This window comes from Nomascus leucogenys, chromosome 4 (assembly GCF_006542625.1).
Source record: "Nomascus leucogenys isolate Asia chromosome 4, Asia_NLE_v1, whole genome shotgun sequence".
Lineage (NCBI taxonomy): Eukaryota > Metazoa > Chordata > Mammalia > Primates > Hylobatidae > Nomascus > Nomascus leucogenys.
Window position 1 is genome coordinate 28,508,393 of NC_044384.1, and position 72,089 is coordinate 28,580,481.

General features: G+C 42.0%; 1 protein-coding gene, 1 long non-coding RNA gene and 1 pseudogene across 2 annotated transcripts in view; all 3 read left to right on the forward strand.

Moving 5' to 3' along the window:
• Positions 1-30,935: 30,935 nt before the first annotated feature.
• Positions 30,936-54,071, forward strand: MEX3C (mex-3 RNA binding family member C). Its single transcript, XM_030810405.1, has 2 exons — positions 30,936-32,053; positions 51,043-54,071. The coding sequence occupies exons 1-2, from the start codon at positions 31,303-31,305 to the stop codon at positions 52,266-52,268; spliced, it is 1,977 nt and encodes a 658-aa protein (XP_030666265.1). The 5' UTR covers positions 30,936-31,302; the 3' UTR covers positions 52,269-54,071.
• Positions 54,072-69,440: 15,369 nt separating this feature from the next.
• LOC100581271 lies at positions 69,441-71,192 on the forward strand (annotated as a pseudogene).
• A 721-nt stretch (positions 71,193-71,913) lies between these two features.
• LOC115834724 overlaps positions 71,914-72,089 on the forward strand; it is a 13,069-nt gene continuing 12,893 nt past the window's right edge. Inside the window, exon 1 of the long non-coding RNA XR_004029597.1 lies at positions 71,914-71,924. This is a non-coding gene — a long non-coding RNA (uncharacterized LOC115834724). The remainder of the gene's footprint in view (positions 71,925-72,089) is intronic.

Sequence of the window (72,089 nt, forward strand, 5' to 3'; positions counted from 1 at the left end):
ACTCACCAAGGCTGACCTGGCTACGGCCACTGCTGAGTGCCCAATCATCAGCAGCAGAGACCAACACTGAGCCCTCGATATGGCACCATTCCTCAGGGTGATCATCCAGCTACCTGGTGACAGGTTGATTATACTGGACCACTCCCATCATGGAAGGGGCAGTGGTTTCTCCTTATTGGAATAGATTCTTACTTCTGATATGGATTTGCCTTTCCTGCACACAATGCGTCTGCTAAGCCTGGACTCATAGAATGCCTTATCCACAGCCATGGTATTCCCCACATCATTGCTTCTGCCCAAGGAACTCACTTCACAGCCAACGAAGTACAGCAATGGGCTTACACTCATGGCATCCACTGGTTTTACCATATTCCCCATCATTCTGAGGCAGCTGGCTTGATAGAACAGTAGAATGGCCTTTTGAAGTTGCAATTATAACGCCAACTAGGTGACAATACCTTGCAGAATCAGGGCAAAGTTCTCCAGAAGGCTGTATATGCTCTGAATCTGCGTTCAGTATATGGTACTCCCTCTCCCAGAGCCAGGATTCATAGGTCCAGGAACCAAGGGGTGAAAGTAGAAATGGCACCACTCATCATCATCCCTAGTCACCCACTAGCAAAATTTTTGCTTCCTGTTCCTGTGACATTATGTTCTGCTGCCTAGAGGTCTTAGTTCCAGGGGAGAAATGCTGCCACCAGGAGACACAATACAATTCTGTCCAACTGGAAGTTAAGACTGCCACTGGCTACTTTACTCCTCATGCCTCTAAGTCAACAGGTTAAGAAGAGAGTTACAATTTGGCTGGGGTGATTGACCCAGACTGTCAAGATGAAATCAGACTACCACTCCACAATGGAGATAAAGAAGAATAACTGGAATTTAGGAGATCCCTTAGGGTGTCTCTTAGTATCACCCTGCCCTATAATTAAGGTCAATGGGAAACTACAACAACCCAATCCTAGCAAGACTACAAATGGCCCAGACCCTTCAGAAATGAAGGCTTGGGTCACTCCACCAGGTTAAAAACCATGACCAGCTGAGGTGCTTGCTGAAGGTAAAGGAAATATAGAATGGGTAGTAGAAGAAGGTAGTTTTCAATACCAGCTACAACCATGTGACCAGTTACAGAAAAGAGGACTGTAATTGTTACAAGTATTTCCTTCTTACTTTGATACGAATAAATTTGTGTATATATACAGCTGTATTAAGCAGATATCTTTGTTTTATTTCCTTTTTTATTCCTTTATCATGTAACATAAGATTTACTGACTTCATATCAGCATTTAAGTGTTAATTCTATGTAATAGTACTTAAGGATTGGTGCAAGTTTGATTGTACAAAATGATAGTTGTATTACGTTAGGCATAACTGTGACCTTATTATGATCTTTATTGGAGATAAGCACGATTTAAGGACATATGTATGGGTGCCATGTTGACAAAGGGTAGACTTGTGATAGTTAATATAGTTGTCAACTTGACTGGATTGAGGGATGCCTAGATGGCTGGGGAAGCATTGTTCTTGGGTGTGTCTGTAGGGGTGTTGCCAGAGGAGACTGACATTTGAGTCAGAGGACTGGGAAAGGCAGATCCACCCTCAATGTGGGTGGGCATCATCCAATTGGCTGCCAGCATGGCCAGAACAGAGCAGGTGGAAGAAGGTGGGATAGGTTTGCTGGCTGAGTCTTTTAGCTCTCTCTTCTCATGCCAGATGGTTGCTTCCCCTCCCCCTGCCCTTGGACATCAGACTCTAGGTTCTTCAGCCTTTGGACTCTGGGACCTGCATCAGCTGCCTCTTGGGGGTTCTCGGGCCTTGGGCCACAGACTGAAGGCTGCACTGTCAGCTTTCCTGGTTTTGAGGTTTTCAGACTTGGACTGAGACATGCTACTTGCCTCTCTCTTTCCCTAGCTTGCAGTCAACTTATCATGGGACTTCACCTTGTAATCGTGTGAGTCAATTCTTCTGAATAAACTCCCTTTCACATATACATATATCCTGTTGGTTCTGTCCCTCTGGAAAGCCCTGACTAATACACAGCCCATCTCTATTTAGACACTAAATTTCATCAGAAATATTTGACCTGTATCCAGATTTCATAAATTTTACAATTGACAAAGTAGATTCATATCCCCAAGTAGTTGCAAACATGCTTACAAGTTTTCCAAAAACATTATTATTAGTTCTTAAATTTAAATTAATAAAAATTAAGTAAAATTTAACATTCAGTTCCTCAAATATGTTAGCCCCATTCCAAGTGCTCAGCACCCATGTGTGCCTGGCGGCTACTCTATAGAATAATGCAGCTTTAGAGGAGATGACAGACAAGAATCAAATGCTCTCATTAACAACTCTACAGCTAAAATTATAATAAGTAATAGGAAGTATAGATACATAGTGTTAAGAGGTTGTAGAATACCTGACTTTGCCTGAGGGGAAGTGCTACTTAAGAATTCTGAAGATTAATTCTTCAGAAGGAGAGCACACTTGGGAAGAAGGGCTTTCCTGGCAAAGGAAGCAGCATTTTCAAAGGTCCGAGGCAGAAGGGAATTAGTCATCATCTTGTGGGGAATAAGATGGCCCTTTCAAACTGGGTAATTGTACTGGTGTTTAATAAAGGACTGTTTAACAACAAGAGGCCAAGCCATAGGGAAAATAGTACAAGATAGTGCAGTACCCTAGGCTAGCAACAGCAAGGAGACATTAACCACCACACCACCCAGCTTAAAGGAGGAAGGGGATAAAACAGTTATCAGAATGTGGAATGGGTGTGATGAGGGCCTTCTGATAGGAGCTGTGGCCTTCACAATGGATATGCTTCCAGCCCACGGAGTTCCAGCAGGATGGTAGCAGGGGAAACAAATAGCCCAACTTCACTTTCCTTCCATCCCCCAATATCCTACATGTGCCTCCCTTTGGCCAAGCCCAATCAGGACCAGAAGGGAAGAGAGCCCACTGATGCAAAACACACAGGTCATCCTTGAGCAGCAGGAGTAGAGAGTCAACCTCTGCTCTTAGGGAAGAAGGGCAAGCTGAAGATACTCAGCTCAATCGTTTGTGTATTAGCTTCCTGTTGCTGCTGTAACAACTTACTGCAAACTTAGTAGCTTGAAACACAAATTAATTATCTTGCAGTTCTGAAGTCCTAAAATCGAGGTGTTGGCAGAGCTTCATTCATTCTGGAAGCTGTAGAAGAGGATTTATTTCCTTGCCTTTTCTAGCTATTAGAGGCCTCCCACATTCCTTGGCTCACAGCCTCCTCCTCCCATCACTCTGCCCCCTGCTTCTCTCATCACATCACTTTAGACCCTCCTGCCTTAGACCCTCCTGACTTCCTCTTATGAGGACTCTTGTGATTACACTGGGCCCAGCTGGCTAATCCAGAATAATCTCTCCATTTCAAGGTTCCTAACTTCATCACATCTGCAAAATGCCTTTTGCCATATAAAGTAACATATGCAGAGGTTTCAGTGATTAAGTTGTGGACATTTGTCGTGGAAGGGGTGAACGGGCCATTATTCCATCTACAAGGTGTGTCAAGTGAACTAAGGCCACTATGGTGGAACACAAAGGGTAAAGAGGGGATATGGAGAGTTACAGTGATGATGGGGTAAGAAGGAGCCCTATCAGCAAAGTTTTGTAGACCATGATAAAAATCTTGTTCTATATCTTAAGACCAATGGAAAGTCATTGAATTTGCATTTTGAAAAAAATGCACTCTAACTATAAAATGGAAAATAGATTGGAAGAAGGAGGAAACACGTTGAAGATGAGGCAGCTGTATGATTGAAAATGATGGCTCAGACTAAGGAGGTAGAGAGAGGTCAGAGGATTTGAGAAATATTGAGAAAGTAAAGTTTGTAGGACTTTCAGATCAGCTAAGCAATGAGGAGTGAGGGCTGGAACATGTTAAAGATGAGGCTTAGGTTTCTGACTTGCTGAACTGGATTGATAGTGGTACAATTCACTGCAAGGAGAAACACTGTACTCAGCACAAGTTTGTTTGGGGATATGGTTTTGAAAATGTTGAGTTTGAAGTGACTTTTAAAAAAACTAAGTAGAAAAATCAAATGGGCAATTGGGGACAGAAGTATAGAGTGCAGAATTTCCTCTGGTTGCACAGGAAATTTTAAATCCTTGGTTTTTAGGTGATCATTAAAGCCTCACTGATGAATGAAATCACCTAGGAGGGAATTCAGTTAGGAGAGTGCCTAGGACTCAGCCTTGAAAGACTGGAACATTTAATGATCAGAGAAAGGAGATAATGACCTGAAAAAGAGGAGACAAGTCTGAGGCATCGTAAAAGCCAAAAAAAAACTATTATTTAAATAATAATAATAATAATGAGTATAGTCAACAAGGTTGATTGCTCCTGAGAGTTCAACATAAGTGATGTCTGGAAGATCAACATCAACTCCACCCATACAATCATATCATGAGATCTGATAGAGCATTAAACACCCTTGATGCTAGGGGCTGTCTACCCTGCCTCCCCACCAATTTTAAGTAAATAATGGCCATGTTGATTGGTTCAGGGATGGGCACATAACCACTGAGAGCCAATGAGAGGCACTGACAGCCTTCCAGGAAACAGTATCTTTCCTGCTGTCTTGAAATGTAAGATATAGGGCCTGGAGCTTTTGCAACTTTGTTGCTACCACGTGAAGCCTAGGACTAAAGGCAACACCTGAAAGGCAGAAGAGAAAGATAATGAAAAACCAATATTTATGCTATCTTTTGAGCTCTAACTCAGCTGTGCCTGAAGTTTGATCTAGCCCCACACTTTCAGTTTAGGTGAGCTGATAAGTTCTTTTTTTGCATAGGCCAAGTACTTTGTCACTTACAATGAAAAGAATACTAAATTCTAGGGGAGGATAAAAATGTAAACAGTGTCCAAGATCTTTAGAAGAAAAACACCTCATATATCAAGATGATCAAGATGCTAACTAAAATTCTCAGCAAAATTATAGTAAAGCCATGAAAAAAGATAAGAGAGGTTTGTTTTGTTCTGTTTTTGAGACAGAATCTTGCTCTGTCTCTCAGGCTGGAGTGCAGTGGCGCAATCTCAGCCCACTGCAACCTCCACCTCCAAAGCTCAAGTGATCCTCCCACCTCAGCCTCCCCAGTAGCTGGGACTACAGGCGTGCACCACCATGCCCAGCTAATTTTTCTATTTTTGTAGAGACAGGGTTTCACCATATTGCCCAGGCTGGTCTCAAACTCCTGGCTCAAGAGATCCTCCCGCCTTGGCTTCCCAGTGCTGCGATTACAGATGTGAGCCAGCACGCCCAGCCAAGATGGTCTTGAGAGCAGAAAAATAAAATAGACAGAAATATTAGAAGAGTATCTATGTTCATAAACTCCAATTTAAGATGAAATACACAGAAATAAATAGGAATATATGTAAAGATAATTAAAAATTATAATCCCAGACCATCTTCTAGTAACTTCTTTATTGTAACCAGAAATCTGGTTCCAAGGTTTTCATTGTATCTTTCATGAGCCCTGAAATGGCAATTTTACAGATGCATAAATTACAGTGTTCATGATTTCCACAGCATTGTAACTGTACTCAGTAATTATAATTTTTTATTGACACAAAAGTTAGACTCCTGGGCCTGGCTCAGTAGAACTTAAGACTATTGCTCAGCATCTCACAAAAGTGATTATCCCCTTTGTGGGAATTAAGGAATTTGACCTGGAAAAAACTTTTACATTTGGAAGTTAAAAAAATTTACTGGCCTTGTCTTCTCTGAATCCATTTGTTAAAAACTCACCAAAATGTGGTGCTACCCCTACCATGACGTAAGAGAAGAAAATGGATCCAATGGAACAGCAGTCCCCAACCTTTCTGGCACCAGGGACCAGTTTCATGGAAGACCATTTTTTCTTGGAAGCAGGGGATGATTTCAGGATGAAATAGTCCCACCTGAGATCACCAGGCATTAGATTCTCATAGGGAGCACTCAACCTAGATCCCTCCCATGTGCAGTTCACAATAGGGTTTGTGCTCCTATAAGAATCTGATGCCACCACTGCACAGACAGGAGGCGGGGCTCAGGCAATAATGCTTCCCTGCCTTCCACTCACTTCCTGCTGTGCAGCCCCGTTCCTAGCAGGCCACAGACCTGCACCCATCTACAGCCCAGGGGTTAGGGACCCCTGCATTAGAAGAAAATCCACAAACATCTAATGAGGACCCACCATATACAAGACAGCATGCTAGGCACACTCAGTGGTGTGAGGCATGGTCCTTGCCCTCACAGAGCTTGGAGACCTGTGGCAGAGGTAAGACGTACTCAGGAAGAGTCAAATATCAATATAAAGCTCTATGTAATAAGTGACAGAAAGAGTAAGACAAACACTAAGAACTCAGAGGCTGGAAGAGTAAGAAATCAGTAGGGATTGGAATGCTTCAGAGTAGGTATAAGTAAACGGACAGGAAAGAAGTGCAGGGCTCTGCAGGCAGAAAGATCTGTATAAACAACTATCCAGAGGAGGAAAGAGTGTGGTAAGTAACTGTAATTATTATAGAATATTCTGACTGAAGCAATGATTCTAAAAGAGTTTTAGTTGGGGAAAAAAGGTTGAAAAGTCAGGGAGAAAATTAAATAACAAGCTAAAAACTTAGGCTTCTTGTTATACGAAATGAAGTACTGAAGACGGTTGAAAATTAAGTCACTGGAAACAGACCATCTCTTTTCTTCAGTATCAAAGCCATCAAAGCCACTGATCTAAGAGCTTGCACTTGGTTTGTGTGTGAAATAATAAGCTTTTGTCAATCAATGCATTATATTATATGAAAAGTGAGAAATTTGGAGAGGGTAGGAATGGGTCATGGGAAACAGGCATCATACTGATACAGTGAGGTTTGCATTTCAGGTATCTTGCTGTAGCTGCTACTTGGAGGATGGATTTAACAAGGATGAGATTGGAAGGAGCCCAGGTAGAAAGTTATTGCAAAACTCCAAGCAAGAGTTAATGAAGGCCTGTACTGAGCTAGTGACAACAGGGATGGAGAGAAGGAGAAGAATGCAAGGCATATTTAGGATGCAACATTGGGACTTGATGATTATCGCTGACTATTGCGTGTGGTGATGAGAAGGAGGGATTCTAGACTGACCCACAAGCTTCTGACCTGGGGGATGCTATAAACTGAATTCTGTGCCCCACTCCCTACCCAATTTCGTATGTTGAAGCTTTAACCCTTAATGTGATGGTATTTGGAGATGGGGTGTTTGGAAGTTAAATGTATTTATTTAAATTTTTTATTTCCATACGTTATTGGGGAACAGGTGGTGTTTGGTTACATGAGTAAGCTCTTTAGTGGTGATTTGTGAGATTTTGGTGCACCCATCACCCTAGCAGTATACACTGCAACAATCTGTAGTTTTTTATCTCTCACCCACTTCCCACCCTTTTCCCCTGACTCCCCAAAGTCCATTGTGTCATTCTTATGCCTTTGCATCCTCATAGCTTAGCTCCCACTTATGAGTGAGAACACACGATATTTGGTTTTCCATTCCTGAGTTAGGAAGTTAATTAGATTTAGAAGAGGTCATGAGGTTGAGGCCCTCATGATGTGATTAGTGCCCTTATAAGAAGAGACACCAGAGTTTGTTTTCTCTCTCTCTCTCTCTTCACCTTGTGAGGGCACAGGAAGAAAGTGGCCATCTGCAAGAAGAAGGCCCTTACTAGGGAAAAGAATTGGATGGTGCCTTGATCTTGGACTTCTCAGCCCGCAGAACTGTAATAAATAAATTCCTCTTGTTTAACCCACCCAGTCTCCAGTATTTTGTTTGGCAGCTGGAGCTGACTAACACAGGAGACTAGGTAGAGAGTACTATTAACCAGGATACAGAAGGAGGTTCTTTTGGGAGAGGAAGATGGTGAGTTCAGTGTTAACACTGTATAAATCAGGACTCTTTGGCTGCCAAGTCATGGAAACCCATATCAAACTACCTTAGGGAACTTCATAAATTCACCAAATGGTGGAAAGTAGGGGTTGAGAAAACTTCTTCAAAACTGAACTCTAAAAGCACCAGGATTAGCTCTCTGTCCTGACCTCTGTCTCTCTCTTTCCCTCTCCCTTTGGCTTCACCTGTATTTGGGCTCATTCTCTCAAGGCCCTCCAAGTGGCAAGGGATATTCCACCAGCAGTTCTGGAATCCAAGAAGAAAGAGAGCTACTCTTTCCTCGCAACTTTGAAAAATTCCTGGAAAGAGATCCCACAGGAATCAAAAAAAATGAATGAGATAGTCTAAGTCCCTTCTTTTGAGGAATTATAGTCAAAAAAACAGAGAAACTTGAAGACACCTCTGGTATTTCCAAAGAGCGGACCACAATCCTGGCACGTAATAAGAGCTCAATAAATATTAAATCAAAGGACAATGAAAGGACACTTTCCATAAGATCATTTGGCATTTATGAAGTACCTTCATGGCATACATTTTTGTCTATTATAGAGTCTCTCCTTCACCCTTGGCCTCAACTCATATCTCAAACTGTGACAAGTAGGTTGAAGTTTTTTGACAGAAGAGCCAAATTCTGCAGTCACACTTCACTCAAAACTCCTGGGAGACCAAGCAACAGGAGGCAAAAGCTGGAAAACACATTACACTTCGCATAAAAGATTTCTCCCTACCCCCACCCACCACCATCACACCATTTAAATTGTCCCGCCAACTCACCAATACAGCATTACCCACTGCACCATCTGTTAGGAGAGGAGGCTCAGAGCCCTAGCAGACCACTTCGAAAGACTACAAAACCAGCTTTACACTATCACAGTGAACACTGGTTTCTTTTCATAATTCTACCAAGCTTCTCTGAAGACAAAGATTGGATGGGCATGTTTAACAGCGATATTCATAAACGACAAAGACTAAAATCAGATTTCAAAACTGCACAGTGCATCTTCAGTATTGCAGCACACAATGTTTTTTGCCTTTTGTCTGAACCTCAGTATATTTAGTTTTATTATATACTAATTATATTTTATTTTATTTTATTTAGGCTGCCAGTAACATTTATTGAGGGCTACCTCATCCATGACCCTGAACTATGTACCAAGAGAAAGACAAAAGCAGCTAAGTTTCCCCAGGGCACCATCAAAAGAGTATCAAGAACAATATTTATTTGATAAGTCTAGATTAGACCCCTCTTTCTCAATCTCTGAATCCCAGTCCCCCAGAAACCTCTTTCTTCTGATCCTATGGGACTCCACACAGACTCATAAGTGGTCATGACCATTCTTTCCCCTACCTTATTGGTGGCCTCCAGTTCTTTCATCATTTCCCTGCTGCCACTGTCACAGCCCTGTCATCACCAGCTGGGTATCGCCTTGACTGTAGCCAAGGAACATTTATTTGTTCCAGCTGAATGATCTACTTATCTATTGAGTGGGATGATGAGAAGGAAGGATTCTAGACTGACCCACAGGTTTCTGACCTGGGGGATGCCATAAATTGAATTGCATGCCCCACTCCACACCCAATTTCATATGTTGAAGCCTTAACCCCCGATGTGATGGTACTTGGAGATGGGGTGTGCATGTGTCCACACACGTGCACACGTACACACACACAACCCCATGATGTATTCCATTACTCATCACAAGATAACTCTACCCTGGCCTCCATTACTTAGAGAACTCTGAAGATATAGTTCGCTCCACTTGCTTTTCATTACAACCCTCCTGCCAACAACCCTGGCACAAGTCTATAGGAACTAGCTTAACAATATAACACTGTTAACATCTCTAGCGGTTAGGCCAAAAGGCCTTCTGGAAACCTCCACCCTCACCAGCCCTGAGCCTCCTCTTCGTCCTGCCTCCAGCGAAGATCTTGCATCAAGTTCATGTGCATCCTCTCCTCCCTCAGGTCTGTATTTCCCTTCTGGGTGCTCACTCAGAGGGGACTCCTGGTTACCCTAATGACTCAGGAGTCTTGGGCTTGGAGTGGGGGTCCTGTGAGCGAAGCCACTCAAAGGGGCCCACACACCTATCAGAGTCCATAGCAGAGAAACATGCTAGACCTATGCCCTGGGGGCTCCCTCTACACAAAGATGATTTATGGTCAATTATTTGGAACTCAGAGCCATTTTCCTCCCTAAACAACCTAAAAAGTGGTGGGTAGGTGCTCAGGAGAACTCACAAAACTCCATTTGACCCACAGACCTCATCTGGATTTCTACGCACATGATAGAACCTACCTAACTAACAATATCCTGTGGTTCTATGGTTGCCATGGGGAAGTGAGTTCTAAGTTCCAGCCAGGATCACAACTCTGCCACTGCCATCAGCAGGAACAGCTCAGCTTTCACCTTCCACTGCTTGCCATCCCAAAGGTAGGGAATTGCCTGAAGCCTAGAGAATGTTTGTTTGTTTGTTTGTTTGTTTGTTTGTTTGTTTGTTTGTTTTTTAAGGGACAGGGGCAGCTACTTTGAGGGCTGAGGTGAGAGGATCACTTGAGCCCAAGAGGTAGAGGCCGCAGTGAGCCGTCATCACACCACTGCACTCTAGTCTGGACTACAGAGCGAAACCCTGTTTCAAAAATGAAATAAGGCTGGGTGCAATGGTTCATTCACACCTATAATCCCAGCACTTTGGGAGGCCCAGGCGGGTGGATCACCTGAGGTCAGGAGTTCAAGACCACCCTGGCCAACATGGTGAAATCCCATCTCTACTAAAAATACAAAAATAAGTGGGGTGTGGTGGCACTCACATGTAATCCCAGCTATTGGGGAGGCTGAGACAGGAGAATCGCTTGAACCCAGGAGGCAGAGGCTGCAGTGAGCCAAGATCACGCCGCCACACTCCAGTCTGGGCAAGACAGAGCAAGACTCTGTCTCAAAAAAATCACAAAAGAACAAAAGTGAAATTAAAAGGGATGAGGGGAACAGAAAGATGTGACTCTAGGAGATGAAGCAGGCTGTACAGGCAGGGGAGTTCAGAGGGGCTGCCTCACAGTTTTGGGCTCCTCCAGAGACTCAGGCTGCTCCCCTGTGTGTCAACTCAGAAGACAGGCCTTGGTGGCATGTTCAGCCCGGATAGGACTCCCATCACAGAGTCTACACTGCTGCACTGATGCTGCAGAGAGCAATGGATTTGGGGGTTCTAATGGAAGAGAAGGTGGGAACTAAGAAAAGTCTGTCAGGTTTCTGGGTGAGGTCAAATAAGGAATTTTTTAAAAATGATTAACAACTAAAGCTAGATCAGTATTTGATCAGTATTGTACTTAATGAGGTCAAATCCAATTTAATACACTATATTATGGAATTCTGAAACATGCAGTTTACAAATATTGAATGTTTGTCAATCCTATTAGATAGGGCCCTTTTGTAGATTTGAGAGACCCCTCGGCCTTTGTCTATGTCTAATCTCTCTCTCTTATTTGCACTTTAATTAATACTTGGCTTGTGTAGAGTCAGGATAAACTTACTTATAAGTTAAAAAAGCTAAATGTAAAGAAAACAAGTATTAACCTCTATTATATTTCCCTGGATCTGTTCAGAAAGGTAAAATATATATCTACATAATTTTTTTTCCTAGATGGTGGAGTAGGAGGAGGTGTGAAAAAGTTTTCTACATTTTTAATAACCTTTGTTCAGAGACTCGAAAAGTAATTTTTTAAGTGACAATAGTAACATGAAAATGTTTCTTTTCATTGCAAGTACAAATGGATTTAAATGACTTTTATCTAAGTCTACGGTCTTATTCTGCTCTCATCTAAGTCTATCCTCTCATTTTATTTAAGATATTATGGTGTCAAATTACTTTCACCTGACCACATACTTGAAGTGGAAAAAAGGGAAATGATGATTTAGAAAGTTTACCAGATTCAGGAAAGGAACTGAAGGGCTATTTTAAATTCCGCAATCCTGGTAGCTTTGGTGTTCTGAATTAACAGATTAAATAGTTCCATGAGAATTATTTAGATGCAATCAATTCAATGGTATTTTCTGAAACTATTATGTGCTAAACAATGCATTGCAGTGTGTCACACGAGGATCTACACACAAAAGCACACAGCATGGTACCTTCATTGATGGAACTTATAATTATTTACATATGTGAAAAGGCAGAGAACTCTGTTTAACATGTAACCAACTACTAAACCCAGTGCCTACTGCTTTCTTAAATAAGAGAAGATGAGGGACCCAAGGTAGCTCCAGCAAACAAGTTACAATTTAAATAGACTGACAAGTAGTTTAAATGCTGGAAATTAACGAGAGCCCAAGTAGGGTTAAGCTTGGCCTTTTATAAGAAAGTATGGGCCGGGCTTGGTGGCTCACTCCTGTAATTCCAACACACTGGGAGGCGAGGCGAGCAGATCACCTGAGGTCGGGAGTTCGAGACCAGCCTGGTCAACATGGTGAAACCCTGTCTCCACTAGAAATACAAGAATTAGCCAGGTGTGGAGGCACATGCCTGTAGTCCCAGCTATTCAGGAGGCTGAGGCAGGAGAATTGTTTGAATCCGGGAGGTGGAGGTTGCAGTGAGCCAAGATTGCGCCACTGTACTCTAGCCAGGGTGACAGAGCAAGACTCCATCTCAAAAAAAAAAAAAAAGAGAGAGAGAAAGAGAGAGAGTATGAAAAAACTGGGCTGGGCACAGTGGCTCATGCCTGTAATCCCAGCACTTTGGGAGGCTGAGGCAGGCAAATTGCTTGAGCCTAGGAGTTTGAGACCAGTTTGGGCAACATGGCAAAACCCCGTCTCTATGAAAAATAAAAAAAATTAGCTGGGCATGGTGGTACATGCCTGTGGTCCCAGCTACTGGGGAGGCTGAGGTGGGAGAATCACCTGAGTCCAGGGGGAAGGCTGCAGGGAGCCATGGTCACACCCACTGCACTCCAGCCTGGACGACAGAGTGAGATCCTGTCTCAAAAAGAAAAGGAAAGGAAAAAAACTGGCCTGAAGTGGGAAAGTTATTTTGGAACACTTGGGAAGAGATAAGAGAGAGGAGAACATGTTTTGAGAAGATGGGTTTGTCAGTGGTGTGGAGGTGCATAAGAGGAAAATACATCAATTATGAGGTCACTGCAGTCTTCTAAGGGGAATATGGCCAGAGTTAGCACTAGTGTGTACGTATGAAAATGAAAAGGGAGAAAAACAAAAGGCATTTCAGCAGAAATACAGACGCAACATGTGCATCATTAGAGTAGGAGACAATTCTTGTTCCTTTTAAAATTTTCATCTTGGTTCTTTCCTTTTGTCTGGATCCATTTCCTCTATGTCTTTTATTTTTATGTCTTGTTTTTTGTTGGTGGTGGTGATTGGGTTTAAATTTTTTTTAATTTTTTTAATTTGTGTTTAAATTATACAAGCATACATGTTAGTTTTGGAAATTTTGAAAAATATACAGGAAAAGTATAAAGACATTAAAAAACACCTGTACTCCCACCACTCAGATGATTTCAGATAACATTTTTTTCCAACCTTGATTGATGCTTTTAGGAGTGATTATTAAACAAGATGGGCTTGGTGGAGTCCATAGATGAAGCAGCTTGGTGGCTTCCTTCCCACCATGGCCTTGGAGCACACCTCTTCACTTCCCCATTCTCTGCCCTGAGCCACGGTTCAGGAAGATCCCATAGCTTTCCTGTCATTTTCAGGTATTGGCACTGGGTCATGTGCCGGCATTAAAAGTCCATATCTAAGTCAAGTCAATACTTCTGCCTCCCTGAGCTCAGGATCTGCAGTTTAGGGGCTTGGAGTGGAACAGGTCATGGTCTGCTTTGTCATTCTTGTCACCCCATCCTATTCACACTGTAAGAAAATCCACATACCCTTACCCCAAGGGTGGAAGTGAGGCTTGTGCCCACTGGTGCTCGCTCTCTCTTTGCCCTGACTTTGTGGACTACTCTAGCCAACTTCCCACTTTCAGATATTGCCACGGCTGTCTCAGGCACCAAGGTCTATGCCACAAAGCACTCTCTACCCCTGTAAATTCACTTCAATTGTCCTTTCTGAGAAATCTCTTATATAGGCTGCTGCTGGTGATAATGGTGAGCACTAGGCTTTTCTTTTTTAAATTTATAGTAAATATTGCGAAGCTCTGTCTAACCCCCTTTTTGAGAATATGAGGATATTTGTTATCAATTATTCTTAGCTTTGGGCTTTGGCCAAAAGTTCAAGATGACAGAAAAAGTCCATTTCACATCCTAATACATATACACACACACATACACACATAAAATAATAATAATTAGGCCATGCACAGTGGCTCATGTTTGTAATCCCAACACTTTGGGAAATCAAGATGGGAGGACTGCTTGAAGCCAAGAGTTCAAGGCCTGCCTGGCCAATATAGTGAGACCCTATTTCTTTTTGTAGGAAAAAATAATAATAATAATAATAATAATAATTGAGACCACATCACATCATTTGCATCATACTTATCTTCCACTAGCATTATAGAGTGAGCATTTCCTGTATCACAAAACTATATTCCAAAAACATGATTTTTTCTTTTTTTTTTTAATAACTGCATCTTCTAACGGCAGTAATACAATTATAGGATTAAGAGACCACAGGAGAAAAGGCAGGTGATGTTTCTGGAAGACAGATATGGAGTACAAAAAGGGAGTGGAAGAGTCATGTGACAATCATTATAAAAATACAGTACAAGGCCAGGTGCAGTCACTCACACCTGTAATCCCAACACTTTGGGAGGCCGAGGCTGGTGGATCACCTGAGGTCAGGAGTTCAAGACCAGCCTGACCAACATGGAGAAACCCTATCTCTACTAAAAACACAAAATTAGCCAGGCGTGGTGGCACATGCCTGTAATCCCAGCTATTCGGGAGGCTGAGGCAGGAGAATCACTTGAACCCGGGAGGTGGAGGTTGCAGTGAGCCAAGATCGCACCATTGCACTCCAGCCTGGGCAATAAGTGTGAAACTCAGTTTCAAAAAAAACAGTATAAAAACATGATTTTTTTTAAACATGATTTTTATTGGCTCATAATTGTCATATGACTGTTCATTTCTCATTATCTATTCAACCATCACCCAATTACACATTTATAATTTTGCTAACATAAATGTCATTGCAATAAATATCCTTGTATGCAAATCTTTGTGCACATCTTTGTTTATATTCTTAGGATAATCCTAGAAATAGAATGCTTCAATCAAAGCTTATGGACATTTTTAAGGCTCTTAATACCACAAGAAAACCCCTCAAGAAAAGTGGAATAACCACTCAGTGTGTGGAATACCACACACGTTGCACCCAAACATTATTACCAGATTTTTTACATTTACAATTTGATTAGTGAAGTATCATACTTTCCTGTCACGGTTTATATTTCTTTGTTATTGAGGCAGACTCTTATTTACTCTGTATTTTTTCTTCAGCAAATGGTCTGTTCATGACCTCTGCTTATTTTTCTCTTGGAATCTTAATGTTTTCTTATTGATTTAGAAATTCTTTCCATGTAATAAGAATAGTTATCCTTTTTATCATATTGTATTTGTGGCAAATGTTTCCCAATTTGTTCAACTTGATTTTGCAGTAATCAGGGCAACTCTGTGGGCCTTAGGAAATAAAATTATCATCAACATTTACCAAGCTTCTAAATCTGTCTTTCTGTTTCTCCTTTAATCTCTTGTGGTCTCCATTTGGCTTCATATGCTTCTGCCAGCAGCTTTCTCCAGATTGACAACCTTCTATCTTCTATATCCAGGGAGGCCAAGAAGATTTAATATCAGGTAGAAAAACTCAGAGCAGGCTGACCAGCCCAGCTTTATAACATGCTCACCTCCACACCAATCACTGGTGCCAAGAAAAGCAAGTGCTCTGATTTGCCAGATTAAGACATGCTGTTAAAGTGAGACGAGAGCCCCTAAACCAAGGAAAGAGCTGGATAAACTGGGCAGACAAAGCAAAACAAAACAGAAACAAACACAAACAAATACTAACATAGGTCTTCATTAGTATTTCCTTCTACGAGTGTGATACTTCTTTCTTTAATCCAAAATTAATACATTTTTCTTCTGGATTTATTATTATTATTATTATTGAGACAGAGTCTCACTCCATCACCCAGGCTGGAGTGCAATGGCGTGATCTCAGCTCACTGCAACCTCCGCCTCCTGGGTTCAAGCAATTCTCCTGCCTCAGCCTCCCAAGTAGCTGGGATTACAGGGGTCTGCCACCACGCCCCAGCTAATTTTTTTTTTAATTTTATTTTTAGTAGAGACAGGGTTTCACCACGTTGGCCAGGCTGGTCTTGAACTCCTGACCTCAGGTGATCCACCCACCTCGGCCTCCCAAAGTGCTGGGATTACAGATGTGAGCCACCGCACCAGGCATGGATTCTATTTTTTACATCTAGCTTTATCTTCTCCAAATCCCTTTGTTTCCTGTCCTCTAAGGTTCACTTTGTTTTTGTTTTTTGTTTTTTTTTTTAAGAGGCAGGGTCTCTGTCACCCAAGGCTGGAGTGCAGTGGCACCATCATAGTTCATTTTAGGATCAAACTCCTGGGCTCAAGCAATCCTTCAGCCTTAGCCTCTTGAGTACCTAGGATTACAGGTGTGCACCACCATGCCCAGCTGGCTTCATCATTTCTACTGGCTTGGTCATAGGCAGTATAGCCAGTTTCAGCCCTGGTTCTTCCTGGGTGGTCTAATGTTCCCCTCACCTCCAACACACACACACTCCCTTTCTTCAGTTCATTCTGCACACCATCACAAAATTAACATTCCCCAAATCCCACATCTATCCCTTCAATGGTGTCATTTTCCTCTTCACAAGCCCTTAGTGTGGACTCCTTGCCCCACCCATTTACCACAGAGAGGAAATGATCACTAACGTCATGACCACTCACTTGGCTAGATCACAATGAACTGTTATTTCACACAGCTTTCACAACTCTGCTCAGCAGATATAATCTCCCTCATACAGAAAGGAAACTGAAGTTCAAAGAAGTTAAATCATTAAGTAACACGTTGTTCCTATGTAGCGAGGCTGGGACTTAACCACTACTCTGCCTGAATCTTTACACAAGAAACCAACCCATCCACAGTAGATGGGCCTCCAAGCAGAGTCTAAACCCCTTTGCCTTTTCAAATTTCCAGGTTTTGCTTCCTCTCGTTGCCATATATCAATCCCTCATAATCAGATGTGTCTACTCACCTCCCAATCCCTGAGGCTCCCAAGTATGTGGGCTTCTCTTTTGCCTCTGTGTCTTTACTTGTGATAGTTCTCACCAAGAAGCTGCCTTTCCCCCTCTTTTTTACCCATTTAGAGTTCACCTCCCCTAAATGTCTACTTAATTTCACTACTTCCATCAAGACTTTACTGATTATCTTTTTTTAAATTATTTCTTCTCAAAATGCCTACAATATGCTTCTCTGGCATCCACTGAATTATTAGATCATTGTCTTCCACGCCCTCATGCATTCTAACTTTTGACCATTCTGCCACCTAGATTATGAGTCTTTTGTGGTCTAGCGCATGACTTATATTTCCTTGTATTCCCCATATGTTTGGTACAATAATTTGTAAGAAGTTAGCCAATATTTGTTGATCCGTGTCTTTCTCCTCCAAAGTGCTGTGTTAGCGACAGGGTCTCACTCTGTCACCCAGGCTGGAGTGCAACGATGTGAACACAGTTCACCACAGCCTCAACCTCTTGGGCTTGAGCAATCCTCCTGCCTCAGCCCCCCAAGTAGCTGGGACTACAGGTGCACACCACCATGCCCAGCTAATTTTTTTTTTTTTTTTGGAAGAGCTGGAGTTTCACCATATTGCCTAGGCTGGTCTCAAACTCCTGGGCTCAAGCTATCTGCCCACCTTGGCCTCCCATAGTGCTGGGATTACAGGTGTGAGCCACCACACCATGCCAAGTCATAATAATTCTTGAAAAGCTTTTCCCCTTTGGCAAAATATTAATTTGATCTTAAGACTCAAATATTTGGACATTCCTATTACATTGGTGATTTTCAAGAGTCAAGATCATAACAGTTGTAAAATGCTGAGAGTATAGATAAATTATTGGGAAATTTACACTAGCAAATATTTAGTTTACCTCCTAATAAACTGCTAACAAACATGCATAGAGAATTTACTACTAAATACCACTGTGTGGAATGTTTTATTGATATACCTTAATAGTAGTTCACAGCATCTAAAGAGGCATGAAATCAATTTTAGAGGACCTTAAACTTATTAAACATTACTGTTTACTTTCTACCAGATTTTATAGTGTTACTTTGTATAATAAATAGAAGTTACAGGAAAACAAAATATTTTTGGAGAATGTGGAAAATCATCTAAAGATTGTTTTATATTGGGGGTTAGAGCGCCTGTTTTAACTAGCATCACTTTGAAAATTGCATGAAACTTGGGAGATGATAAATGTTTACAATTTGCATCCACATTGTTACTAACACAATAGCCTGTTAAATCCCTTGGCAGGAACATGAGCAGACTGCAGGCCATCCACATTATTCATCTAGGGGGAAAAAACATTATTCACAAATTTTCATTGCTCCTGTGACACCAACAGTCTGAAAATGAAACATAAAAATGTAGCCTATGGGAAGTTTTGCTGTGCAATGACTTTAGTGCAAACCTGACCAGAGGGACCGATGTCTCTATCACAATTACACAAGGACCTGAATAAAATAAGTTAATAGTTTCAACTCGGGTCCTAGTGGACAGGTGACATATTTTAAAACTCATTCTATCCACTGTAAACTCAACAAGTCCTACACCTGACCCAAAATAAGTAAGTCACCACCTCCCCTAAGAACCAATGCCCTGAGAGAGAGGTTTTAGTAAAGAGATTTACATTTAGGCTCTCCAGGTAAAGGGAACCAGCCGATGCCTGCCTAGAGAATTAGGTTGACCTTCCACCTCTAAAGCTAAGACTTAGAGGGTTGCAAAGAAAAAGAGGACAACTGGCAGGAGAGATGGTGAGAAACACCAAATCAGAGAAGTGACCTTTGGATTCAAGCTACAACAAAGGCCACCGATTGTCATGAAACCCTTGAAACCCTAGAAACATTTACCCCAGACTCACTCTACCTGCAGCCCTCCCCATTAAGAGCAACAGCATCCTTCTGCTTGCACAGGCCAAAAACCTTGGAGTTTGCTGGCACTGTCTTCAAAAGTGTGTCCCAAATCCCACTGTTTCTTGTCAGTCTGCTCCTCTCTGTGTCACCTACACTCAATTCTCAACACGTTTATATGTAAGTATCACTTTTTTTTCCTTTATGGTACCAATTCTTTGCTTAAAACTCAGCAATGGCTTCTCATTTCTCACAGAGTAAAGCTGAAATCCTGTAATTTTTTACTTTTTTTTCTAACAGAGACAGGGTCTCACTCTATCTCCCAGGCTGGAGTGCAGTAGCACCACCTCAGCTCACTGCAGTGCTGGGCTCAAGCAATTCCCCCACCTCAGCCTCTCCCATAGCTCCAACTATAGGTGTGCACCACCAGGCACAACTAATGAAGTCCTTTAAATGACGTAAAAGTTCTGCATGCTCCACTCCTAACTTAGCCTTCGCTTTAGATGTGTGGCTCTTCCTGGAACACTTTTTCCCCAAATACCCCCTTGGCTAACTCCTCAACCTGCAAATCTTTGCTCAGACATCACCCTCTCAATCAGGCCTACCCTGACCCACTATCGTGGGTCAGGATCCTGCCCAAGAGCCGTGTAGTTGATATCCTCCTTACCATATTGCACTCTTGTTTATATATATACATATGTGTGTGTGTGTGTATATATATATGTGTGTATATATGTGTGTGTGTGCATATATATATACACACATATATATATACACACACACATATATATTTATTTCTTTATTTTAAGATGGAGTCTCACTCTGTTGCCCAGTCAGGCTGGAGCGCAGTGGCACAATCTCAGCTCACTACAACCTCTGCCTCCCAGGTTCAAGAGATTCTCCTGCCTCAGCCTCCTGAGTAGCTGGACCACAGGCACACGCCACCACACCCGGCTAATTTTTGTATTTTTAGTAGAGACAGGGTTTCACTATGTTGGCCAGGCTGGTCTCAAACTCCTGACCTCAAGTGATGTGCCTGCCTCAGCCTATATGACTGGTATTACAGGTATGAGCCACTGCTCCCCGCCTTTGTTTTTTGTTTGTTTTTTATATAGCATTATCACCTTCTAACATGCTGTACAATTTATTTTGTTATATATTGTTGTTTAACTTTTGTGCCCCACCCCCCTTATAGAATGTGTAGGTTCCACAGAAGAAGGGATCTTTTTTGCTGTGGTTCACGCATGTGTTCCAGATACTTAGAACAGTGCCTGGGACATAGTAGAGGCTACGTAATTATCTGTTAGATAAATAAATGAATTAATCCATGTTTTATCTGTGAAGAAAATGAGGCACTAACAGGGTAAGTGATTTTTAAGCTAAAAAGCAGCCAACTCCCCTTTAGTGCATGTCCCCCATGGTCTCTGGAAGATGTACCCATAGGTTAGGTTATAATGGCAAATTGACATTTTTCTCAGTGTTAGAATTCAGTGGTAGAGAATTTCAGTTCTACATCGACGAATCTTAGAAGTTAAGAAAACCAGCATTTCACGTTAACTCTTTTTTTCTCTTTCTTTTTTTTTTTTTTTTTCTGAGACAAGAGTCTTGCTCTGTGGCCCAGGCTAGAGTGCAGTGCTGTGATCTCGGCTCACTGCAACCTCCACCTCCTGGGTTCAAGAAATTCTCCTGTCTCAGCCTCCTCAGTAGCTGGGACTACAGGCATGCGCCACCATGTCCGGCTAATTTTTGTATTTTTAGTAGAGACAGGGTTTCACCATATTGGTCAGGCTGGTCTCCAACTGCTGACCTCAGGTATCCACCCACCTCGGCCTCCCAAAGTGCTGGGATTACAGGCGTGAGCCACTGGAACCTAGCCTTCCAGGCTTTTTTTCATTTTTCTTTTTCTCCTGGCCACTAGATCATCAGGAATCATGTTATCTGAAACTATCTCAGGGTGGTGAGAGTACAGGCATTTTTTAATGTCTTCTTTATATTTATGTTTAGTAGAACTCTTTAGTGAAACCTGGAGATTTCTTTTTTGGAAGCTTTTCAGTTATGAGTTTAATTTCCTTATCATTATAAGAATATTTAGGTTGTTTCATTTTGGTTGAATTTTGGTACTTTATAGTTTTCATAAAGTTGGCCCGTTTCTTCCAAGTTGTTGAATTTATGAACATAAAGTTGTTTGTGGTATTCTCCTTTTATGCTTTTAATGGCTTCAGGATCTATAGTGAGATCCCATTTCATTGCTAATGTTCATAATTTGTGTCTTCTTTCTTATTTTTCTCAGTTTTGCTAAAGGTTTAGCAATTTTATTGATGTTTTTAAGGATCCATGTTATACAGAGTTTCTCTACTATTTCCATATTTTCAATTGTATTGATTTCTGCTCTTTATTAGTTTCTTTTTTCTGCTTGTTTGGTTTATTTTGTTCTTCTTTTTCTAGTTTCTTCAGGTGGGAATTTAGGTTACTGATTTGAACCCTTTTCTTTTTTTCTAATATAAGATTTTAGTGCCATAAATTTCTCAGGTGTGCTTTAGCTGTGTCCCACAAGTTTTCTGGATTTTTTCTCTTTCTTTTCTTTTTTTTTTTTTTTTTTTGAGATGGGGTCTCGCTCTGTCACCTTGGCTGGAGTGGCACAATCTCGGCTCACTGAAGCCTCCGCCTCCCGGGTTCAAGCAATTCTCCCATCTCAGCCTCCCGAGTAGCTGGGATTATAGGTGCACGCCACCATGCCCAGCTAATTGTTGCATTTTTAGTAAAGATGGGGTTTTACCGTGTTGGCCAGGCTGGTCTCAAACTCCTGACCTCAGGTTATCCACCTGCCTCGGCCTCCCAAAGTGTTGGGATTACAGGCATGAGCTACTGTGCCTGGCTGCCCCACACGTTTTCATATATTATATTTTAATTTTCATTCAGATCAACGTATTTTTTTATTTTCCTTGAAAGATTTCATTGACTCATGGATTATGTGTTGTGTAATCTTCATGTATTGAGGTTTTCTTGTTTTCTTCATGTTACTGATTTGTAGTTCAATTTTTTTATAGTCATAGTGCATACTTCATATAGCTTCAATTATTTTAAATTTGTTGACATTTGCTTTATAATCCAGGATATGGCCTATGTATACAACTGTTGCGTGGGCACTTGGAAAGAAGTTATATTCTGCTGTTGTTAAGTGGAGTCATCTATAAATATCAATTACAGCCTCTTGGCTAATGGTGTTATTTAGTTCTACTTTTTTTCTTTCTGTTTACTAATACTTCTATTAATTACTGAGAGGGAGTGTTGAGGTCCCCAACTATAATTGTGGATTTGTAGTTCTCCTTTCAGCTTTATTGTTTTCACATTGTTTGGTTTCGTTTGTTTTCCATGTTTTTGTTTTTGTTTTCAATTTTTTAGACACACCCAGGCTGGAGTACAGTGGCACATTCTTGGCTCACTGAAATCTCTGCCTCCAGGGTTCAAGTAATTTCCCCTGCCTCAGCCTCCTGAGTAACTGGGACTACAGGCATGCGCCACCACGCCAGGCTAATTTCTGTATTTTTAGTAGAGACGGGATTTCTCCATGTTGGCCAGGCTGCTTTTGAACTCCCAAACTCAGGTGATCCACCCACCTTGGCCTACCAAAGTGCCGGGATTACAGGCGTGAGCCACCGCACCTGGCCTTTTTTCCATGTATTTTGAAGCCTTATTGTTGGAGCATACACATTTAGAGCTGCTGTGTTATCTGGGTAGATTGATCCTCATGTAAATAAATATTTGTTATCAGGCTCTGTGCTATAAAGTGAAATAGTCTTGGGCAGTTTGTGATCAGAGCATATAAGTAGTTTAAACTATGTATTTTAAATGTGCTGGCCGGGTATGGTGGCTCGTGTCTCTAATCCCAGCACTTTGGGAGGCCAAGGTGGGAGGATCACTTGAGCCTATGAGTTTGAGACTAGTCTGGGCAACATAGTGAGACTCCATCTCTACAAAAAAAAAATTAATTATAAATGTGTAAACCAGGGTTTTGTTTTGTTTTTTGTTTTTGTTTTTGTTCTTAGTAGATTTTATTTTCTAAAGCGGTTTTAGGTTCACAGCAAAATTAAGCAGAAAGTACAGAGAGTTCCTATGTACCCCCTCTCCACACAGATACACAGCCACCCCATTATCAACATCCAGCACCACAGTGGAACATTTGTTACAACTCATGAACCTACAAACCTACATTGACTCATCATTATCACCCAAAGTCCATAGTCTACGTTAGGATTCAGTCTTGGTTTTGGACACTTTATGGGTTTTGACAAATGTATAAAGATGTGTATCTACCATTATAGTATTAAAAATAGTAGTTTCACTGCCCTAAAAATTCTCTAAGCTCCACCTATCCATTCCTCCCTTCCTCCAACCCCTGGCAACCACTAATCTTTTTACTATCTTCTCACAAACCAGGGGTTTTTAACTTGGTGTTTTATATTAGTTAAGACAAGCTAACTGGGATGGCTGGGCCTTGGTGTGGACCTGCACCTCCCTTAGCAAAAATTTATAAAATTAAAAAAAAAAAAAAAAGATAGGCTAACTGCTATAACCAATGTATACAAAAATATATTTCAAACTCCTTAAAAATCTTTTTTTTTTTCCTCTCACATAAAGTATGAAACAGGTACATCTGATTGGAGGGCACCTCTGCTCCATGTGGTGACTCAAGCTCCTTTTATCTTGCAGCTCTGTCATCTTTAACATGTGGCTTCCAAGTTCATCATACTCATTTACATCCACAGATAGAGGAGGAACAAGGATGATAATATGAGGGACTCTTGAAGGAAATTGTGTACACTTGGCTAAAACTCAGTCTTCCCAACCAAAATGGAGGCCAGGAAACGTAATCTAACTATGTGCTCAGGAAGAGGAGGAAACAGATTTAGTGAACATCTAGCCAGTCTGTTTCATAGGCCTATAGAACCCCAAGAGATCCATGGGTAGACTTTAAGGGGTCGTTTAAGCATACAGAAATACACGGGATATGTTGCCTTCATATGTATTTTCCTGGGGAGAGGAAGGGAAGGACTAGCCCTGATTTTATTGACTAGGAATGTAGGTTGGAAGAAGTCAAATGTAAGCTGAGGATTAAAAATGTGTCGAGATGGGGAGGGTGGGATAGAAGGTTAGGGCAATCTGAGCAGAAAAACAACACTAGCAAAGGCACAAAGATGGGATAGTACAATGCGTATTTCAAAAATGACCAAAGGTTCAGATTAGCTGTTGAACTGAGTTTATTTGAAATAAAATCCATTTAGTTGGTCAGTCAGCAAGGACTTACTGGTCCCTCCTAGGTACCAAGTGCTATGGCAAAGCTGGCTTTATAAAGATGAGAAGAAGAGAGACAATTCAATAACCAAGAATGACACGTGTTGCTAGGGACGTAGAGGACACCATAAGAGCCGATTGCAGGACATCTACCTTACCTAATAGGTTAGGGAAGACATCCTAGAGGAAGTGATGTTTAAGCTGAGCTCTGAAAGACAACTTATATTGACATTAGCTTAGCTAAGAGTGAAGGGAGAGGCCAGGTGCGGTGGCTCACGCCTGTAATCCCAGCATTTTGGGAGGCCGAGGCGGGTGGATCACCTGAGGTCAGGCATTCAAGACCAGCCTGGCCAACATGGTGAAACCCCATCTCTACTAAAAAATACAAAAATTAGCCTGGTGTGGTGGTGGGTGCCTGTAATCCCAGCTACTCGGGAGGCTGAGGCAGGAGAATTGCTTGAACCTGGGAGGTGGAGGTTGCAGTGAGCTGAGATTGCACCGCTGCACTACAGCTTGGGCCACAGAGCAAGACTCCATCTCCAAAAAAAAAAAAGACTGAAGGCAGAAGAGCCCTATTCCAGGCCTGGAGGCATAAGAAGAGTATGTAGAATACATGAACACTTGCCAGAAGGTCTTTTTGGTAAGGACAGCAATGTAAAAGGAAGCCTAGCATGAACAAGGATAAGAGGTAGACATAGCCCAGATGCAGAAGACCTTGTATGTTAGGAAATGTGGATATTATCCTAAGAACAACAAAAAGTGTTTTAAGAGAAGTAGAAGAAGTAATCCTGAATTAAAATTATTCCAGCTGCAGCACGGACAATGAATTAGAGTGGCACAAGACTAGATGTAAGAATATTTGTCTTGGGGATTCCTGTTCATCAACTAGACTGTGGTAATGATGGTTCTGAACAGTTTTACTCTCAGCACTTCTAACACCAAATGTGTGGGGTTTTGTCTCCAAATCAAACAATGCTCCAACTTTCTGGACATCAAGTGGGTGTCTTAAAATTCAATTCAGTTCTGGCACTAACTACTTGGTGTTAACATAGATCCCATAGGTTAAGGGCTCAGCCCCACAAGACTGCCCCACTTCAGATGCCAACACAAGTTTTGAGTATCCAGGGTACCCAACCTTCTATCCAATTTGGCTACAAAGTCATGGGCTCCCACGGACACAAATATTTGCTGGAGTGGCTCACAGAACTCAGAAAAGCATCTTACTATTACTGGTTGAGTATAAAGGATACAAATGAACAGCCAGGTGAAGACGTACACAGGGTGAGATCTGAAAGGATCCTGTGCTCAGGAGCTTCTGTCCTAGTAGAGTTGGAGCACACTACCCTCCCGGTATGTGTGTGCCTTCACTAATCCAGAAGCTCTCCAAGTTCCATCATTTAGGGTTTTTTTAATGGAGGTTTTATCATACATGCGTGTTTATTAACTCAATCTCCTATCACCACCAATTATTCAGAAAATTACGAGAGTTTTAGGAGCTCTGTGCCACAAATTATGGATAAAGATCAAAGATAAATTTCTTATTCTATCACAGTGGTAGAGATGCAGAAAGATGGATGGATTTGAGAATTGGTATGACCCTCAGAACCTAATCTTTGACTGGCTATGGGAGTTAAAGAAGTCAAGAATGTCTACCAGGCTTTTGTCAAAAGAATGGAGTAGACAATGGTGCTATCTAGCACACTATTAAGCTGAAAATCAATTTTACCTGAGAAGATTTGTTCGAGAAATCGAGTTTAAACTGAGGTTGAATTTGAATTGCCGATTCCAGGTATCCATAAAACAGTGGGACTTGTGGGTCTGGAACTCAATGGAGAGATAAGAAATGGCAATATATATTTGAGAATTGTCAACAAGGTAATAGAAGCCTTGGAAACGGATAAAAGTTTAGGTGGAGAGTATAGAGTAAACAAAAGCAGGCCTGAGACTGATCTTTGATGGATACCATATGTGAGTGATAGGAACACAGAGCCTGCTACGGAAACCAGGGCATGACCATGGAAGTAAGAAAAGCAGAGCTCAAGGAAGGGAAAGGAAGAGGTTGCTTTAAGGAGCAGTCAATAATGTCAAATCCTGCCATGGAAAGGTTAAGCTGGATAAGGATAAAAAGTGCTCAATGGATTTACTGACAAGGTGAGAATAATTTCAGTGAAGCAGCAAGAGCCATGGCTGCATTGCAGTGCTTGGTAAAGAAATGGACAGTGAGTGCAGACAGCTGATTGGAGAAGCTGACTGAAAGTAAAGAGGGTGGTGACAAGAGGGGGATGTGCTGTCAAGGAGGAGTTTCTGTTAATATGGGAGATATCTGAGCATGCTTATGTGACAGTTTTGAGCACCTGAAAGAATGATACCAAAGTGTGGAAGGCCTGGAATTCCATGTAGAAGATTTTCTTGCAAGGCAGTGAGCCATTCAAGGCAAGAGAATGACATGTTCATGGTCCTGGGTAGGAAGAAATATCGTGGAGCTGGGTATTACTACTTTCGAGCAACAGTCTACCCTAAAAAAACTCGTCCTGCTTTATAAAGGAAGTATGTGCTTAGTTCTGGCTTCTGGCTGAGGGTCTCAGCAGAATCTTTCACCATGTTTTTTTTCTGGCAGTCTTTACAGCATTGCATCAAAATTATTGTCTAATTATCTCAATTTTCTTACTACGACAAACATCTTGTTAAGCTTTGTTTACTCTGCAATTATTCCACCCTTAATATTACAATTGGATAGATTTTTAGTTCAGTAGCCAGGCTGCGATTTGATAAAGGGCAGGGTCAATGCTGTAGATTTTTTGTCCTATGATCCTTAAAGCAACTCTTCTTCCTCACCACCCTCCATGTGTCAAACTCTGTCATAAACAACACCATAGGAATAAAAGGGTGCAAATTAGTGCATGGTGTGACTGAGAGAGATAGAAAGGACTGGGAAGTTTGATATATTAAAATGAAAGAATCACAGTCATTATATTTAGAGCAAAAGCAAATCTCAAATTTGCTTTATAAACAAGATTTAATACAAGACGATAAATTTAGACCCAAATGGAAAGGTCTGTAAGCTTCAATATCTCCTGCCTTATTCATAAATCACAACATTGATCAAATATAAATTAATGCATGAACGTATATATTTGTGTACAGAAACTCATGAAACCTCATTTAATATGTAAGAATGAAGTAGAAAGCAATTTTATATTATAAACATCTACATTAAAGCATTTAGCATTTTTATTTTATTTTATTTTGAGACACAGTCTCGATCTGTCACCCAGGCTGGAGTGCAGTGGCGCGATCTCAGCTCACTGCAACCTCCGCTTCCCAGGTTCAAGCGATTCTCCTGCCTCAGCCTCCCGAGTAGCTGGGACTACAGGCGCGTGCCATCGTGCCTGGCTAGTCTTTGTATTTTTAGTAGACACGGGGTTTCGCCATGTTGGCCAGACTGGTCTCAAACTCCTGACCTCAGGTGATCCACCCACCTCGGCCTCCCAAAGTGCTGGGATTACAGGCATGAGCCCAGCCAAGCATTTAGCATCTTAAAAAAATCTTAGCCAAGTGGATCTTTGTGAAACTTACGTACATGAATCTATTTCCTACATCTTCCCCTCTCAAAAGAAAAATGTGTGGTGAACTATCACTCCTGCTACAGCTTTTGCTTTGGGTTCTTGGGAAGAAAACTGGGAAGACTAAGGAGTGAGCATTATATGATAACTCATGAAAAGAGGTGGAGAGAAGGACTTTCAAGTTTCATTTGTATTTCCTTCCAATGACCAACATATCCTGGGGTGGCCGCTGTATATTTTATTTGGGTTTCTCCCTTGATTGGATTTGATTTTTAGAAGTTCTTCCCTTCAAATAATATTGTTTAAACTTAAATATCAGAGAGCAAACATTTTGTATATTCTATAAGTAAATGTCTAGTTGTATAAGCTATTCACTGATACATTAAAAAAGATTTAGTACCTTTTATCAAAATATCATGAAATGTGTCCTTAAGGCATATCTCAAAAAGGGTGTCGATGTAGTAAATCAGTGAAAAGTGTGCGTAATTGGGAAGGTAGGGAAGGAAAAGATCACTTTTCACTATGGGTAATGGCAAGATTTCTTCTATAAACCCACCTCCTCCAGAGCTTACTGCTACAATTGTGTTGTTAGAGAAGCAAGACACAGGGTTCTAAGAGGGCTGGGGAAATCTAAGAGTAGTAACAGGAAAGGTTTAGTGTTAGCTAAAAGTCTCTAGGCCTTTGATCAGAGGGGTGAGATAGGACTGTGCAAATGTCCTATGGGCACAAAATAGTGAATGCAAGTCACAGTTTAGCCTTCTCCGTCTTGGTAACAGCCTAGACAATTTAGAAAAGTGTGTGTTCAATTAAAGTTGACTCTTAAGAAACGAGTTTAAGGCAATTAGGTATAATAAATTAATCCAATATAGAAAGTGTCCCGTTATAATTTTAAAATCAAGAAATTTAGAGTACTTATTGAGTAGTACTTGAAATGTGGTTAGTGTGAAAAGAACTTCTGGAAGTGTAAAACACACCCTGGTTTCAAAGGCTTAGTGCAAAAGAACTGTAAACATTATCAGTAATTTCATATTGCTTACATGTTGAAATACTATTTTGGACATACTGAACTAAGTGTATTTATTAAAACTGTTTCTTCTTGCTTTAAAGGGGTCACTTAGAAATTTTAAAATTACATTGTTACTTTGTATCTGTAGATATAGGACCACGCTGCTGGCAAAGATTAACCTGGCAGGATTTAGTATTAAAGGGATAGATGGGCTAGTCACAGCCTAAGATAAAGGAAAGTTAATAGGCGTAATTCTTCACAAGCCATTTAAAAGTACCCCCTAGAGTCCAGGCGCGGTGGCTTACGCCTGCGATCCCAGCACTTTGAGAGGCCCAGGTGAGCGGATCGCTTGAGCCCAGGAGTTTGAGACCAGCCTGGGCAACAGGGTGAGAACCCAGTCTCTACAAAAGATAAACAAAATTAGCCAGGTGTGGTGATGCGCACCAGGCGTGGTGATGCACTGGGGAGGCTGAGGCAGGATGATCACTTGAGCCTAGGAGGTCAAGGCTGCAGTGAGCCGTGATCATGTCACTGCACTCCAGCCTAGGCGACAGAGTGAGACTCTTGTCTGAACAATAACAAAAATAATAACCTCTAGAAAAGATAGCCACTGCATGAGATCACCTGAGCAATACTGTGGGAAGAGTGTCTAGGGAGGAGGAAACGGGGATTCATTTCCTTAAAAAGCACCAAAGAGCTGGGCGAGGTGGCTCACGCCTGTAATGCCAGCACTTTGGGAGGGCGAGGCAGACAGATCATTTAAGGTCAGGAGTTCCAGACCAGCCTGGCCAACATGGTGAAACCCCGTCTCTACTAAAAATACAAAAGTTAGCCGGGCGTGGTGGCACGTGCCTGTAATCCCAGCTACTCGGGAGGCTGAGACGGGAGAAACTCTTTTTTTTTTTTTTTGAGACACAGTCTTGCTCTGTCGCCCAGGCTGGAGTGCAGTGGCATGATCTTGGCTCACTGCAACCTCCACCTCCCGGGTTCAAGCGATTCTCCTGCCTCCGCCTCCCGAGTAGTTGGGATTACAGGCGTGCGCCACCACGCCCGGCTAATTTTTGTATTTTTAGTAGAGTTGGGGTTTCACCATGTTGATCAGGCTGGTCTCGAACTCCTGACCTGACCTCGTGATCCGCCCGCCGCAGCCTCCCAAAGTGCTGGCATTACTGGCGTGAGCCACGGCAAGGGGAAGCTCTTGAGCCCGGGAGGCGGAGGTTGCAGTGAGCCAAGATCGCACCACTGCACTCCAGCCTGGGCGACGGAGCTAGATTCCATTTCAAAAAAAAAAAAGCCCCAAAGAGCTAAACTTCGGCACCTCCAGGCTGCTGATGTAACCACCCTGCCGGCAGAGAAGCCGGGCCAGCGGGGCGTGGGAGGGCCCGGCCCCCAGGGAGGAGCATTCCTGGGTCCGAGAGGGAAGGCCCGGGAGCCACGCGGCTTAGGAAACCGCCCCCGCGAGGGGATAGGAGGATACTGCGTGGCCCCTCCTTCCACGACTCTTCTTAAGGCCCTTCCTCTGAAGGGTGCGATCTCTTCCTCAACCCGAGGAAACGATGTTCTCTAGCCTACGCCTGCAGCTCTGCTCCAGGCCGCTCACACAGTGCCTTCCCTAAAAGAACTCAGCCACATGTGCTACAAGGATGAAGGGTTGGGGGCAAACAAATCCAGGTGTGCGCTTCGACCGCACGCGCCTGCGCCAAAACCCCGCTTGGCCCTTAGTTTCAGCCTCTGCAGCAGCGCCTTCGTCCGCCTCCTTTTTCCCGCCCCCGCCGGGGACGTCACAAAGAGTGACGTGTAAAGTGAACAACCACAGTCCCTCTCCGCGCGTGCCGGGAGGAATGAGAGGGGAAGTGGGCGGGGAGAGGACGCAAGGAGTAGGCTTCGGGAGCTGGCTGGTCCCGGTCACCCAATCAGAGAGCTCTGGGGAGGGGAGGGGCGGGGCCCGAAGGAGGGTGGGGGGTGGGGCTGGGGAAAGGAGTTGGAAGGCTGCGGGAGGAGAAGGCGGGCTCCCAGAGATTAAAAGCACCCAATCAGAGCGCGCCGGCTTCATTCGGAGAGCGGCGTGGGGCGTCGCCGCCGCCGCCGCGCGCGCCGGGGGCTGGTTAAGGCCATGAAACAAAAGAAACCCTGAGAGGGGAGCCGCTGCCACCTCCACCAGCCCGCCCCGCTGCCGTCCCCACCCACCCACCTAGTTACCTACCTCTGCCTCCTTCCCCTGCCCCTCCACCCCGCCCTCTCCGGTCTCCGGGCGGCCCTGGCGCTCCTCGGCCCGGGTCCCCAGCCCCGCCGCCTCCCCAGAGGAAAGGTGTTTGCGCGCTGAGCAGGGCCCTGGCCCTGTCCGCCATGGGGCTCGCCGCCTGCCGCGCCTGACCCGGCCGCCGCCGCCGCCGCCGCCATTGACAGCGCGCCGCCGCGATGCCCAGCGGCAGCTCCGCGGCCCTGGCCCTGGCGGCGGCCCCGGCCCCCCTGCCGCAGCCGCCCCCGCCGCCGCCGCCGCCGCCTCTGCCGCCGCCCTCGGGCGGCCCGGAGCTCGAGGGGGACGGGCTCCTGCTGAGGGAGCGCCTGGCCGCGCTAGGCCTCGACGACCCCAGCCCGGCGGAGCCCGGCGCCCCGGCGCTTCGGGCCCCGGCAGCGGCGGCGCAGGGCCAGGCCCGGCGGGCGGCGGGGCTGTCTCCAGAGGAGCGGGCTCCGCCCGGCCGACCCGGGGCCCCGGAGGCGGCCGAGCTGGAGCTGGAAGAGGACGAGGAGGAGGGGGAGGAAGCGGAGCTGGACGGAGACCTGCTGGAGGAGGAGGAGCTGGAGGAAGCAGAGGAGGAGGACCGGTCGTCGCTGCTGCTGCTGTCGCCGCCCGCGGCCACCGCCTCTCAGACCCAGCAGATCCCAGGCGGGTCCCTGGGGTCTGTGCTGCTGCCTGCCGCCAGCTTCGATGCGCGGGAGGCGGCTGCCGCGGCGGCGGCGGCGGCGGGGGTGCTGTACGGAGGGGACGATGCCCAGGGCATGATGGCGGCGATGCTGTCCCACGCCTACGGCCCCGGCGGCTGTGGGGCGGCGGCGGCCGCCCTGAACGGGGAGCAGGCGGCCCTGCTCCGGAGAAAGAGCGTCAACACCACCGAGTGCGTCCCGGTGCCCAGCTCCGAGCACGTCGCCGAGATCGTCGGCCGCCAGGGTGAGTGCAGGGGTGGGGAGGTCCAGTTGGGTATGGCCCCGGGCGTGGGTGGGGAGACAAGAGAAAGGAGCGTGGGACGGAAAAGGCGAACCCGGCGAGGCCCCCACGTCCACCGCGAAGGGGTCTGGGAGGAGCTGAGGGTCCACCAGATGTGAAGATGGGTCACCTTGCGAAAACCCACGCTTTTCCGCCCGTCTTGCCTAGTAAAAAGTGTGAAGTTTCTCGGGCGACCCAGTCTGGTGGTGTTCACGTTACTTGGGCTGTATTCGTTGAACACCAGGCTGGCGTGGCACCAGAAACCTCAGTGAGGTGGTAAAAGGTTGGGCTCGAGGAGTTATGGGTTCGCTGTTGGGTACGGAAAGCTTCGAGATGGAAAGTTTGCGCCGCCGAGTGTCTTCTAAAAGCGTTCAGCCTCCCTTACAAGAACTTGTTCAGATGGAGAAAAGGACAGAAATGGAGGCCTGTAGACAGAGCTCACTGGGGAGGGAAGGGATATTCAAATGGTCGGTATCACCGCCATCCCCTGCCCCTCCGCTGATGAGAAACTTAGCTTTGGAAAAGCAGCCCAACTCACTGCCGCCTATCTTAACTGTATTCCCCTCTATACGTTTCAACTCTCGGAAAGACACACTGACACATTGGCTGTCTTTTGAAACTGTTCAGTGTGCAGGATGAAGAAAAAATGGACACTAAGGTAATTAAGAAACTTCATCGGTTTATACAGTTTTCAGTTAATTCTCCTTTTCACTTGCCAGCACACCAGTACTGCAGACAGACTCCTCCCACATTGTTCAGACAAAGGACCTATGTCTCAGATTCCAGGAGTAGATTTGTGAAGGTGGGGGAAGGGGATGTCTGGGGTACCTCTGTATCCGACATTTTTAGGGAAGGTCCTAAGTTCTTTATGGTAGCATTTCCCCTTTATGAAAGGGGCAGATGTTACCTGCTGCCACCGCATGACAATGTGGTTTAGCCTGGTTGATGCATGCCTCTTTACTGTTAGGTTGAGAGCATTGTTGGGGTCAAATAAAGAGAGATGATGGCGCTGCCGCTTAAATGATCTCATCTTTCCCAAGTGGTCTAAAGTACACATAAATAAGAGCTCTGTCGAAATGGTGGTTTCACATATCACACTTGGCTTATTTCTTTCCTATCTGTAGGATTTTAATAAAATCTCATCTGAAATCTGGATAAAGGAGATAGCTTATTTCAGACTACCTGATGATTGGCACTTACACTGTTCAAAGCTGGACCTTTCAATTGAAAGGTAGCTTATGCTTGTCGTTCTTCTGGTTAATGAGTTTCAAATACCTGGATTGTTTGGTTTTGGCGATACTTAGAGTAATAATCCAGGAGAAAACTTTTATTTACATGGGATAAAATTACAACATCTCAATTTGGATCAGAATGAGTTGACCATGCATGTAAGAACACTGAGGAATCGCTATGTACCAAGCTTGTATTTTGCCAGGTTTTGAGTGTGGTATTTGAGTTGAGAATGTGAAGTTAATTCCGACTTTGTGCTCTTAAGAAGATAACAGTCTAATAAACAGTAGAATGGCACTAACTATAGTGTATTTAGTGTGATAAAGTCTCAGGTAAGAGAACATCTATCGAGAGGGCCTTGGAAAATGGGTAGAAAGGAGTCTAACAAATGGAGATTGAAAAACTGTGGAGGAACAATGTGAGGAGTGGTGTGGAGGACTAACCTCTAGGTGTAATTGCCAAGTAGTGTTGTTTTGATACTTGAGGTCTGCAAAGGGGAGTGGTGGAAAAGGGAGAAGGCAGGTGTTCACACCAGAATGTGAAGAAGCCTGAATGTCATATGAAGATGCCACTTCTCAGGACAAGTTGCTTCCGTGAGCTTATAGTAACAGTCTAGGGTAACAAAGGAAAAAAACATTTACGTGCCAGTTTTACTAAGGGACAAGATAACATATTTTATAGATTTAGTTTAATACAAACTTTTGCCCTTCATTATAGTAGACACCCCTTAAAGCACTGCTAAATAGCCCTTACTTGTGTATATTGTTAATCTTTATAGAAATCCATTTTTTAAAAGTGAATTCCAAGTTTTTATTTTGTACCAGCTACTACATGATAGGAAATGAGATAAAGCCTTAGTTTTTCTTTTGAGGGCTGTGCTTCTTTGGTTAATAAGGAAATGTTGAATTTAATTATGTCTTAGATCATGGAGACAAATTGCTGGCTCTTCCATTTAAACTTTGTATTTTCCCAGAGTTGACAATACTGTTAAAAGTATATCATCATCCTCTATCTTAAAAGCAGAAAATCTGGTCCTTTTGCTGTTTTGAACCATACAACTTGTGGATCATTGACCCCTTTGCCACCCCCATGTCCCAGCAGCATAGTAATAAAACCTGTAAAGTATTTGCTCACTCGTATGGAGAACGAAGTTACTTCTAATGTTCACATTCTTTTACAGTATTATATTTCCCCACGGGAGAGAATCTGTCCTAAGTGAGTAAAACAGGGCAAATCATTTCATTTTCTTGTTTGCTTTGAAGGAGCTAAATTTTCATCCTTAAGATCAAATTATCCATGTCTGCCATTTTATGTATTACCTGAAGCCATAATTTTCTGTTTGACGTCTCTTAATTGATTTTGGAAATAATTATGTCACAGATGGAGACATTTATGACTTCAGCTCTGAAGCACAGAGCAGGACAAATGGAATTCTGAGTCACATCGACTAGCAACTCATGTAGATGGCCTCTGAGTTCCAGTGTTTTTCTAAAACACAAACTACCGCTTTTGATACTGATGAAAGTTGGCAGAGTGTTTGACCTCGAATTTATACTCCCCAGTAGCATATGGTCATTTGTAAATGTTAAATTGGCCTTGTTTTTTAAAGCATTGCATCTATTGTGAAACAACAATACTGTAAAATGAAGCCAGGAACTGAAGAGGCTTGTTGATATAATCAAAGAAGTTTTAGAATATGGACATCAAAAATAAACCTGACAACAGATTTTAAGACCTAATTTTATAAACTTAGAACGTCTTTTAAGTATAGTACCTGCAAGACATATTAACAGTGATTAACAGGTCTAATTTTAGTCAGCAGGTTTTGTTCCAATTTGTACAGTCATTTATATCCATTTAGACTAAAAAGTGAATTAAAATAGAACTGTATACCCATTCTTAATACATTATAAATACTAAATGTCATAAATTCAGTTGTTTAGAGACTTGTAACCCAATATTTTATATTACTATTAGGATAAATGTGTATCTTTCATTAGACTTTAATTAATGGTCTATGTGTGTTCTCTAGCCACATAGTCTGGAAAAGTCATCTCTAGCTTCTTTTTATTGTACACCCTGTCCAAAAAAATTTGCATACTCCCAATATCTGGATATTTATGTATGAATAGTAAGTGTGCTTAATATATTACACATTATAAAACATAAAATTCTTTATTAACAATTAATACTTTACACTGTTTCAATTTGTCTTCCCAATTTCTTAGGGTGGAACCACCCTTCAAGCTCTAACACAACTGAAATAAGGTTTATATGTCTGTGACCAGGAGAAAAAGAGAAAGCTTGGTCTTGCTGTACATAAATTTTCTCTTCAAGGAGAAACGCATATTTCATGAGAATAAATAGTTTCGGAATGATGCTACAGCACAGTGTCTTTTTCTTTTATGGGGATGAGGGTGCATTGTTGGCCTTCTCTTTGCTTAGTACTATGTTAGGTGCTTCATCAGTGCCGTTTAACCCTGCTAGGTGGTTACTGCCATTTAGAGAGGTAGAAACAGAGGTTCTGAGAGCTAACTTGCTCAAATAGTGGAGTTTGGATTTAGCATAGTTTGACATCAGAAATAAAATTCTTTGTACTCTACGTTGCCGCTTCAGTATTGAAGCATTCTGCTCTGGAAGGTTAGTATTTTGGATTAACTTGTGCCCTAATCGTAGGATACTGAATTTCTAGTATGCATAATTTAAAATATCACTATCCAAATTAGTTTACTTGATAAAATTTTGGTGTCTGTACTACCCATAAGGCACAGTTTTAATTGTAATGTAGTTCTAATATGTCTAGCTAAAAATTTACTGTCATTTGTAGTTCAGAAAGTTAATTTGTGTATATATATAGACACTAGCTTTAAAAATTAAATATTACAATTTTTCTAGGCTTTAAAATTTAAATTTCATTAATAATGGTTTGTATTAGTTCTGGGACCCTTGAGAAGGGTTCAATTATTGTAATTGTTTTTGCAAATGGGTGGGGAATCTACTGCCTTTCTTCCTGCCTTATTCAGCTAATGAACTATTCTGATTCACTAGGGAGGAAATGGGAAATGAAGTGGTAATTCAAGGGTGTATTTTGTACCCCTTGGTTACCAACAACCTGAAAATGATCCAGGGAACGAAGTATTTGTGTTAGTCTGTTAGAGATTTCTATCTAGAAAATTTTCAAACAATGTTTATGGGTTGGAATAATAGGTGGTTCTTCACAGCATAAGTTTTTAAGGAAAGATAGCATTTAGTTATAAGGTAGTGCTTAATATATTGCTGATTTGGTTTTGAATACTTTTGCCTTAAGCTGATTATAAAAATGTTTTAGTATATGTATTTTAATATCGTAGCTTATACGATATGTAAAAATACCTGTCGTAGCTACACCAAACTGCCTGTAACAGTCTCTGTTCAGCTGTGGTATATTGGAAAGAGCCAAATCAGAAATAGATATTCCTGTGCCAGTAACTCACTGTGTAATCTTGAACAAGTCACTTAAACTCCCTAGGCTTCAGATTCCTCTTTTGCACCTGGGCATAATCGTATCTACAATTCCTGTAGAGACTCTGGAAGATAAACAAAGAAATCGACATATATGAAACTATAAGTGGTAAGCACATTACTTTTGTTAAGGTAAATCTGAAATTAATTTGGAACCACCATTTAATCATGTCCACCTTTTTTGGCTTTAGCAGATAGTTTCACTCATTATATTCTTCTAATGTAATAGAACTAGAACCAACGGATATCTGAATGCCTTTTAGATACCTGGCACTTCTGTCAAGATGGGCTTGTTATGCTGTGGTTAACAAAGAACTCTGACACCTCAGTGTTAAAACAACTATGGTTTATTTCTTGTTCATAGGGCCTCTGCTCATTTTAGTCATTCAGGGACACAGGCCAACAGCAGCCACCATCTCCAGTGTTACTGATTTTCTGTTGTGCCAGAAGATGAAAGACTACAGCATAGCACATACTGGTCTTAAAATGTTAGATCTGGAAGTAATGCTTATCACATCTGCTCATATTTCATTAAAGCAAATAATCTGGCCACACCTAACTTCAAATGGATGAGAAAGTACATGACAACTATGTGCCCACAAGGAGAGCCATGATGACTACCACAGTACTATTTTATAATTTATAGGATTATAGAATTCTAAACAATGTCATTCCTGCCATGTAGAATTTGTAACCAAACTCAAGATGAAAAAGTAGATAATGTTCATAAGATACTAAAGGAGTGTATTTGCACTTAAAAATAAAAAAGCTTTTTAAGAAGCTCCAAGTAGATCATGGATAATTATGCTTAAATCTCCACTGATATTCAGGTGATCCTTAAGTGATATGTTTTTTATTAAACTGCATTCTTAATGCTTCCCAAGTAGCTTGTATACCATAATTTGTGGGTTTACTTTTAACATTTTCCCCATGCTAACCATTAGTTACTATATAGAGGCTTACAAAGATTAAATCTGATATTTAAGCCTTGAAAATAATTTTCTAATGTTAGGATTACCAAACCCAGATATACTAAATTAAATGTATGCATAGTCTAATACTGTTTGAGTAGTTCAAGTCTTTATTCTGTAACTGACTTTGAGAATTTTAAGTTACGCTAACTATAGGACCTCTTCCGTGCCAGTGTTTGAGATGTAAGGACAATTCAAGTGTTTGTTGCGCTTGTCCAGTAAGTACGGACTACAATTCATCATTACATGCAGAGAAGCCTGGTTTGGTCACAAGTAAAGTTCTATCATGGAATAATAAGACTAAGCCTTAAAATAATAAAAGAAAATCCTTTAATGAAAACTGCAGATGTAGTTGAAGGTAAGCATAAATAATTTGGTCTTGAACATGATCGAAGGGGAAGTGGGGAGGGAATGGCTTCAAACAACTAGAAAAGATCTCCCAAAATGGTTACCAGTGTAAAAGTATATATTTGCATTTGGGGCTGACCTTTTTATTATTATTTCCCTTCTCTGTGCCTCCCTTTTCCTTTGCCTTCTCTTCTGCCTTTCTACCAGTGCCGTTTAGTATAATGCAGGAAAGGACATTGAACTTGGAGTTAGAAACCTTGTGTTTTGCCACTTGCTGCCTGTGACCTTGGATAAATCACTTAACCTCTCTGAGCCTGTTTTCTCTTCTGGGAAAAACCTACTTCATCTATTTGTTCTTCCAGGTTTCTCTCTCCCCTTTCCCTCATTTGTTGTAAGGATCAAGTCTGAGAAGATAGCATTAGTAGAAACTGACAGTACAATTGAAAGTACAGAGATGATAAATTATATATCAGATAAGGTAAATTTTTACTGCTAAATTTCTTTTATACTCTGAACAAATGCTAGTTAAAGCCAAAAAATGTCATTTTAGTAAGTTTTTCCTAGGCTATACCAATAAATTACGTAAATTATATTTTTAAAATTTATAATATGTCTTAAAATTTATTTAAAATCAGAGCTTTGGAAATGTTATTTCCTGGCAAAGAACTAAGCAAGTCTGGAAGAGAACCATTTACAAATGAATCTGATTCCACTGTATGGTACCCAAACAGATAATTCTAAGGTTTCTGTTAACATTCTCTAAAGAGCATGAACATAATTTCAAGCTCCCCAGTTAGGAAAACTTCTGCCTTTCATCTCTAATTTACACCCTCTTCTGGTTTTTTCTTTCAGGTTTACCGAAAGGCCAAATAATAAATGTTTTCATTAAATATTTTTTATTGTCTTATCTAAAATAAGTGAAAAAAGAGGGGTTTTAGATTTAATTTAACTTCTGTTTTTTAAAATACCTTGTACATGCAGGGAATTCTTCTCCACTCCTAAAAATACACTAGAAATATTCTTACTGGGATTTAGGAAAATAAGGCAGCTTGAGAGAACATTGGTTTAGGGGTCACTAGTTTATAACTGGACGATTTTAGGCTTCGGTTTTCCTCATGTCTAAAATGAGATTTAACTAGGTGATCTGTCACAGTTCTTATATTCTGATTTTTGTACAAAGAGAGTCCCTAAAATTATGTAAAAGTAAACCAGATTTCATATTACCAGTTAGATAGATTGACTTTGCAAAATCTTCTCAATTTTGCAAAGTTTATAACATGTTTTATCTTTAGGAGTTTCTTTAAATGTTTTTAACTCCCTATAATAATCAGTTCGCTTGTCTTTTAATAACAAACTTGTGTCAGGCTCTGTGCAAAAACTACATGTATCATCTCATTTAATCCATTCTTAATTCCACCAAACAGATAAACAAGTCTATGGAGGTACAAACAACTTACCCAAGGTCTCAAGCTGTTATTGTTTGAGACTTCAATGTGCCTATCTCAGTAAGTGGTAGAACAAGTAGACAAAAATCAGCAAGGATATTGTAGAAGATCTTACTACCGTCACCAACAGTATAAGAAAAGAAAATAGGTCACTATCTGTACGTGAACGTGTATCACTAAATACTTTTAGTGCTTGAAGTTAATACAAGTCAGTGAAGGTAGAACTGAATCTTAGTCATCTTTGCATTCTTAATATTGGTTAAAGTACCTAAAACAAAGTGGAATACTTCCTGTTTATTTTATTGAACTAAATTTTTTTCTTATAAACTTGCCATTTTATTGTTTATATCATTGTACTTTCCATATTGTTTTAATTGGGGTTTTCTTCCCTCTTGCCTTTATTCCCAGCCTTTTTTTTTTTTTTTTTTGAGACGGGGTCTCATCTCACTCTGTCGCCCAGGCTGAAGTGCAGTAGAGCAATCTCAGCTCACTGCAACCTCCACCTCCCAGGCTCAAGTGATCCCCAGTAGCTGGGACGGTAAGTGCACACCGCCACGCCTGGCTAGTTTTTTGTATTTTTGGTAGAGACGGGGTTTTACTATGTTGCCCAGGCTGGTCTTGAACTTCTGAGCTGAAGCTGAGCTCAAGCAGTCCACCCGCCTCGGCCTCCCAAAGTGCTGGGATTACAGGCGTAAGTCACCACATCCGGCCAAACAGCTTTTTATGTAAGGACCCAGTCAACCTCAAGTTGTTTGGCACTTTTGTTTGAAGTACAGTAGATGCTACTTGATTGAAGCCATTAAATGTTTATATGAATACTGATAATGAAACTAAAATCACATAAATGAAGGTGTTTGAAGTATTGTCATAGTAATCCCTAAAGTGAGATAAACAATATCCTTGACTTAAAATAGCTACAAGGAAGCCACTTGAACCCCAGAAAGGAAAGCTATTAGTTTTATATTATGCATTTAGGAATATATTGCATTCTTAAATTATTACTTAAAATGTTGAATTAATGTTGTGTACACAAAACATTCTTACTGGGATTTAGCTGATACTCATCAGTCTTTGAAGATAGAATACTAGAATTGATTAATTGAACTAACGGCAATTCCATATTTACTGTAACACCTTAATACGGTATTTATGTGCTTCTATAAAATGAAAGGAGCTTTTGAATATTCTGTCTAGACTATTCCAAGGGGAAAGGGACCTTATTTTGTATAAAATTATTAATACGACCCCCTCATTCATTCTTATATATCATGAAACATGAGATGATTTAGGGGTTTTTTTGTTTTTGTTTTTTGTTTTTTGTTTTGTTTTTTGTTTTTTTGAGACGGAGTTTCGCTCTTGTTGCCCAGGCTGGAGCGCAGTGGTGTGATCTCTGCTGACCGCAACCTCCGCCTCCTGGGTTCAAGCGATTCTCCTGTCTCAGCCTCCCGAAATGATGTGTTTTTAGGGGAAAATAGTGTGATGAAAGGAGTGTGGACTTAAGACAACTTGGGCTGAGCACTTAATAACAGGCATTGTAGTAAGCATTTTTAATACATTATTTCATTTAATCTTTGCAAAAAACAAATGAAGGAAGTATCTTTAATCATAGTTTGCCCTAATGTTGAAACAGCAGGTTCTGAGTCCTGCAGATAGTCAGTTTTTTGCTCCTTATATTGTTTCCCTTGAACTGGACCTTAGTGGATTCATACATGATAGCTATAATAATGAGTTGTGCCTGTGTTTGTATTATTATTGAGTTCGTGGAGCCTTTCACACATACAGTTTTATCTTTTCCAAATGGCCATGTTTATTATTGAGATAACTCAGGGAGGAAAAGGAATACTAGGAGGGTTTTCTAGATTATGTAAGGAAATACCTGAGCAGAGATAGAAGAGGAACAAGACATGTTTGCGGGGTGAAGTCTGGGAGAAAGTAGGTTATGGCCACTTAATGTGCAGAAGGGGTGGGGACTTAATTTCAGGCCAAAGAGTTTTATTTTTCTTGAAGGTAAGAAGAGCTACTAAAGATGTTTAACCCCCCTCTCTCTTTACTCTTCAAAACAAAGCCTCTTGGGAAATTTTTGAAGAAAAACCCCAAGGACTGCCAAAAGTGAAAATAAACACATAATGCAGTTGTGATGTTTGCTTGTAAAGGTTTGAGCTTTCTTCAGTCACCTTATATTTGTAGCTAATGTATGAAATGAATGGAAAACATAATGTGTTTAGTTTCTAGAAAACAAGTTGCTTTTTGCAAAATCTACAACACAAGTACTTGATGTTCATAACAGTGGTCATACATAGCCCCAGCCTTCTGTCCTTCGTTCTCAGCATTTTTCGGTTCATTATTGTGATAGGCTTTGTGGTGAGTCCCCCGTCTTGTCTCTTTTGCATCTTTTATGCACCCACTAGTCTTAACATGCATATCTGATTATGTTACCTTCTATCTCCAGTTTTTTTCTACTATATGATAAAGTCGAAATTCCCCTGCCTGACATCACAGACTTCTGTCTCCCCATCCAGCTTTATCCCTGCCATTTTATCCTCCGGTGACTTGAAGCTCTCACACTACTGAACCCAGTTGTCTGTGCCATCCTGTACTCTTAATTCCTTGCTTTTGCACTTGCAGTTCCTCTGCTCTCCTTCCCATCTGGCAAAACCATTTTCTTAAAGCCTCAGTTCAAATGCCTTTAAAGCTTTCTTTTATTTACTGTAATTAGTAAAGTCATCTCCTTTTGTATGTACCTACTGCATTGTAGGTACCTTCAAACCAGTTACTGTATTCAGTGTTGCTTTACTCTTTTCCCTCTAGACTAAGCTTGAGAGCAGAAATGATGGTGGTTCATTTATACCACCTGGAAGTAGCACTAGCATCTTTATAGGGAATTTAACATGTGAATGGGTAGGTTCAGGCATTAGGCTGCACTTTATCTCACAATTGATAAAATGCTCTTAGAGTTCACCCAAGCAGTGATTTTGCTGGGAATGCCTAGGATAAGTGGAAGCCACTTTTACTGTGTATCACGTACCAAACCACTAATCTCCCAACATAAACATAATCTCCTAGTAAAAGCCATTGTAAACACTTGGCTTATATATTTTCTCCCTATTTGATATTTTTATTTTAATATTATTTGTTTATTATAGAGAGGGGGTCTCACTATGTTGCCCAGGCTGGTCTCGAACTTCTGGCCTCAAGCAATCTTCCCACCTCTGCCTACCAAAGTGTTGGGATTACAGACATGAGCCACCACACCCAGCCCTTACTTGATTTTTAGATTTATCCCTTCACCTATTCCAATGCCCATGATTCCCCAAACCTTTCCTGACCCTACCTTATGTCTATTCACTGCCCTGGCCTTTGGGTTACTATTCCTGAATTGAGATTTAAAAGCTAGGTACTTGGAAGAAAAGGAAAATAATTGAAGGAAAGGAGAAAGGTAATGTCATAGGCAGAGTAATCCTACCCACCCAAAGAAGTCCTTATCCGAATTCCCCAGGAACTCTGAATATGTCACCTCATTTGGCAAAAGGGATGTTGCAAGTGTTTATGCAGATGCGATTGAGGGTATGGACCTTGCTTTGGGGAGCTTGAGATCATCTGGATGATCATCTGGGTATAATTATATGAGACCCTAAAAGCAGAAAACCTTTCCCAGTTGGGTCTGAGATCTGAGAAAGAAGATTTGAAGCATGAGAGGGACTCAGCCTCCATTGCTCGCTCTGAAGATGAAAGGAGTCACAAGCCAGGGAATGTAGGTGGCCTCTAGAAGCTGGGAATGACCCTCAGCTGACAGCCAGCAAGGACACTCAGTCCTTTCACTGCAAGCAATCAAATTCTGCCAACAACCTGCATGTGCAAGGAACTGGATCCCTCAAGCTTCTTGCAAGGAACATAGCCTTTGCAAACACCTTGATTTTAGCCCTGTCGAGACCAATATCAGATGTCTGACCCACTAAACTGTAAAATAACAAATATATGTAAAAACAATAAATTTATGTCATTAAAGCCACTGTGGTAACTTGTTAAGGCAGCATTAGGAAACTAAAGCAGGTAATAGGGAATTAAAGGACAGAAATATTTTTAGACTTTAATTGAACTATTGGCAATTCCATATTTATGGTAACACCTTAATACAGTATTTTATGTTGAAAGCTGCTTCTTAATTTTTTTTTTCTTTTCTATGAATCAGGGTCTCACTCTGTTGCCCAGGCTTGAATGCAGTGGCACGATCTCAGCTCTCTGCAGCCTCAACATCCTAGGCTTAGGTGATCCAACCTCAGCCTCCCAAGTAACTAGGACCACAGGTGTGCACCACCACGCCCAGATAGTTTTTTATATTTTTTGTAGAGACAGGGTTTTGCCATGTTGCCCAGGCTGGTTTCAAACTCCTGAACTCAAGTGATCCTCCCGCCTCAGCTCCCCAAAGCATTGAGATTACGGGCTTGAGGCATCACGCACAGCCAAAAGCTACTTCTTACAATAATTCTTGAGAGACTTCCAGAATGTCTTTTAGGGTATTGAATAAGAATGTAATATATCTAACATGTTAGTCTCTCCTCTCTTGGGGCAGTGACTGTGGAGTTTTTAAGGGCTCTGAGAATCTCTAGTAGTTTTTATTACTTTGTAACAGTTACTGCTAATTTAGCAGCTTACAACAACACAAATTTATTATCTCCATTTCTGTAGGTCAGAAGTCTAGGCATGGTGTGTCTGTTCAGGGTCTCACTGTGTTCAAATCAAGGTATTGGGCAGGACTGCAGTGCTTATCTGTGGCTCATGTCCTCACCCAAGCTTGCTGGTTGTTGATAAAAATTCATTTTGAGCAGGGGGTGGGAGGTGGGTGTTGCAGGATGATGACCTCCACCTCCATTTTCCTTCTAGCTCACAGCTCCTAGAAGACACCTGAAGTTCCTTGCCTTGGGGTCACCATAGGCAATTTACAACATACATTGTTTGCTTTCTTCTTCCAGGTTAACCAGAGCACATATCTCTGACTTCTCTTTTGAGTCATGCTAGGAAAAAAAAATTTTTTTTTTTAAGAGGCAGGGTCTCACTCTGTTGCCCAGACTGGAGTGCATTGGTGTGATCATAACCCACTGCAGCCATGACCTCCTGGACACAAGCAATTCTTCACCTTATTAGCCTCCCACATAGCTAGGGCTCCAGGGACACACCACCATACGTGGCTAATTTTTTGTTTGTTTGTTTGTTTTGTTTTGTTTTCTTGTAGAAACAGCATCCTGCTATGTTGCTCAGCCTGGTCATGAACTTCTGGCTTCAAGCAGTCCTCTGGCCTCAGCCTCCAAAGTGCTAGGATTATAGGCATGAGCCACAACAATCAGCCAAAACCTCTGCTTTTAAAAAACTTATGATTAGGCCAGGCCCACTCAGATAATCTGGATAATTTTATTATTTTAAGGTGAACTGATTTGGATTGTAATTATATTTGCAAAGTCCCTTCACAGAGGCCACCTAGGTTAGTGTTTGTTTAACTGAAAGTATGTGTACATACTAGGCCTAGGAATCTTGAGGAGCCGTCTTAGGATTCTGCCTGTCATACTGTCCACCATAGCTTTTTAAAGGATTTAGTGGTGAATGATGAACAGCTCCATGGACTTTCATTTTCTGCTTAATTGTACACTACTGGTGACCTAAATGTTAACTCAATTCTTTATCACATGGTGCTTTTTCTGTTGGGAAGTGGGAACAAATGGTATGGATAGGCCATGTGGTCTTTTTGCTACCATCTAAATGAATTGTGGTTTAAAAACAAAAACAAAACTTGAAAAATCCTGCTCTAAGTATCCAAGATATGTTGCTGGTGGCTAGAAAATAAATAATGGGTTTTTAAAAATTCAGTGTTACAAATATGTCTGAGCTCTCTGGCCTCCACAAGCTACTTTAGGTGACCATAGAGCAGAACTATAGTGTTACCATTTTCAACTGTATGGAAATTTCATCTGTAAAGTCCGATCTTAAACCCAGGTTTTCTCAATAATTCCACACTCCCTCCTTTTCACTATCACTGTACTGGTTCTTAGTTGTAAGTACATCATTTCACATGTGTTATGGAACTAGAAAGTGGCCTTAAAGTTGATGTTGTCTAGTGGTTTTAAACTTTTCTGACAGGAAAAAGAACATTTTATATTGCAGCCCATTATATATTTCACTGAAACATTTGGAACATATTGAGTTCTTTTTTTAAATGCTGACTGCACCTACTGAATTGATACTGCAACCCAAGGTTTGAAAAACACTGAAGATTACCTTCGTTTTAATTTCTTTTCTTTCAACCCCTCTCCCAGCAACAGAGGACCTCCCCGTCTTAATTTCTAAGGCTAGGAAAAGCTCTCTTTATTTACCCTGGAGCAGCAAGGCAGAATCCTTTGCTGTATCGGGGAGTGAGAGGACCAGAGTTCTAGCTGCAGCTAAAGGGTTTTAAGGTGAAACACAGCCCCAGCAACAGTGATGTAGGAAAGGAAAATGGGTTCCTACACCAGTGAGGTAAGTTGGAGACTCTTTTTTTAGGGAATTTACTTCCAAATCAAGATAAAATTAGTTCTTGACCTCTAAACAGTCTAGACTTCGGCCCGTTGATTACCTTGAATACAGCTTGCCATATGTGGATTTTTATCTGTAGCTATAAGAAGTGTAGTCCTCACATTTTTAAATTTCAAAACTTTGTTCAACTTTGAGGCTATGAAATCATTTACCCTGCTGTTTGTACAGTAGTCCCCCCTTATCCAACAGGGATGCCTTCCCAAAACCTTAAGTGGATGCTTGAAACCACAGAGTACCAAACCCTATATATATGTACTATGTTTTTTCCTATATGTATATACCTGTGATAACGTTTGATTTATAAACAAGACAGAGTAAGAGATTAACAAGAATAAAATAGAACACTTATAACAATATACTGTAATAAAAGTTGGTGAATGTGGTCTTACTCAACTCTCAAATATCTTTTTATACTGTACTATACCCACCTGCATTTGGACTATGGTTGACTGAAAGGAGCTGAAATGATAGAAAGTGAAACTGCAGATAAGAGAGGGGGGCTACTGTAATTTAAAATAATATCAGTAGTACTAACCAAAAGTCTAATCAATATGCTAAGACTAGCAAAGTGTATCATTTCTGTATATTTAATTTGTTTTTCTTTTCTAACTTAATCATATTTATTTGAAAAAGTAATGTGTATGTATGACTCAAAATTTATTAAAAAAATAAATAAATAAGAATATACAGTGAAAACTGCCTCCCTCCTTCCCTGTCCCCCTAGGTCAACCAGTTTTATGAGTGTATAGCATTCCATTATATAGCTGTACCAGCCTCATGCTAATTCAAACAATAATTATAAAATACAGAAGTTAGTTTGCACTTGTGCACATATTTCTGCAGGATCAATTCTATTAGAAGATTGTAGAAGCGTAAGAATATATAGGCTTATAACTGTGATAGCTCCTAGTGGGCAGTTTATACTCTCACAGCTAAATATGAGAGTTCTTTTCCCCACTCCTACTAGCATTGTTATAAGGTTTTTGTTATTTGACAATCTTATAGGTAGAAAATAATTGGTCAGTTCCCGTGAAAATGGGAATTTCCATCTTCAGAGCCATTTATATATTTACTTTGATGTTAGCTGTTTCTTTCACCCTTTTATTGGGTTTTTGTTGTTTTGATTTGTAGGAGAGAGGTGTGTGTGCATGCGTGTGTGTGTGTGTGTATGTGTGTGTAAGAAAGTGAGAAATTAGCCATTTCTAATAATGTTATAAATATTTGAGGTTTTTTTACTTTGTTTTTGGTGACTTGTGCCATGTAGCAACTTAAAAAATACAGGCTAATATATCACAATACAGCTTCTGAATTTTATGTCACTCTGAGATTATAAATAATATTATTTTTAAAGATATCTTTGAGTTTTCAAATAAAAACTCAATTTAAAGTACTCAAAAAAGCTCATACCTTCGTCACCTGCAAAATTACGAAACAAGATTGTTTTTTCTCCTTTAGTTTGTGTCACCTTTTAAAAACTATCTATTCGAGTAGTCCCCAACATTAGAATGTATTTGTAGTTGAGAAATCATTTACAATCAAATTAGTTGTTTGGAACTCAGAATATGTGTTCCTGTAGAAACAATGTTATGATTGGTGAGCTTCCCTATAATCCCTAATCTGAGTTTAGGATACTATAATCAAAAGATTTAGGGAAGTGAAGAAATAGTTCCCTCTATCTTTATTGGCAGTGGCTTAAACAGGGTTGGCGGCCAGGCACGATGGCTCACACCTGTAATCCCAGCACTTTGGGAGGCCAAGGCAGGTGGATCACCTGAGGTCAGGAGTTTGAGACCAGCCTGGCCAACATGGTGAAAACCCGTCTCTACTAAAAATATATTTTAAAAATTACCCGGGTGTGGTGGTGGGTGCCTGTAATCCCAGCTACTCGGGAGGCTGAGGCAGGAGAATTGCTTGAACCTGGGAGACGGAAGTTGCAGTGAGCCGATAATGGTGCCACTGCACTTCAGCCTGGGTGACAGAGTGAGACTCCATCTCAAAAAACAACAACAACAAAAAAAACCAGGGTTGGCTTTGCTGTCTTCCTTTTACTTTTTACCGTGATCTGCAAAACCTAATAAACACATGACCCTTTTGGGTGTAGACCAGGCCTGTCTTTCTCCCCCGTCTCAAAGAGTGGCCCATGCTCAAACCATTTGTCTTCTCTGTACCCAATGAACCATACATTAAACACCTATTTATTAATACCAACCATAGGCTAGATAGTGTTCTGTGGACCCTCAAGCATATTTCCTCAGTTAATAATATACCCATTAGGTATTTAACAGAAAATATTCTACTAAGGGTGTGACTGACAGTTGCTTATAGTATCAAAAGTGTTTGATTAAGGGATTTTTACATAGTTTTCTTTTTTCTCTTTTATTTCTGTTTTCCTTTTTTTTCTTTTATTTATTTTCAGTTTTCTAATGGTCAATATTAGTAAGGGATGAAAGGGACCAACCCTAGACCCTTAGACTAATTCTCCCTTTGTCCTTAATGCAATTTGCCCAGTGTTTTTCTGCAGAATATTGTCTGTCTCTTGTTAGGAATGTAATTGTGGCTGACTGCCTTCTTGCCACCTTGTCAAGTTGTAGCCCACTGTCAACTTACATATCCAAATAATAACTCCCCTGAGTATAGAGTATGACCAGTTCTGTGTTTATACACCCCTTTCAGAATTTCTTAAGCATCAATAGAAAGTGATCTCAATTCTGCACACCAAACCACACCTGCTGCGCTGAATGAGGGAATCTCCTGGACATTTAGCCTCTATAAATGATAAGTAGATGCGGAAGTTTCGTTGTACTCTCTGGTCTTCTAACTGATTTTCTATCATAGAACAAAAGCACGTACAGGCTGAACACTTCTAATCTGAAAATTTGAAATCCTAAATGCTCAAAAAGCCTCCGATTTTGTTTTAGAGCTCCAAAATCTGAGGCTTTTTGAGCACCAGCATATAATGCTCAAAGAAAATACTCACTGGAGCATTTCGGATTTTCAGATTAGGGATGCTCAACTGGCAGGTATGATGCAAATACTCCAAAATCTCAAACATTCCTGGTCCCATGTGTTTTTGGATAGGAGATAACTCAACCTGTGTAGTCAACACCTAGTGGCTTGGGAATGCTTTGGAAGGGCAAACAAACGAGTTCCACTTTGTGCAAAAAAGTGATCAGGTCATGTGCTTTATTAGAAAGCATCGGCCAGGTGTGGTGGCTCACGCCTGTAATCCAGCACTTTGGGAGGCTGAGGCAGGCGGATTACGAGGTCAGGAGTTCAAGACCAGCCTGACCAACGTGGTGAAACCCCATCTCTACTAAAAATACAAAAAATTATCCGGGTGTGGTGGTGCACGCCTGTAGTCCCAGCTACTTGGGTGGCTGGGGCAGGAGAATCGCTGGAACCCGGGAGGTGGAGGTTGCAGTCAGCCGAGATCGCATCACTGCACTCCAGCCTGGGTGACAGAGCGAGACTCTGTCTCAAAAAAAAAAGCATCATCTGACTAAAGTGATATAGGAATATTAATTTATTGAGGACAAAAAAGGAAGGGAACATTTAAGAAAAAGACATGCTCAGATTGTGACACTTCAGTAGCACCTAGCTTCTTTTTTTGTTTGTTTGTTTGTTTTGAGATGGAGTTTCACTCTTGTTGCCCAGGCTGGAGTGCAGTGGGACAATCTCAGCTCACTGCACCCTGTGTCCCCCGAGTTCGAGCAATTCTTCTGCCTCAGCCTCCCAAGGAGCTGGGATTACAGGCGTGCACCACCACACCCAGCTAATTTTTGTGTATTTAGTAAAGATGGGGTTTCACCATGTTCACCATGTTGGTCAGCCTGGTCTTGAACTCCTGACCTCAGGTTATCCACCTGTCTCAGCCTCCCAAAGTGCTGGGATTACAGCACCTAGCTTCTTTATTTTGACAAACTAAAATAGTATGATATATTCATGAGAACACATCTATCCTGGCAAGCTCAAGTTAGGGTCTTTGAAAAGTATAACCCCAGAGTTTTATTCCTTGGTTGTGTACTTGACATTTTAAGTTACAGTTTGAAGCCCTCTAATCTTAATATAGTTGGCACTAGTAATCTGTGATTACTCGAAAAAAAAAAAAGTTGGTTAAAGTGGAGAATTATGTAAAGTTATACATACGTGTCTTAGATGTTTTATTTTCACTTAAATATACTTAGGATTTGGGTTCACGGCCTTTTATTTGAAATTGTGTCTGTCAATCAGAGGAGTCCTTGAATAAAACCACACCCAGCACCCACATTCCATACAATCTGCAGTATCTGTTTCTTTTAAATGGAGCAGGACTTTACAGTGATTACAAAATCATTCTATATTACTTTTTTTTATCCCAGCCCTTTACAGCTGTCTCACCTATTCATAATTCAATAGCAGCTTTTCTCTTTAAGATACTCGTCTTTTTTGCATTCATGTTTCACTAGTTTATGCAGTAATTTAGATAATTTAGTTACTAGCGTGAGTACACCTACCGCAAACAACATGGGAATAAACAAAACTGAATCATAGCAGACCTAGAATTTAACTGATGGGAGCAGAAGTGAGATGACCTACTAGCCATGAGCACGGTGTTTTTGTCATCAATTGAGTTTTACAGAGGAAAGAGTAATGTTAAGTTAAAGTGATAAGATAATTAGGTGGAAGTCAGTTTAAGAACTTCTGTCAGATAATTGTGAAAATTGAGGTTCTAACTAGCAAAAAGACCATAGATTTTAAGTCAAACTAGGTTTACTTCTGGCTCTGCCACTTCCTAGCTATGTGAAAAACTCTAAAACTTAGCCGTAACCAGATATTTAGCTTAAAAGGTGCATTCTGTGATTTGTCTTTATATATATCATTGAAGTAGATGTTGATTCTTATGTTTTCTTTCTAACAGGTTGTAAAATTAAAGCACTGAGAGCCAAGACAAACACGTATATCAAGACTCCTGTTCGTGGTGAAGAGCCCATTTTTGTTGTCACTGGAAGGAAAGAAGATGTTGCCATGGCCAAAAGAGAGATCCTCTCAGCTGCAGAGCACTTCTCCATGATTCGTGCATCTCGAAACAAAAATGGGCCTGCCCTGGGAGGATTATCATGTAGTCCTAATCTGCCTGGTCAAACCACCGTCCAAGTCAGGGTCCCTTATCGTGTGGTAGGATTAGTGGTTGGACCCAAAGGAGCAACTATTAAAAGAATTCAGCAGCAGACCCACACCTACATAGTAACTCCGAGCAGAGATAAGGAACCTGTCTTTGAAGTGACAGGGATGCCTGAAAATGTTGACCGAGCACGGGAAGAAATAGAAATGCATATTGCCATGCGTACAGGAAACTATATAGAGCTCAATGAAGAGAATGATTTCCATTACAATGGTACCGATGTAAGCTTTGAAGGTGGCACTCTTGGCTCTGCATGGCTGTCCTCCAATCCTGTTCCTCCTAGCCGCGCAAGAATGATATCCAATTATCGAAATGATAGTTCCAGTTCTCTAGGAAGTGGCTCCACAGATTCCTACTTTGGAAGCAATAGGCTGGCTGACTTTAGTCCAACAAGCCCATTTAGCACAGGAAACTTCTGGTTTGGAGATACACTACCATCTGTAGGCTCAGAAGACCTAGCAGTTGACTCTCCTGCCTTTGACTCTTTACCAACATCTGCTCAAACTATCTGGACTCCATTTGAACCAGTTAACCCACTCTCTGGTTTTGGGAGTGATCCGTCTGGTAACATGAAGACTCAGCGCAGAGGAAGTCAGCCATCTACTCCTCGTCTGTCTCCTACATTTCCTGAGAGCATAGAACACCCACTTGCTCGGAGGGTTAGGAGCGACCCACCTAGTACAGGCAACCATGTTGGCCTTCCAATATATATCCCTGCTTTTTCTAATGGTACCAATAGTTACTCCTCTTCCAATGGTGGTTCCACCTCTAGCTCACCTCCAGAATCAAGACGAAAGCACGACTGTGTGATTTGCTTTGAGAATGAGGTTATTGCTGCCCTAGTTCCATGTGGCCACAACCTCTTCTGCATGGAATGTGCCAACAAGATCTGTGAAAAGAGAACGCCATCATGTCCAGTTTGCCAGACAGCTGTTACTCAGGCAATCCAAATTCACTCTTAACTATATATATATACATAAATACTATATCTCTATATGGACTCGTAAAGGCATGGGTATAATGGTACCCCCCAGTAAACTTCCTAATGATTTCTTATGACTGTTATCAGGCTTTATTGGGATTAGACTAAAGTTGTTAGTAAACTTATAAAAGGCTGCTATGGTAACACTAAACCTAAGTGGTCTCTTGTCTATTAGTTTGGTTTGAATTATTAGTACTATCCTGTAGACCCAGAGACATAGCTTATATAAGAATTGCTAAAGCTGAAGTTCAACTTGGCTGAGTGAAGATAATCATAGGTTTTGTGAGCCTGTGAGAAAAGTGTATACGTCTAAGATTTCAAAACAATGGGTCCCAAAGCCTAACCACTTAAGAGTTTATGGAGGGTACTTGGCATTACAGACGATTCATACACTTCCAGTGCTGCCTTCTTTACACTGCCAGTTTTGACAAAACAGGTTTGTTTGTTTTTTATTTTACAACAACATATGCCTAATTCTGCAGGATTGCAAATAACTTTTTAATGCATTGTGATTACTTATTGGTAATAATAGGGCTGATGGCAGTTTACTAGATCACTGGTTATAATTTGGGACAAAAACTGCTACATCGACTTTCATCTCGCCCAGAGTGCTCAAGGCTGGTATGATGAGTGGATCAGGAATGCAATTGTGAATTCCTGCCCATTGCCTCTCTTGGTGAATGTGGAAATGGCCACCTGGGTTTTCCCATATCAGGAAGGGCTTTGGGATGGCACCTATATTGGCTAATATTTGAGGATGCAAACATTCCATTCGTTAGTGTGATCAAGCTGTTAATTTTTAGACTATAGATCAAAATGTGAAACATTTTATGTTCAATCCATATTTGTCTTGCACATTATAAATATATTTTTATTTTTTAGTAATTTAGGGGAGGGAGGAGGGAGAAAGGGATAATGATGCCCTTGGCATAATTCACAAAAGCAGCTGTGACAACCTCCAATCAGTTTACTTCATTTCAAAACTATTTCCAATCACAAGGAAAGATTTTTAAAATACACTCGTACATTTCACCTGTGGATGTCTATAACTTCATCCTCAGTATGTTCCCAAATCTGTGCTGGCATTGAAAGGACAAAACATTATACTGGTGGGTTTTTCTACTAATTATTTTTTGAAGCATTATTTTCCCAACACAAAAGAGCTTTTTTCTCGGTATAATGAAAATTGAAATCCTATGTGTATTCAATAGTAAATAGACAAATTTTATTTTTTATTTCCACTTGAAGAGTTACATTTCGTATAAAAGTTTACAAATAACGGTTTTTATTTTGATTTTTTCAGTATAAAAAAAGTTGCCTTGATGGCATATTATGATGTAATGCTAATTGCTTGTAGGATAGTAAATGGTCAGTATTGAAACCTAATCTCTAGCTGCCGTCTTGTAGATATGAACGAATGTTCACCAAGCATGTATTTTGTATTTTGTTGCATTGTACACTGCAACTGATAAGCCAAGGAATCGACATATATTAGGTGCGTGTACTGTTTCTAAAAACCACAAACTAAGAATGATAAATTATCAATATAGTTTAGTATTTGCTAATTTTACTACACTCTTTTGTTATGTATATGTAGGGAAGTCATAGGGATTATAAATTCAATTTGAGTAAAATTTAAAACCATATATTTTATGATAAAGGGCCTTTAACTTAAGATGGCCAAAGCACTGATATTATATATTTGCTGTAAAGAGAATTATAAGAGTTTTATTTTTCTGATATTAAAAGTTACTTAATAAAGACTTGTTTCCATTAACTTGAATGTATTCTCCTTGGTGTTTTTCATATAATCATCAGTTTATACTAGAAGATTAGTTAACAGAATTGAAAATTTTCTTTTATAGACTCCCTGTTCCCCGACCAGCTATCTGTGCTCACTCTTGTAGTTATTTTGTGTGTGTGTGGTTTTGAATGTGTCGCTTATGTTCCTGTCCAAGTTTAGTTTTTTCTTTAAATGAGTGTTACATTACAGTAAACTGGAAATTTGGCTGGTTCTAGATTTAGTTGCATATTTGTGTAGTTGACCACAAACCACTACTGATCTAATTGTAAATAGTAAATGACTTTTTTTATACATTGTTACTTGAAATCCTGAATTCAACTTAAATTCTACTTGGTTTGCATCCTTTGTTTATGGATTTTTGTCTTTTTATCACCAAATCTGTAAAACAAGTTCTTTTCTAATACAGAAGCACCAGTTTACCTTTCAGTAAAAACTACCTTCTGAAAAATTGACAAAAATATTTCTCCATTTATGAAATTGATTTGATACAGATTGGAGTAGATCATTGACTCTTTTTTAAAAAGCGAGAATAAAGACATTTCTAAGAAAGATCATTTTAAAGAAACTAAAATTGTATTTTTTTTTTTTTTTTTTTTTTTTTTTTTTTTTTTTGAGATGGAGTCTCATTCTGTCACCTGGCCTGGAGTGCAGTAGCTCGATCTCGGCTCACTGCAGCCTCTGCCCCTCAGGTTCAAATCAGCCTCCCGAGTAGCTGGGATTACAAGCACATGCCACCATGCCCAACTAATAATTTTTGTATTTTTAGTAGAGACGGGGTTTCATCATGTTGGCTAGGCTGGTCTCGAATTCCTGACCTTAAGTGATCCGCCCACCTTGGCCTCCCAAAGTGCTGGGATTAACAGGCGTGAGTCACTGTGCCCTGCCTCTATTTATTCTTAATACTTAGAGATATCACATATCCATACCAAGGCTTCATTGTGGGTTTTGGACAAATTCTTAGGCTGTGGTAGACTTGCAAACATAGATTCAATGATGGGCAAGATCATCGTTCTAGAATTGTTGGGCAGAATTACTTTGTCAACTTCAGGATTCGCCTCCGGAAGTATTAGTAGTTTAATTATTCGGATGTGTTAACAGTATTTGTACAATTCCTGTTTAGATTGGATGACTTGTGAAGTGAATTAACTTTTACCTAATGCTAGGTCAAGATTTTTCAGGGAGCCTTCAAAATAATCTCTATTTTAGAAGCTTTCCTTGTCCCAGAATAAGCCAAAACTTGTCTGGAACTAATGTTAGCAAAACTGATAGGCACTTAACTCTGGTTCTAAGTCTGGATCTGCCTTTCCCTGTGTGCCTGTGTTAATTTTCTTGTTTACTGAAGTATTGGGGAAGAGAGACAGCAGGAAATCTGTGGGCCTGTGTTACAGGAAGTAGCCATACCACACTGGACAATCTGCAATGTGAATAACCAAGAATTAGGCAAACCTATTGGGAGACCTTTACATTATTCCATTTTCACAACCTGGAAAGGTGGATGCTAAACTGAAAACAGATTTGGCTAGCTGCTCAGTTATTGTAGTGTTCTATAATTCTTCCTATAAAAGACTTTATATCAAAGGAATCCCTTTGCAAAGTAGACTTAGCAAAAATGGAGGCTAGAATAATTAGGTTTAAAAAAGCAGGTATAAAATAGGGGTAGTAAATGTGTTTTTACAGATGATTCAGTGAATCTGTTAGCCCAAAACCAGACACTTATTCTCAGTCTGCTACCTGCCCGTTCTTCTATCCCTTAAATTTCTACTTTTCTCATTCTAAAACTTTTTATAAATAATGGAGATTGGGGATGTTTATGATACACTGTGAACATCTTTTCCTTGTCAGTTATACTTCTACAACGTAATTTAATGGTAGTAGTAATACTCTCTTTTCTGGCTATCTCGTAACTTAACCATTTGCTCTTAGTGACTAATCGAAGTAACTATGGGCAGTGGAGCCCTGATGAAATATAGGGAAGGACATTGAGAAGCCTCAGGAGGAGATTCAATTTAGTAAAGATTTAAAATAGCTGTTCTCTTTAAAGTGGCATACCTTCCCCCTCGGGCATATCAGAGTAACTCTTCCTATTAAGTTTCTTCAGCTGATTATATGGAATAATGGAAAATTGTGAAAGAAACGTTCCCGCCATTGAAATTTTCTACTGCCTCCATATTCATTTATCTGCATTTTAAAGGATAGCATTTGTACACCAGTACAAGAAAACTTCATAAGGAGGATAAGTGATTAGATATTTTAAATAGTAAATGGAGTTCACTGGTTAGAGATTGGAATTGGGAGGGAAAATGGCTGAAAAGAAACCACACATTTCTAAGCCCTTGGGGTGAGTTTAGATCCTCATTAGTCTCATGGAAAATGGGGATATTTGTAACTTGGTTACTAAATGAGTTGTAAAAATAGACTTCCTGCTGCCTTTCTTTGAATGTGTTTTAAATGATAAATCTTCAATCTCTAAAAGCATCTGTGTAAGTACTTTCCTTTTGTAATGTGGAAGTTTTAAGAAGGAACTACAGTATTCAGCTGAGTTTAAAACAAAAACTGAAAAGAACTGGCTTAGTAACAAGAGCCTTGCTAGTTTAAGAAGAGGCAGTAAATGAGAGTCAAGATTATATAAATCTGCTCAATTCCTACCAGTATCATTTCAGTTTACCCAAAGCTGCTAGCAGTGTTATGCATAATTTACTGCATATATTAATATGGAGCATTAGGATGGGACAAGTCAGTCACACCATCTTCAGGGCTGCACAAAATTTAAGGATACAAACATGACCTGTACCATAAAGTAAGTCAGATAGTGATTCTTCTCAATTAGAATCTTCTTGGATAAGTCAGCAATAGTTTACCTGTATTCAAAATGGAAATCTGAGGGTTTCTTATTTAATCCTGAAACTGAGTGTAATTACTTAAAATTCGGAAATGTAGATATTCCCCTATATTAAAGCATTAAGGCTTTTATATCTGTTTCATGACATTTTCAAGATCAGAAACACTGAGTGGAACTTTTGACATGATCTGTTTCTGCAATTTCAGGGAAATTACCAAGTATCACAAGGGACATGAATGGGTAGTGGTTTCAAGTCTACTTGAGTCAGATGTGAAGTGCTAGGCATTATACCTTAACAATAAAACTAGGGCTAGGTGCAGTGGCTGATTGATGCCTATAATCCCAGCACTTTGGAAGGCCGAGGCTGGAGGATCACTTGAGCCCAGGAGTTCAAGAGCAGCCTGGGTAACAGGGAGACCCTGTCTCTAGAAAGCTAAAATTTCAAAAAGGATTGAGGGAATACTTGGTAATTTGTGGATTTAGCTAATGCCCAACATGTGTAAATTAGCCAGGTTTATTAGGTGACAAGAGAATGTGATCATAGAGTTAATAAATAGCAATACCTATTGAAAAATTATAGTATTGTTGAAGTAAAATTTTCTGAAAGACCATTTAAAACAACAGAGAAATACTGGACAGATAGACTGTGTTGCCCAGGCTGGCCTCAAGCGATCTTCCAGCCTCGGCCTCCCAGAGTGCTAGGATTACAAACATGAGCCACTGTGCCTAGCCTACTTAGGATGTTTTTTAAAAAATCCTGGAAGCTCTAGCTATCTAGAGGCTAGGCAGGTCTTTCTAAGTTTGTGTCATCAGTGCATGGGTGAAGGTTCTCAGAATTCATATTCTGAGAGCTGCCATCTCATTTGAATTTGAGAAAGCAAACTCCAAAATCTGCTTCTCTTGGACTGTTCCCAGTGGCTTTTCTTGAACCACACATAATCCAATGAAAAGATCTTATCCTCATGACTAGAAGCTTGTGAGAACTCTTCAGTCAGTCGTCTTTTATGTTTTCCTAAGCAGATGATTCCAAGTGCTTTTTCAAAAATGCATCCTCATGTTGAAGATTATATTTGTGGTCAAGGATTTCAGAAACGGTCCCTTTTCTTTGCTAGTACGAGCTTTTTTGATGTTCCTGTTACTTTAGATGGTGCCCTTATCTTTTTAACTTTCCCCAGGAATAGCATCCTTCTGCCATCCCTTCTACCATCACCACTACTTAGACACCCTTAGGTGCCACCCCTTCCTGAGAAAAGATAGAATCAGGACTCCACAGCTCTCTCTCCCTGGGGTCTTAAAATCCAAGTAGACCAATGAAGGGAATTTAGTGTGTCACCTTTTAGAGTACATCTGATTTTTCAGTCATTTCCTTTGCTTTCCAAATCCTGGTCATTACACCTAGAAACTGCCCCTGGGCTAGCCCTACAAAGGTGTCAAGGCATGGGAGTTGTAGAATTTCATTGTAGTCTCCAACTTGGGCTTCCATTTCAAGTTCCCTTATTTTCCGGCTTTGTTAGAGGGTACTTACTCCCATATTTTGCAGATTAATATTTTGCATCTCATTTTCCTTATCTGTAAAATGGAAATAATTGCCTCTGAGAACTGCGTGAATCCTAAGTATGAAACTAAGGCATAGAAATGCTTGCTGTGAAGTACATAATTTACTTTCATAGGTAGCATCCTCTTGTTCTGATTCTTTTAAAAATCCAGCATGACCCTGAAAAATACTGTTGAAGTGCTCTGGAAGAGCAGTGTAAAGTAAAAGTGAAAAGCCTTTGGGGTTTGGAGCACTACCTTTAGTTGTGTGGCCCAGTTAGTACAAAGTGAACTCAGGTGCATACTTTTACTTAATCTTTACCATAGCCCTAGAGGTGGAAGTATTATCTCCATTTTGCAGAGAATAAAGCTGAGGCTTAAGAGTAAAAATTAATAAAGAGTAAAAAATAAGTAACAGGCTTAAGGTAAAAATTGCCAAGTCTAAAGGCATTTTCAGAAGATTCCATGGAAAATGCCTCAGTTGCTTGCAAATAGCATTTTTCATTTAACTGGGCATGCCAATCAAAATATTTCAGTGGCCCTTTTTAATATGATAGGATTAATTCATATCCTCAGACTGTCATGACCATGAAGAGCTTGAGCTAGTTAAGGCACAAATAATTGTTTCAGAATCAATTTGTTGATTCAATGAGCACTTGCCTTGCCAAGCAAATGAAATGTCAAAATCAGCCAAAGCTATGGTGGAGTCAGAATTTTTACTTAGTTTCATCTTTGATGCCATAGCATGAGCAGATAGTGGCCCAGCCAGATAACTTTGTTGACTTTTTGAAGGATTGGTCTTTTTCTAGAATAATGCAAGTCCATTGACTTTTAAGTGTTTGTAGTTCTAAGGATGTAGTTTGCCTTGTCCTAGAGAGAAAAATCAAGAATGGGGGATGGACCTCATTCTTTTGGTGATGCTTTTTCTTTTTCTTCCTGGACCACATTTGTTTTTTTGTTTTTGTTTTTGCTTTTTGTTTGAGACAAAGTCTCACTTGCTCTGTCACCCAGGCTGGAGTGCAGTGGTGTGATCTCGGCTCACAGCAACCTCTGCTTCCTGGATTCAAGTGAGTCCCCTGCCTCAGCCTCCCAATTAGCTGGGATTACAGGCGGCCACCACCACCCCTGGCTAATTTTTGTATTTTTATTAGAGAGAGACAGGGTTTCAATATGTTGGCCAGGCTGGTCCCAAACTCCTGACCTCAAGTGACCTGGACCATATTTCAACCTCTAGCTTCTTTTCTGTTCTGGCCCTCCATTTTCTATTGCTTTCTCACATCTTACCAAAAGGCTATTTAAATCAGTCCACTGACCTATGAGTCTTCATTCTGATCCCAGTGTCTCTAACATACCCTTGACTTATAGCTGCTAAAAGTGTACCAATTGAGAAGAGGGTTGGTTCTGCTTCCAGGGACGGCTGCAGGAGTTTAAAGTTGCTGCCAAATCCCACACTTGTAAGCCTGTTTCCTACCCACCTCCCCTTGTATGGGTGGGCTAACCTCAACTTCTCCCGTTAGATCAGGGGTACTCAACCTTAGTACTATTGACATTTTGGGCTGAATAATTTGTTGGGGGGTAGGAGGCTGTCCTGTGCACTATGGGGTGTTTACCAGCATCCCTGGCGTCCACCCACTAGATGTCAGTAGTACACACACACACACACACACACACACACACACACACACACACACAGTTGTGACCATCAAAAATGCCTTCTGACATTGAAAGCCAAACCCTCATTAGCCAGTCCAAGGCTTAAGCAAGTTCTAGGTTGAGTACTTGAGTTAAGCATGCTCCTAAATGTTTTATATACAATGACACTTAATCCTTAAACTCTATCAGGGAAGTAGTACCCCCTCCTACAGATGAGAGCCCCATCTCAGAGATGAATGAACTTGCCCAGGACCACACAATGACAAAAAGAATGGCATTCAGCCATTCTGATGTGCATGTTCTTCACCCCTGCTAGGTGCTGCTTCCTCACATTCCAATTGAAATGCCACATTCGGGGTTCCTAAGCCCGAGGACCCCTTTACAAAGCTGTCTCTTGCACTTCCCAGGTTCTCTCTAGAGATCTTGCTGCCAGGCAGCCAGACCACTGTGCCCTGAGGGCCTGCTTTACAGTCACCCAGGCCCGGGCCTGCTGCACTTCCCACCTCAGACAGTCTGCCTATTCCCAGCAGCCCCATCAAGTTGCCTCAGAATCTATTTGGTGAAACATAGGTTATGCATGGAACAAACAAGAATTAAGCTGCCTGAATCCATTTTCTTAGGCTTCAAGTAAGATTTTATTTGAAAACTTAGGATGCCTGCACCTTTCTTGGAAGTCTCATTTTTCTGTGGTTTTCCTATTTGACCTTTGTTCCAGGAAGGAACCAGAGGACTTCAGAACCATCACCTTCAGGCTTTAGAAAGGGTTGTGGGGATGCTCTCTCACTGGGCTTTGGAGACTCCTCTTGGCTAAGTCCTGAAAGGGCTTAGAGGGACATCCTTAGTTTACTCTTCCATTAACAACATAGACACCTAAGTATGAGTCCTTGGTCTTCTTTCCCAGATAGCACTAAGACCACTTGGAGCTAACCCCAGTGGAACTCTGTAGGGCTTTGATGTCACACTGGTTTGATCCAGCAAAGCTCCACAATGTATTTGTCACTGTATCACTCAGATCTTGAAGAAGTCACTATCTCATCTACAAAGGGACCAGAAACCAGTGCTGAGGGAGTGTGCTCTAGACCTGTCCCCCTCTTACTTGGGTTTCAAGGGCAAACACAGCCTTGAGACGGTGCTGCTTAATCTCACCTGAATCTTAGAGTCACCTGGGAGCCTTTTAAAGGTGCCGATGCTGGACAGCTGTCCCTCAAAGATCCTGAATTAGTGGGTGGGCCCAGGCAGGGCTGTGTGGGAGCGGGGTGTTCAGCCCTCCAAAGCCAGAGTTGTGAACCACTGCTTTAGGCTGCAAGCCTGAAATTTCTTTGACATCTTGTGTTTTATCTTAATAAACAATTTGCATTTTCCTAACAAAATCTGTATTTAATATTAAACTGCCTTCAATTAACTCCCCACACACATTTTCAGGAGTAAAATCAATGCACAAGATGTTTATTACATGTATCACATAGCTCCTGGAGGTATTGCTTTAGTTTGAGGCAGGTAAGCACTTTAAGAACACGGCATGCTCTCACAGTCTACGAAGCTGTGAAGATGTGTCAGGAGAGGAAATTGTCCAGCTTTGCAATGGACCATTTTCCTTGGGCTTTCCTTGGGCTTTTGGATACTGCTTTTTCATTTAAATCAGTGCCTGGGTGTGGGCTTAGGTTTTTCAGGGGTTTCATAGGCTACATAGTTGCATTTGCCTTTAGAAACATAAAGAGGAACAAAAAGCTCAGTGCTTGAATAACAGTCTGTTTTGACCAGGAAAAAAGGCACAGATGGAGGAAAACCCTGAAGGTACAGCAGGGATCCCAAGGCCCAAGGCAGGGAGAGAATCCTCTCCGCCTCCTGAGTCCTCAGACCTGTGGGCTTCTGGTGCTCCCACTTAGATGCCTCCCTGTCTTTTTATTTCATTCCTGAAAGAATTCCATATATTATATTTGACCCTTCTGCCAATCCTATGAAGTCGGACAGCTACCTGATTTTACAGATGAGGGGAAGGGGGCTGAGCAGGGCTGCCAGAACTGGGAACCAGGAGGCCATGATGCCAGAGTAACAACTGGGGAGGCTGAGCCCACACGTGCCCATTTGGTTTGAACAACCTCCAGGTGCCAACCTGGAACCCACCTCTTCTCAGAATGCTTTCAGCATATAAAGCTCTCTAAATTGGCCGGGTGTGGTGGCTCACGCCTGTAATCCCAGCACTTTGGGAGGCCAAGGTGGGTAGATCACTTCAGGCCAGGAGTTCGAGACCAGTCTGGCTAACATGGTGAAACCCCATCTCTACTAAAAAATACAAAAAATTACAAAAAAAAAAAAAATTAGCCAGGTGTGGTGGTGCATGCCTGTAGTCCCAGCTACTAGGCTGAGGCATAAAAATCGCCTGAACCCGGAAGGCGGAGTTTGCAGTGAGTAAGATAGTGAGATCTTGCCGCACTGCAGCCTGGGTGACAGAGCAAGTCTCAAAAAAAAAAAAAAAAAAAAAAAAATGGCTGGGTGGTGGCTCACGCCTGTAATCCCAACAGTTTGGGAAGCCGAGGCAGGCAGATCACTTGAGGTCAGGATGTTCGAGACCATCCTGGCCAACATGGTGAAACCCTGTCTTTATTAAAAAACACAAAAATTAGCTGGGCATGGTAGCACAGGCCTGTAATCCCAGCTACTCCAGAGGCTGAGGCAGGAGAATTGCTGAATCTGGGAGGTGGAGGTTGCAGTGAGCTGAGATCGTGCCACTGCATTCCAGCCTGGAAGTCAGACCAAGACTCCGTCTCAAAAAAAAAAAAAAAATCTCTAAATTCACAGTTTATATTAACAACGGTAAAACAAAGTCCTCTGGGTGTGAAATACTTCATTCATAAAAAAATACCTGTCTCTTCTGGGTTGTTCATAGTAATCAGACTGCCCTGGCCACTCAAGTATTTGTTATTCTACATTACTGAGCACCTAGAACATGCAGGTGGCACTGTACTAGAGGCTTACCTATGACAACTATTATTTGAGGGCCAGCCTTGCCCCTTAGCACGCATAATACAGCATAGGACTTTTTTTTAGGATGGACTTGATCCTACACCAATGCTTCCATGAGATGCCCTGTGCCTTGACACCCTAGAGGCCTTGTGAGGGACTTCAACCCCTAACCTATCCCTGGGTCCTATAGGAGAACACTCCATTCTGACTAGCTGGCATGAGAAGGCACCTGAGGTATGGCACTGTGCAAAACTGGGAGGCAGGTTGGCAAATAACCCAGGGCGTGGGCTGGCCACATGGAGTTATCAGCATGCAGGGCATCCAGCCCAGCCCAGCCCAAACCCTGGGTGAGTTTAGAGTGGACAGAACCTCCGTGCTGTTTCAGAAGAGGAGAGGGGACTAGCAGAGGAAAAATGTATTAATTCTGAGACTGACCAGGGAGAAACATCACAGAAAAAAGGTGACTATCAGCCCAGAAGTCCAGATACTTGACAGGAGGGTCCAATACAGAGAGCAGCTTGACCAGATAAGACTTATAGCCAAGGATGGAGTGCTGGCAAGGACAGGGTGATGACTTTCTGCCAGGGCCAACTGGACCTGGCCAAGCAGGCAGGCGGAGCTCTGGAGGTGGCGGCTGAAAACTCTGGGCCTGGATGGATCCTCAGGAAGTGCTTCCACCCCCTCCTCATCCCCAGGCCCTTCCCAGGTTTCTCATTGCCATCCAGCCACCCTCCTCCATTGTTCCCTCCCACTAACATTCATCGGCTGGGCCCAGCATTAGGCTTGGGGAAACAGACACATAAAAAGGACTCTGTCCTCAGCTAGCTGGGTCCTTCCTTCCCACTCAGCTCTCCCGTGGGGTTTAGGAAACAGGACTTCAATGCATTCTTCTGATGCTGATTGAATTCCTTCCTTCTGGGCAGCTTTGTGTGCCCTTGGCACAAAATGGGAAAGGGAGCAGGAAGGGTTTAAAATCGCATACAACTGGCCAATTTGCACACCAACATAGGCTAGCTATTACAAACCCCAAAATCCAGGTGATGCAATTTGTTCCAGCTGTCTTTGGCATGGGCTCTAGTGTGGGTTTGCATTTTTAAGAGTAACAGAAATAAACATACCAAGTGCAAATTCTGTTTCTGTTGCATGCGTTGGCGCCATTGCAAGGTGTGGTTGCAATTCAGACGGCAACTTGCTTTGGTGTCCGAATAAAATGTGGTTGTCATCCATTCTTGGCCACAGGTTCCCTCAGATGACTTGTGGTCATCAGGTGCTGCTGGAATCAGCAACTTCTAGGAACCAGAAACTGAGGCTGCCATGAAAGGAAGCCACTTCTGGGAGCGGTATTTAAAGATGTGTTAGACAGCTTCTAGAAATGGTCACCACAGGCCAGAGTCCCTGATTGCAAATAAATATTTTTAACGTGAAACACGTCACTCATGGAGAGTCCCTCCTTAGACATTTGAGAGGGCCAGCGTCATGAATACAGAGCATTTATTTACAAAGGATGTTTTAAGTCATTTTATTAGTTACTATGTCTGTTATAACCAGGAAAGAACAGCCAGCCGTCCTGGGATGTCGGTACTGGGCCGTCCACTACATCCACTAGGTTGACTTAATAGCAGCTGAGTAACTCAAATTTGTGCCTAGGCAATATAACAAATATATAGGTCAGGGACCTTCTGGGTGGCTTGGGAATGACTGTGGGTCAGTTGCACAAATGCAACTATAATAGACTTGTTGTCAAGCTAAGGGTTTTGAGGAGCATAGGGTCACTACACCTATAGACATTTTGTTTCCCTTCTTTGAAAGGAAGAAAGGCCGGGCGTGGTGGCCCACACCTGTGATCCCAACAGTTTGGGAGGCTGAGGCAGACGGATGGCTTGAGCCCAGGTGTTTGAGACCAGCCTGGGCAACATGGCAAACCCCAACTCTACAAAAAATACAAAAATTAGCCAGACGTGGTGGCGCATGAAAAACTACTTGGAGGGCTAAGGCAAGAGGAACGCTTGAACCTGGGTGGTAGAGTCTGGAGTAAGCCATGTTCGTGACACTGCACTTCAGCCTGGGTGACAAAGCAAGACCCTATCTCAAAAAATTTAAAAAAAAAAAAAAAAGGGGGGAAGAAATATCAGATATCACCTTATCAGAATGTTCTAGAATTGCCTAATTTTTTTTCCTCCTAATCTTTGATTTGAATGACTTTTTTTAGGTCTCAAAGCATTTCACAGCTATTGTCTTCCTTTTTAAGGGCAGGAGAGGAGACCCTGGGTAAGGAAAGTGGCTGGGACATGAAAAGCCTTTTTGCTCAAAATCACATAATTATTCATCAGGTGAAAGTGGAATTAGAAACCAGGATTCCTACTGCCTAGTAAAATTTCTATTTTACGTCCTGCTGCCTCTGTTACTTGGTTCTAATTTTCCTCATACTTCTCCCTAGAAAGGTCAACCTGTCACAGATACACGTCTGAAATTCCACCATTAGAGCTTCATCTGTTTTGCTTAAGGGATGAATGTGAATTAAATTGCAACTCCTCCTAGAAGGAAGGTATCTTTAACTCAGGGATCAGCCAACCTTTTCTGCAAAGGACCAGATAATATTTTAGGTTTTGCAGACCATACGGTCTGTCACAAGTATGCAACCTGCCCTTGTAGCACAAAAGCAGCCATAAACCATGCAAGTGAACAAAACATTATTTATGGACACTGACATTTGAGTGTCATATGATCTCCACATATCACAAAATATTCTCCTACTGAGTTTTTTTCAACCGTTTAAAAATGGAAAAATCATTGTTCATAGGCTGTACACAAACAGGCAGTGGGGCACATTGGTGCAAAGCCTGTGTGGTTTACTAGTCCTTGCTCTAAGGTGTCCTTGGTGATTGGCTGTGCTTTGTGGGTAAAAGTTCTATTGAAAAGATTGGGTGAGAAAACTGAGTGAACAGGAAGCCACCGAGCACCCTAAGCAGGAGGTGGGGAATGCAGACAGGTCGCCACCATCTGCAGTGTGGCCACTGCTGTCTTGAAGCTGTACCTTGAGCTCGTCTACAAGGCAGCAGCTGCCCACTGGACCGCCTGTGCAGCCACTGCATTTGGGGCACCCACTGGAGCCATTCAGACCCACTATCCACCTAAGGGTAAGCCAGATGTTCCTACACGCTGCAACTCAGCTGCTCCAATGTTCAGCTCCTTTCCTCCAACTCCCCCATCTGTCTGTTAGGATCCTTGCCTCGCCATAAAGAGGCTGAAAAGGTCATTGTTCCATGTTGCTGTTAAATGCGAGAGACTTTGTTTCTATTTTAAAATATAAAAACCATTCGAGGAGGAGGTGGTTGCTATAGACTGCCACATGGTAGACACTGGGCATAAGGTGCTATCATCTTGAAAGCACTTGCTCTTACTATCTCATTTGGTTCTCCTGGGCAGAGTAAATAAGAAGATGCAATTATCACCATCTTACACATGGAGAAACTAAGGCTCAGAAGTTAAAGTGACTTTCCCGAGGCAGGGCAGAGGAGGAGGGTCTGCATCCAGGTCTGACTCCAAAGCCCTGACTTCTAAAGCCTGCAGTGTACTGGGATGACTCCAGGGGAGCAGGTGTGCAGAGAGTAGTAGCTCCTGTAGAGCCCAGCCTCCTCCCACCCTCCCACCCGGATGAAGAGCTGGCTGAGCACTCATGGCCCAAAAAGGCGGTTGGCTACTTAACTCCCTGCAGCCTCAGACTCCCCCAGATCTCACTGTGGGCCCTTCAGCCTGGCAGTTCCTCCGTGGTCTTCTGCCACTTTGCCTGGGATGGAAAAGGGCTTCCATCCACTGGCAGTGCCCACTGCCTTCCCCATTCTCTCCTGCCCAGCAGCTGAGTCTCCAGGGAGGTCTGCCAGAGCCTCAAGGCCCTACTGGGTGAATAACCCTCCCAGAAAAGCTTTTGTTCTTAGCTATTTATTAGCTTATTGTCTGACATGCAGTCAGCACTCCGTATAAATTTGTTGCGTGGATAAATGAATTAACCTTCAGGTGCCCCAGAAATCCCACCATAAGATTCCCTGAGCTTAGCTCAGTGGCATAACCCACAGGGTTTTTTAGAATTTAGTCCAATTGGGCCAGGCGCAGCGGCTCACGCCTGTAATCCCAGCACTTTGGGAGGCCGAGGCGGGCAGATCACGAGGTCAGGAGATCCAGACCATCCTGGCCAACACAGTGAAACCCCGTCTCTACTAAAAATACAAAAAAATCAGCCGGGCATGGTGGCGGGTGCCTGTAATCCCAGCTACTCGGGAGGCTGAGGCAGGAGAATGGCATGAACCCGGGAAGCAGAGCTTGCAGTGAACCAAGATCGCACCACTGCACTCCAGCCTGGGCGACAGAGTGAGACTCCGTCTCAAAAAAAAAAAGAATTTAGTCTAATTGGATGAGCCTATTGTAAGGACACAAGGGAACATCCACTGGGCCTTGCTCTTCACACACATTCACTTCATCCTCATGGCCATCTGCAGTCAGCACCCTCATCACCCTATTTTACAGAGCAAGGGACTGGGGCTCTGTAACATTGAGGAACTTGCTCAAGGTCACCCAGGTGGCCAGGGATGGGGTGAGGATTGGACCCTCTGAGGCCTGTTGTCTCCACACAGTTCTCACCAGCCTTTTATAGGCACTAACTCATGCAGGTAAAGGAGGCTCTAGAATTACCTCAAAGGCAAATGGGTGCATGAGCCGTGCTGAAAAAGGAGGGAGCTCAGAAGCTCCCGCATGCCAGCCCTAGCCAGTAGCACCAGGCACAGACAGGCTACACTGGAACTTTGTGGAGCTGCATAGAGCTTGCTCCCTTCTCCCTGCAGGATGCGTGCTGGAGGCTGGAATTCCAGTGCCAACACGGGCAGGTCCAGAAACCTGGTATCACAACAGGCCTTTCTGCAGAGGTGAGCAGCCTGAATGTGCATGGATGTGACTTGGCCCAATCTGAAGGACACTGACTCTCTCCCAGCCTGTGCTGTGCAGGAAATCCTGCCATAAAGCCACATGCCTTGGTGTGTCACTGCTTCTGGTTTTCAGGAATCCCTTATAAAAATGCATATTTAAAAAATAAAGAGGCCAGGTGTGGTGGCTCACACCTGTAATCCCAGCATTTTGGGAAGCCAAGGCAGGGGGATCACTTGAGGTAAGGAGTTCGAGACCAGCCTGGCCAACATGGTGAAACCCCATCTCTACTAAAAATACAAAAATTAGCCAGGCATGGTGGCGCACTCCTGTAATCCAAGCTACTCGGGAGGCTGAGGCGGAAGAATCATTTGAACCCAGAAGGTGGAGGTTGCAGTGAGCCAAGATCGCACCACTGCACTCCAGCCTGAGCAACAGAGCAAGACTCCATCTCAAAAAAATAAAGAAAGAAAAAGAGATATGTGAGGTGAAAGAAGTCCTGGGGCGGAGGCGGACGGAAAAGGTCCTGATATCTAATTTACAACTTTGCCCTACCAGGCATGTGGCCTGCACCAGGCCTTCCTCACACCCCCCAGGATGTGGACTCAGCCTCCTGGGACCTGCCCCATAGGGGATGATGGCAGCATGCGGGGCCATAGGAACAGGGTGGGCTGCACCCCGCATAGCTCACGGCTTCCTTCTCATAGGTCTCCTCAGTGCTTTCTCACTGGCCACAGCTTCCTCCTTCTTCCTTTCCGCAGCAGCCTCCCACTCCCCAGCTTCTGCTACCAGTTCCTCCATGCTTACACGCCCACGACCTGTGCTGAGCCCAGCAGACAAGAGCCTTCAGCTACCAAGACCCACCCTTCTTAGAAGGCAGGAAGAGAATTAGAAATAATAAGGTCTTTTTCTTGAGATTTTAGGTCAAAAGCTAGCTAGCGGCTGCATAGGGAATCCAGCTCAGCTCTCTCTGACATCAGAGCCTGAGGCTTCCAAGCCTGTGCCCTCGGCAGTGAGGCTGGTAGGTGGGATCACAAACCCCTCCTCCTCCCCGTCCCTGCCCTCTACATCCCTGCTCGCCGCTCGCTAACACTGCTTCTAGTTTCTAGAGGCAGTTGCAAAGCCAAGTTTAAGGCTAAGGAGTCCAAAGGAGTCCAGCGCTGAGGGTGAATTTCAGGCATGTGGCAGGCTGTGGGGAGAGATCATCAGTCTTCAGGTGACAGGCTTGTCTCCACCTGTGAGCAAGGTTGACAAAGGCAGAGGTGGCCTCACTGCCTTCAGCTTGTCTTCATTCAGGCTGTGGTCATTTCTATAGACCAGTGGTACCCAGACCATCGGCATCATCGTCACCTAGGAACTTGTTAGAAATACAAATTTCTAACAGCAGAACTGTGGACAGTTTGCCTGGCCTGTTAGGTCCTCCGGCCTGGACTCACGCCACCATCATGTCCCACTACCTGCACACTCCTCCAAAACACGTCTCTGTCCATCAGGAACGTGGCCAATGACACCAGGTCTGCAGATAGGATAAATTTGGTCATGATGGTCCTACAGGATATGTTTATGTTCCACTTGATTTCCACACCCGCCATCCAAGAGGATTTGCTTATGTTCAGTTTGAAGATGTTTGTGATGCTGAAGATGCTTTGCATAATTTGGACAGGAAATAGATTTGTGGACATCAAGTTGAAATACAGTTTACACAGGGGGATCAGAAGACACCAAATCAGATGAAATCCAAGGAACAGAGGAATGTGTACAGCTCTTCACGCCATGATGGTTATGACAGATACAGAAGTTCTAGAAGCCAAAGTTATGAAAGGAGATCCAGAAGTCAGTCTTTTGATTACAATTATTGAAGATCGTACAGTCCTAGAAATCAACTGACTGGAAAACCACAGAGTAGCAGAAATCATTCCAACAATGGTGGATTCAAACACCAAAATCCTTCTTTTTCAAGATCTACATCTCATTCAAGGCAGCCCAAGGAAGAAGTGAAGGCTAAATCACATTCTAGGTCTGCATCTCACACCAAAACTAGAGGCACCTCTAAAACAGATTCCATGCTGGGTGCAGTGACTCACACCTTTAATCCCAGCAGTTTGGGAAGCTGAGGCTGGAGGATCACTTGAGCTCAGGAGTTTGAGACCAGCCTGGGCAATATGGCAAAACGCCATCTCTACAAAAAAAAAAAAAAAAAAAAAAAATTAGCCAGGCATGGTGGTGCACGCCTGTAGTCCCAGCTACTTGGGAGGCTGAGGCAGGAGAATGGCATGAACCTGGGAGGTGGAGCTTGCAGTGAGCCAAGATCGCAGCACTGCACTCCAGCCTGGGAGACAGAGCGAGACTCCATCTCAAAAAAAAAAAAAAAAAAAAAAAAAAGAGTCCAGTTTGTTTAATGTTATAGGTAACCACCAATTTGTGGTGTCTCTGTATATTTTTGTAAAGATTCTTTTTTTGCGTGTTTGAAGTTTGTGGCAAAAAGATGTTGGTTGACCATAATTTGCAACATTTTCTTTTTTTTTTTTTAAAGACCGGCTGTCTTGCTTTGTCACCCAGGCTGGAGTGCAGTGATGCAATCAAAGGTCATTGCAACCTCTAATTCTTGGGCTCAAGTGATCCTCCCACCACCACATCTCAAGTAGTTTGACTACAGGTGCACGCCACCATTCTTGGCTCATTTTAAAATTTTTTGTAGAGATGGGGTCTCGCCATGTTGCCCAGGCTGGTCTCAAAATCCTGGGCTCAAGCAAATCACCCGCTATGGCTTTCCAAAGTGTTGGGATTGCAGGTGTGAGCCACTGTGCCGGGCCTCACATTGTCTTATTAAAAATAAACTTTCATATTCATATTTGGTAGAACTGTTAACTTAGAAATGTAGCTTGCTAATAAGATAGAATGATAAAAAAGTGAAGTTGTAACCACAGTAAAGCACTACTGCTCAGACACATTTAGGTTCAGGCTGGGCCTGGATGTCTTGACAAGATGTCTAGGCCTGTGATAATCATTTGTTTATCATACAATGGGGAATAGTTCTTTTGTTAACCCCGCTGTTTTAGGGAATGATGCCAACTGGATTATGTAGTATTTTCAGTGAGATTGAGTTTTGACTGAAACGTGGAGTCTTCACTAGTTCTTTTGGTTTCTATGAAGATTTGGACATAGAAAACATGAGAAAAACTTACCTTAAAATTTGAGCAGGTCAGTGATGGCAGAAATAATTTTAAAGGGAAAAGAATGTCCCTAAGCAATTATTCTAAGATTTAAGGAGCATTGTTGACCACAGTATTTCTTTGTTTTCATACTGCTGTTAGAAGCAAGTAAATTGTTTCAAAGTAGGTTTTGCACGTGCATATGTAAAAGTACTGAATTTTAGGCCAGGTGCGGTGGCTCACAGCTGTAATCCCAGCACTTTGGGAGGCCAAGGCAGGCGGATCACCTGAGGTCAGGAGTTCAAGACCAGCCTGGCCAACATGGTGAAACCCTGTCTGTACTAAAAATACAAAAATTAGCCAGACATGGTGGCACGTGCCTGTAATCCCAGCTACTTGGGAGACTGAGGCAGGAGAATTACTTGAACTCGGAAGGTGGAGACTGCAGTGAGCCGAGATCACACCATTGCACTCCAGCCTGGGTGACAGAGTGAGACTTCATCTCAAAAAAGTAAAAAATAAAAGTACTAAATTTTGATGCTTGCAGTACATGGCATGTGCGTTTGTATACAAATTGGCCTACCTCTTTATGAGGGAGGCTTGGTCTTCATGCCTCAGTTTATTTAATGTGAGCTAAGATGAAAGACAGCACTTCATTCTAGATGATTCTCTGGTTCCATGAAATTCAAAGTAATTTTGGAAAAAGAATTAGTCAACTTTCAGCAAGTCACATCTGTGAGTTTTTGGTTATCAATGTAATGCCTGACTAAAAATGGAGTAATACCCTTCATTTATTATACCCTTCATTCAATATATCATTTATAATTTAAAGCATTTCTCTGAAAGATTGTTTTGGGGGCAAAAGTGACTTGACATGTCCAATCTCGTTTCAGAATAAAAAGCTAGCAACTTTTAAAATCTGACATGCTTGCTTACATATTT

Excerpts from the sequence above, each read along its gene's own strand:
- MEX3C (XM_030810405.1), top strand. The coding sequence starts at position 31,303 with ATGCCCAGCGGCAGCTCCGCGGCCCTGGCCCTGGCGGCGGCCCCGGCC. Across the intron at positions 32,054-51,042 it reads CGAGATCGTCGGCCGCCAGG|GTTGTAAAATTAAAGCACTG; the intron begins GTGAGTGCAGGG and ends TCTTTCTAACAG.